Source organism: Pseudophryne corroboree, chromosome 6 (assembly GCF_028390025.1).
Source record: "Pseudophryne corroboree isolate aPseCor3 chromosome 6, aPseCor3.hap2, whole genome shotgun sequence".
NCBI lineage: Eukaryota > Metazoa > Chordata > Amphibia > Anura > Myobatrachidae > Pseudophryne > Pseudophryne corroboree.
In genome coordinates, this window is record NC_086449.1 from 316,609,651 (window position 1) to 316,681,739 (window position 72,089).

At 44.0% G+C, this 72,089-nt stretch overlaps 1 long non-coding RNA gene across 1 annotated transcript; it reads right to left on the reverse strand.

Annotated features, from left to right (window-relative positions):
* Positions 1-23,604: 23,604 nt before the first annotated feature.
* On the reverse strand, positions 23,605-49,587 carry LOC134935223 (uncharacterized). Its single transcript, XR_010179996.1, has 4 exons — positions 49,397-49,587; positions 42,357-42,399; positions 42,221-42,278; positions 23,605-24,638 (listed from the first exon to the last, which is right to left on the reverse strand). It is a non-coding gene; the product is annotated as an uncharacterized LOC134935223 (long non-coding RNA).
* Between the last annotated feature and the right edge of the window lie 22,502 nt (positions 49,588-72,089).

The window sequence follows — 72,089 nt, forward strand, 5'->3', positions numbered from 1 at the left end:
CTCATACATCCACACACCGCCGTACACCACCACACGCATACAGCCGCACACCATCGCACTCATACAGCCGCACACCGACGCAATTATACAGCCATACATTGCTGCTCACATACATCCGCACACTGCCGCTCTCATACATCCGCACACTGCCACTCTCTACATCCGCACACTGCCGCTCTCATACATCCGCACACTGCCGCTCTCATACATCCGCACACTGCCGCTCTCATACATCCGCACACTGCCGCTCTCATACATCCGCACACTGCCGCTCTCATACATCCGCACACTGCCGCTCTCATACATCCGCACACTATCGCTCTCGTACATCCAACCACTTCTACTCACATCTATACATACATAGCCTCCATACATCTACACATCCAATCCCCGCGCAAGGGAACACTGAAATCACTATCACTTTTCCCCGGGGTGTGACCACAGCCAGCCACTACTCCGGCCACCTTCTTGTGACACCAAAATGCATCTTACCTATCATCAGGGTGGTGCTGCTGCTGGGGGCGGGTTGCTGCCTCAGTCTCCTGGTTGGTGCTGCGATTGGAGGGGGTACTGCTTCCCTGTGCTGCCACTGTCTCCCGGATCATCGTGCCGCTGGCTGAATTGCAGCTTGACGCTACTGCTGCCGGGAGTAACAGCTTCCTGACTGTTGTTGCTGGTGGCTGCCTACTGCTCATTGCCGCCGGAACACTGACCGGCTCGGCAGTGATGCTGGCGGAGGAGTATGCCGCAGTGCAAAAAAATAAATAATAAATAGAGAGCATACCAGGGTGAGAGTCTGTATGGATCACAGTGATTACACGGGGCACAGCATAAGGACACCTTGCTGTGAGGGGCTCTGCCCACACAGATTGCTGCACCCTCTCTGATGTCAGCCGCTGCCCTCTCGTTCTCTGGGCGGCCAGTTCCAGTGTGAGGTAGGAGAGGAAGAGAACACACAGGAGAGCAGCCCTGATATATAACAGAGGTGGAAGTTCTATAGGCAGCAGAGACGGAGACCAGCCAGCCAGTCTCCCAGTGCCCTGATCACTACACGCCGCCAGCACAGCATTACAGGAGGGTCCTATAGTGCTGCCCTGAGCTAACAGGTGTGTGTACCAAGTGTACCCCATACAGTGTGCTGCGCCATGGTGTCTCTGAGAGGGGTGAGGTCACCGTGCCGCTTTAGTATATGGCTTTTCCTTAGTACTGTACGTTACAGCCCTGCACTAGTAGTGGCAACTCTGCCCTATGTGAACCTGTGAGGTTATTTTTCTATTTACAGAATAACCGGGGAGAAGGCGGCCATATTGCGGCTCTCAAGTGAAGGCCCTCTAGTACACCCCCTGCTGGCGGCCACTGCGCAGGCGCAACAAATTGAAATGCCCTATCTCTATAATGGGGCATATTTCTCTTAATTAAAAAAAACCTGTAACTTTCTGAAAAACCACAACCCCAAAAGGCACTTCACTGGGACATGCTCTATCTAATAAAACAAACCCCAAGTCTTATTTTTATACATATATATATATATATATGCAGGCGAATTGGCGGCACTCAGAGACTCAAACAAAGCTGCAGATAGCGTGCTTTATTATCAACGTTTCGGGCCTTGACCCGTCGTCAGGAAATAGCAAACATAGTATAGGACAAAAAAGAGACATTTATACATACACAAATAACACTAAATTACCTGATCCGTCACAGGTGAGTGTGCGCTCCGGGCGCCGGTCTCCACGAGTCCCGCCGGAAGATTACCAGCGTGTTACAGTGTAGACGTCATCCAGGAGCGCCCACTCCCCCGGGCCAATCAGTATGCATCGCGTCCCGTTGCCCCAGCAACGCGGCAACACCACAAGAACACTGTTCTAAAGATTAAAAACAGATTAAAAACAGAACCTTAATAGCTGTCAGCAGATATCATTAAATCTATATACTTGATTGACATATCTTGATTAATTGCATGATAAAACACAGCGATACAAAGACCAAGTGCAAACTAAATAAAGCATTGTAACCCCAAGGAGTCATTTAAGCCCCTAGGAGTCAAGGTTCCCAGAACATGGATCCATTTACTTTCCAATTGCAATAATTGTTTTTTTCTATTGCCACCTCTGATGTTGAACGGAACATGATCAATTAGTTTGGTTCTGATGCTGGCAATACTATGTCTGGCTTCCACACAATGCCGTGCCACTGGCTGTTCACTGCTGCCTGTTTCCAGAGCAGCCCTGATAGCCGACCTGTGACCCGCCATCCTTTCCTTAAATTGTCTTTCTGTCTTGCCCACGTAGCTGAGTCCACATGGGCAAGACAGAACATATACGACAAATCTAGTGGTATATGTTAAAGCATATCTGATCTTATATTTTTTCCCTGAGTATGGATGTGTTATGGTGTCACCAGGTATGAGGGACCTGCATGTGGTGCAGCCCAAGCACCTATAACATCCAGTTTTTTGACTAAGAAAGTGAGTGGCTACTGTTTGCTTCTTCAACTTCGTGACGTCCCTCTTTACAAGTAGATCCCCCAGATTGCGACCACGGGTATAACATGGTAGCAGTCTAGTATCCCTTAAAGCTGGCAGATTATTGTCAGTATTAACAATAGGCCAAAATGTTTTTGCCAAGCGGCTAGTGATTTTACTCTTAGTATTAAATCTATTGACCCAAGGCAATACTGACACATTGCCGGCCAAATTAATTTTAGAATGTAAGGTATCATGTCTGGAGATATTGAGAACCTAATACTTAATTTTCTCTAATATTTTCCGGGGATAACCTCTTTCCTGAAATTTCTGGACCATATCATCCAGAGCCACCACTGTTTGTCTCGAATCACTAGTGATTCTACGAACTCTCAACATCTGGGAGTAGGGAAGGCCCTCACGTAGGGGTAGGGGATGGTGACTATCATGTTTAAGGATGGTGTTTCTATCCGTTTCTTTTATGTAAATGGAGGTACTTATCCCTGTGGGTGTCAAGGTAATATTGACATCCAGAAAATGTATAGATACTGAGGAAATGGTATAAGTTAATTGTACCTCATGTCCAGTGGAGTTATGCTGATCTAGCAAATTGGACAAGGAACTCTCACTTCCTGTCCAAAAAATTAATAGATCATCTATGTATCTCAGGTATAGTTTTAGATGTTCTTGATGATGGAATAAATGCCTTTCAACCATTATCATATAGGCATTAGCATACGATGGGGCCACATTGGACCCCATCGCACAACCTGATACCTGGAGATAAAACTTAGAATCATAAATGAAGTAATTTTTGGTCAAAACCAAATGTAACAATTGCATAAAAAATTCCACCGGTGGGCCTGTATAGTGTGTGTTCCCCGTCAATAGTTCTTCAACAGCCTGTAGCCCCTGATGATGCGGTATACAGGTATACAGGCTGTTGACATCTGCACTGCATAACAGGATATCTACTGGCAGCATTCCTATATCTTCTAACTTAGTTAACAACTCAGTGGTGTCTTTCAGGTAAGATGCTGCCTGTTGTACGCAGGGATTAAGCAAACTGTCTAAATACACAGCTATAGGTTGAAAGAGAGAACCCCTGGCAGATATAATAGGTCTACCAGGGGGCTTCTCCAACCTTTTGTGTATCTTGGGAGTCGTATAAAAAGCTGGCGTGACAGGATATTCCACTGTCAAGGCCTGCCGTAATTCTTTATTAATGTAACCCTTAGTAACCGCTGAATTAAGGATGTTGTCTAATTCAAGTTTATACTCAAAAGTGGGGTCACTAACTAAGAGGGCATAGGTACTGCCATCCGCTAACTGACGGAGACATTCATTGTCCCACTTTCTTAGTCAAAAAACAGGATGTTATAGGTGCTTGGGCTGCACCACATGCAGGTCCCTCATACCTGGTGACACCATAACACATCCATACTCAGGGAAAAAATATAAGATCAGATATGCTTTAACATATACCACTAGATTTGTCGTATATGTTCTGTCTTGCCCATGTGGACTCAGCTACGTGGGCAAGACAGAAAGACAATTTAAGGAAAGGATGGCGGGTCACAGGTCGGCTATCAGGGCAGCTCTGGAAACAGGCAGCAGTGAACAGCCAGTGGCACGGCATTGTGTGGAAGCCAGACATAGTATTGCCAGCATCAGAACCAAACTAATTGATCATGTTCCGTTCAACATCAGAGGTGGCAATAGAAAAAAACAATTATTGCAATTGGAAAGTAAATGGATCCATGTTCTGGGAACCTTGACTCCTAGGGGCTTAAATGACTCCTTGGGGTTACAATGCTTTATTTAGTTTGCACTTGGTCTTTGTATCGCTGTGTTTTATCATGCAATTAATCAAGATATGTCAATCAAGTATATGGATTTAATGATATCTGCTGACAGCTATTAAGGTTCTGTTTTTAATCTGTTTTTAATCTTTAGAACAGTGTTCTTGTGGTGTTGCCGCGTTGCTGGGGCAACGGGACGCGATGCATACTGATTGGCCCGGGGGAGTGGGCGCTCCTGGATGACGTCTACACTGTAACACGCTGGTAATCTTCCGGCGGGACTCGTGGAGACCGGCGCCCGGAGTGCACACTCACCTGTGACGGATCAGGTAATTTAGTGTTATTTGTGTATGTATAAATGTCTTTTTTTGTCCTATACTATGTTTGCTATTTCCTGACGACGGGTCAAGGCCCGAAACGTTGATAATAAAGCACGCTATCTGCAGCTTTGTTTGAGTCTCTGAGTGCCGCCAATTCGCCTGCATATTCTGGGTTGCCATACCCTTGGAAGGCACCGGAGCATTATACATTTTATCACTTCACTAGTGCCGGATACCTGCTACCATATATATATATATATATATATACACACACACTCATGTATATACATGTATACACAAATACACGTATGTACATGTTTATGTATGTATAATACACTGATAGAGTACATTATATTTATGAATTAATTGCTTCCAGATTCTGCAGCAGCATCATCAGCACCACCAGTGTTACTCACAGTCACTTCACACTGACTGCTGCACAACACATCACTTAATTTCCGGGCCGCCCGCCACCTGGTGAAGAGACATGGGAGATGAAGGACCAGCAGTGCCACGTTGAGCGGAAGTATTGTGAATTAGTTGCCCACACACTCCTTGTGACACCTGCTCCCCGTCTGCCCTCCCACCCGCCGCCTGCCGTCCGGAACCCGCACTGACAAGTAAGTCTCAGCAGAATGTGTCTGCCAGCAGCTCCCAGTCCCTCCTAGAGGAACACTGCCAGTGGTGTGGCGGCCGCGGCACACTAGGACTGAGAGACCGCAGCAGGAGGAAAGCACAGGTGGGCGGGAGGAGAGCATGGGCGGACATCACCACGTCACATTGCAAGGTGACGCCAGTCCCCCCAGTGAGGCCGCCGACGAATGCACTCAGCATAGTATTAGCAGCAGGCAGGGGGGGGGCGGGTGCAGCGGTGGTGGGAGGTACGGAAATGAGCTGCAGGCTAGGCTCCTCCGATCACACACTCAGCGATCACTGTGCTACAGCAAGCGTGGCGTGCAGCGGTGCTGGACATTAGGGAGTGCCTGTGCGCACCAGGCACCCCCTGTACGCACGCCTATGCGCTACCACCCCCCATATGCCACACTACATCACTATGCTACAGCCCTCCCATATGCTGCACTTCATAATTACACTATACCCCCCATACAACATACTACATCACCACACTACACTACTCACAATAAAATTAAAACATCCCAGTTCCTCATTCTTAATGAGCTCACGTGAGTTCTCTCCCCAACGGAGCTCCAGACCAAGCAACAATGAAGACACCAGCAGCGTGTAGGGGGCAGGCCTGGTCCACTTGTCAGGAGAGAGCAGTCAGAAGGGGGCGGGGCCTAGTCCTACAGACGGGAGAGAGCACAGACAGGAGAGAGCAAGGTACAAGGGTAGAAGGGGACGGCTGATGTGAAGAAGGGGGCGGAGCCTATTCTTACAGGCTTTCAAAATTCGACTTTAAAATTCGACATTTGACAAATTCGACTTTTCTGCAATGGTACAAATGCGGCAATTCGCCAAAAGTATATTCAATTGAAGTTTGTAAATTCGACAACAGTGCTTTTAAACAGTAAATTCGTCATTTTCAATCCGCCACACTTTGCTGGCGGAATCTAATAAAAAAAATTTAAAAACATGTTTTTTTTTTTGCAGTTTTTTTTTTTTGGTAATAGCATATCTATTTATATTAGAAGGGATTAGGTACTTGGTTTGTCTTTTTTGGAGGCACAAGTATTATTTATATATTTTTTAAAATATTATTTATTTTTTAAATGGAATGTGAAAAACCCCGAAAAAAAATTGCGTGGGTCCCCCCCTCCAAAGCATAACCAGCCTCGGGCTCTTCGAGCCGGTCCTGGTTCTAAAAATCCGGGGGAAAAACGGACAGGGTGCTGGTGCAAAAAATACGGGGGACAAAAAGAGTAGGGGTCCCCCTTTTTTTTCACACCAGCATCGGGCTCCACTAGCTGGACAGATAATGCCACAGCCGGGGGTCACTTTTATACAGTGCCCTGCGGCCGTGGCATTAAATATCCAACTAGTCACCCCTGGCCGGGGTACCCTGGGGGAGTGGGGACCCCTTCAATCAAGGGGTCCCCCCCCCAGCCACCCAAGGGCCAGGGGTGAAGCCCGAGGCTGTCCCCCCCATCCAAGGGCTGCGGATGGGAGGCTGATAGCCTTGAGAAAATTTAAAGAATATTGTTTTTTCTAGTAGTACTACAAGTCCCAGCAAGCCTCCCCCGCAAGCTGGTACTTGGAGAACCACAAGTACCAGCATGCAGGAGAAAAACGGGCCCGCTGGTACCTGTAGTTCTACTTGGGAAAAAATACCCAAATAAAAACAGGACACAGACACCGTGAAAGTATAACTTTATTTCACACCTGCCGACACACACATACTTACCTATGTTAACATGAAGCAGTCGGTCCTCTTCTCCAAGTAGAATCCACGGGTACCTGAAAATAAAAGATAATTATACTCACCTGATCCAGGTTCCAGATTAAATCCACGTACTTGGCAAAACAACAAACCGAACACCCGGACCAGACGGACTGAAAGGGGTCCCATGTTTACACATGGGACCCCTTTCCACGAATGCAGACATCCGAATCTCGCGAGAATCCGACAGCGGGATGATGACGTTCGTGCGCGCTCGGGCTAGCCGAGCAAGGCGGGAAGGTTCGAACCTGCCTCGGACCCGTGTAAAATGGGTGAAGTTCGGGGGGTTCGGATTCCGACGAACCGAACCCACTCATCACTAGTATGTATGTGTCAGGTGCCGTGCGCGTACATACGTGTCAGTGCCGTGCGTGTACGTACGTGTGTGTCAAGTGTCGTGCGTGTATGTGTGTCAGGTGGCGCGTACCTACATGTGTGTATGTCAGGTGCTGTGCATGTGTGTACGTACAGGCGTGTGTCAGGTGCCGCGCGTGTACGTACGTGTGTGTGTGTGTGCCAGGAGCCGCGCGTGTACATGCGTGTGGGTGTCAGGAGCCGTGCGTATACGTACATACGTGTAGGTGTCAGGTGCCGTGCGTATACGTACATACGTGTGTGTGTCAGGAGCCGCGCGTGTTCGTACATGTGTGTGTGTGTGTCAGGAGCCACGTGTGTGTGTGTGTGTGTGTGTCAGGAGCCATGCGTGTGCATACATGTGTGTGTCAGGTGCCGTACGTACTACGTGTGTGTGTCAGGAGCCGCGCGTGTTCGTACATGTGTGTGTGTGTCAGGAGCCACGTGTGTGTGTGTGTGTGTGTCAGGAGCCATGCGTGTGCATACATGTGTGTGTGTCAGGTGCCGTACGTACTACGTACGTACGTACGTACGTACGTACGTACGTACGTGTGTGTCAGGTGCCGCACGTGTATGTGTGTGTGTGTTAAATTCCGCATGTGTACGTACGTATGTGTGTGCCTGGAGCCGCGCGTGTACATATGTGTGTGTGTGTCAGGTGCTGTACGTGTATGTGTGTGTCTCAGGTGCTGCACGTGTATATGTGTGTATCTCAGGTGCTGCATTTGTATGCGTCAGCTGCCACGCACGTGGGTGTCAGGTGTTGAGCGTGTATGTGTTTGTGTCGCATCTGTATGTGTGTGACTGTCAGGTGCTGCACGTGTATGTGTGTGTCAGGTGCTGCATGTATATATGTGTGTGTTAGGTGCTGTTCATGTATGTGGGAGTGGCAGGTGCTACATGTGTATATATGTGTGAGTGGCAGGTGCTGCGTGTGTATACGAGTGTGTGTGAGGTGCTGCGAGTGTATGTGTGTGTTAGGTGCTCTGAGTGTATATGATTGTGTGTCAGGTGCTGTGCGTGTGTGCGTTAAATGCCACATGTATGTATGTGTGTCAGGTGCTGCGTGTGTGTGTGGGTGTGTCAGGTGCTGCATGTCTGTGTGTGTGGGTGTGTCAGGTGCTGCATGTGTGTGTGTGTCTGTCAGGTGCTGCATGTGTGTGTCAGGTGCTGCATGTCTGCGTGTGTGTGTCAGGCGCTGCATGTCTGTGTGTCAGGTGCTGCGTGTGTGTGTGTTTATGTGTGTGTCAGGTGCTGTGTGTGTGTGTGTGTGTGTGTGTGTGTGTGTCAGGTGCTGCGTATGTGTGTGTGTGTGTCAGGTGCTGCGTGTCTGTGTCAGGTGCTGCGTGTCTGCGTGTGTGTGTCAGGTGCTGCGTGTCTGCGTGTGTGTGTCAGGTGCTGCGTGTCTGCGTGTGTGTGTCAGGTGCTGCGTGTGTGTGTCAGGTGCTGCGTGTCTGCGTGTGTGTGTCAGGTGCTGCGTGTGTGTGTGTGTGTGTGTCAGGTGCTGTGTGTGTGTGTGTGTGTCAGGTGCTGCGTGCCGTGTGCGTGTGTCAGGTGCGTGAGTGTGCGTGTGTCTGGTGCGTGAGTGTGTGTGTGTCAGGTGCGTGAGTGTGTGTGTGTGTCAGGTGCGTGAGTGTGTGTGTGTCAGGTGCGTGAGTGTGTGTGTGTCAGGCGCTGCGTGTCTGTGTGTGTCAGGCGCTGCGTGTCTGTGTGTGTCAGGCGCTGCGTGTCTGTGTGTGTCAGGCGCTGCGTGTCTGTGTGTGTCAGGCGCTGCGTGTGAGTGTGTGCGTGTGTGTCAGGTCCGTGTGAGTGTCAGGTGCTGCGTCTGTGTGTGTGTGTCAGGTGCTGGGTGTGTGCGTGTGTGTCAGGCGCTGCGTGTGTCAGGCGCTGCAGGGAGGGCGGGGGGGACGGACAGCAGGGAGGGCGGGGGGGACGGACACACAGCAGGGAGGGCGGGGGGAGAACGGACACACAGCAGAGAGGAGGAGGGGGGGTGGCCGGACACAGCGGGAGGAGGGGTGGTGGGGGTGGTGGGGGGACACAGCAGGAGGGGGGGGGGTGGCCGGACACAGCGGGAGGAGGGGAGGGTGGCCGGACACACAGCAGGGAGGGCGGGGGGACACACTGCAGGGAGGAGGGGGGGGGGACACACAGCAGGGAGGGCAAGGGGGGGGGGGGGCGACGGACACACAGCAGGGAGGGCGAGGGGGGGGGAAAGACACAGCAGGGAGGGCGAGAGGGGGGGGTGACTGGTGACCATAGAGACCTTGATAAATACCGCATACTGCAGGGAGGGAGGGCCGGACACAGCGGGAGGAGGAGGAGGGAGGAGTGGCCGGACACAGCTACCCGAGACTCCTCCTACTGCCAGCCGCACCACAGACGCGGGGAGGAGACGCAGGCAGCCACCAGGGAAGGTCCGGCGGGCGGCCGGGCACACAGCGGGAGGGAGGGAGGGGAGGGGAGGGGAGGGGAGGGGAGTGTGGCCGGACACGCGGGGGAGAAGTGGAAGCTGGGTACACAGTGGTGGGCTGCCTGACAGAACTCACCCAGTGCTACGCAGCTCCGGCGATCTCCTCCCGCTTCATGGACCTCAATGAACTCACACGCCGGGAACCGCTGGCTGTCCTCCTGCAGCTCCACGTGACTCCTTCCCGCTCTGTCTCCTCGTGCCCAACTGCCAGAGCTACTCTCTGTACACCCCCTGCTGGCGGTCACTGCGCAGGCGCAACAAATTGAAATGCCCTATCTCTATAATGGGGCATATTTCTCTTAATTAAAAAAACCCTATAACTTTCTGAAAAACCACAACCCCAAAAGGCACTACACTGGGGCATACTCTATCTAGTAAAACAAACACCAAGTCTTAATTCGTCCTCTATCCTGAGTTATGCCTTCCCAAAAAAATCTTCACTCAGTCTATGGGAAAACGTTGTCAAAAAGCCACAGAGGGAGTGGCAGAAAAAAACTGACAGTTGGAACTTTAGCTTACTCCCAATTCCTCATTTTTTATTATTTTGCCCTGAAATTTGGCATGCAGCAGCGGGTGACGATTCTACGCGTCCATGCCAAATTTCAGCTCAGTACGTCCAATCAGTTTTGAGGTGTAGCCCCTCAAACACCATGCCCCCATCTCAGAAGTTCCCTATGTGAGAATTCCGTTTGTTCGATTCAGCCTTAATATAAGGGCACGACCGTGCCCTTATAATATATACTGTATATGAATGTTGTTCTCATTGGAACCGAATTTATTATAATGCTCATTCAGGGGACTACGAGCTAATATCCAACTGATCAGATTTATCTAGTCAACACCCACTAAGTGCTAGGATTCTGCCTTGTTGGCAGTCTAGCAATTGTACTCTCCACTCCACAGAAACTGCCCTAAAATCCAATGGCCACTACTTTCTACTGCTTTTGTTAGTATGAACCACCGTCTCTTACTAAAGAACCTTCACTCCTTTGGCCTGCGTGATACTGCCCTCTTATGGCTGTCCTCCTATCTATCTGACCATTCTTTCTCCATCTCCTCACATCATTCCACTCCCCCCCCACTTCCTCAGTACTGTAGGTATTCCCCCCAAGATTCCATTCTTGGACCTATCCAATTACCATTCCATTCATCCAAGCTAGATTAGCTTATCAGCACTTTTGACCTCCAATATCAGCTCTGTGCTGTCCTGTCCCTCCTTCTTGCTCATATCTCCAGCTAGCTCTCTATTTTCTCCTGGATGACCGACTGAGATCACAATCTTCCCACCCTCCCAAATAATCTCACCTCCCCATTTTTCTTTTCTATTGGCAGCACCACCATCTCCTCTAGCCTGCAAGTGCGCTGTTAGTAATTTATTTTCTTGGTATGTTCATACAGTTTCTATTTCTGTACTTTGTAATACGCTGTGGACCTCTTGTGGTGCCATATAAATAAAAGATAATAATAATAATAATAATAATAATAATAAAGGTGTGCATCTGACAATTGTGTTTAACAACATAGTTATGGATGTGAACATAATCTGATAAATGTTACAGTATATAAACTATGCATAAACTATGCGTAAAAGGTGATCCACTTCCATTATTAATTTGATGACTTTAATTAAAGTCTGTGAATGGTTATACAGTATTTATCAATGTATTCTAAAAACACTAACAGGCTCTGAGACTCATACATTTATAAGAAAGCTATTTTTTTATAATTGAACAAACAGTTTGTATGCCAGCATAACACCCTGTATTATCACATCGGACATAATCACATAAATTGCTCTGGAATAAGCAATCACATTTTTTTTCATGACTCATTGCTACCTATGTCACATTTGATTAAACTACTAAAGCAAAGAGACAATACTGATTGCAACATTGTATATTAGATAGATTCTGAGTTACACTGAGAACGTGCTTCTAGCCTTACAAAATATTTTGCTGGCTGTATGCATGAAAACAAGATGAAGAGGGGTATACAATTAGCCATGATAACGCGATCCGCAATCGCCGCTACTGTTATCACACTTATCTCCCGAAAAATTGGGTCATTGCAGCCTGCGCGCTCATATTTATTGCACCTATCCTTTTTAAAAAATGTAAATAACGGGATTTGCGCAATAATTCTAGCCAGCAAAAGCTGAGATAAGTATAGGAGAAGTGGGCAAATCTGCCTGTACCCCCCAAAAAGGCAAACTAACATAAGAAAACATCTTAGAAGTTTATTAGTGGCCATAAAACAATTTGGTGTCAAATGGCTGTTATATGCATTTTATTCTTTAAATATGAAAAAATTCTAGAAAACAATTTTTTTACCGCAAAATAAGTGATCTCGTTAAATTTGTGGTACATAAAAATGGGTATAAGTATATATTTGGGTAATTTTAGGGGACTTTTAATAAAAATGGAAATAGACGGATTACTCCCACCTGCAAGCCTAAAAACACCTGTCCCACTCATAAAGCACTATACCTGTCCAATACCTTGTACCTCAATTTCTATCACTTTGCATTTTTTGACCCCAAAAATGATATGTCTTTATTGGCTAATTAAAAATAATTAAAAACTTCTAAGTGCCTAATTAGTCATTCAGGCGGTGTCCCAGGGGTTCAAAACCAAATCCCAACATTTTAACTTAAAACACTGCACTACTTATCACCAGCTCAGAGATGCTGAAGAGAAATCCACAATAACCCCTATGTAAACTTATTGCCGATAACTTATTTCCGCTAATAGGATACCGGATTATCGCATTTGCGATCATTTATCGTGAAACCGCAATACTGTACTTTGCATAACTTGATACCCCCCAATAAATCCTGATGTGTCCTCATACACTGACAGATGTATCCAAGCTGATCGTTGCCACGATGCATACATACACATGTGACCACACATCGCATAAGCGCTTACGCATGCCCGGCAGGGCCGGTGCAAGGTTTCTCGGCACCCTAGGCAAAACTTCTGCCTACTGCCCCTTCCCCCTACCTGATCTTCAGGAGAAAGGCATACTGCTGCTCTCCCCCACCCCGTCTGTTGTATGGCTGCTCTCTTCTCCCCATCTCGCTAGACTGTGTGGTCTCCTGCTGCCCCCCCAACCCCATTCTTTTAAATGTCTTCTGTTCTATCCCCTCCGCCATCTGTGTGCATGCCAGCTGCTCATCTCTGCCCCCCCCCCCCCGACTGCTGCTCTCCCCCTCTTTTCTTATTAAATGCAGACAGTGCACTGTGCAGCCACCTTACCTGCAGGATGCGATGAGGAGTTGGGACTGAGTAGTCTGTGAAAGAGCCTGGAATGAAGAGCAGCATCGCATGTCACCCCCAGCCAAGACTCCAGGAGCTGTCAAAGTTACTGCCTGTGCCAGGTGGAGCTGGATGCTGCAATACAGGAGCTTGGCAGTCGCGGCTACTGTAGATACGAGTGCCATGGAGATTGAGGCGGCTATGAGATGTAGGACCACACTAACTTTTTCATGCAGCTGTAGCAGACCGCCCCTTCAGGTCCCGGCACCCCTAGGCAGCTGCCTAGTGGAAGCTCCGGGCCTGATGCCCGGGTGCATATAGCCGCACCCATGATTGCATAATGTATTTCCTATGGATTGAGGGATACGCAAGTGTCCGTTAATGTGCACACACATTGCGGAAAACTAGTTGCACCCATGAATAGTCGCAGGTCCAATGATCGTGGCTTTATCTGTATACTTTTTTTTACCATATGGCAGAATTTAGACCTACAACCGTGGGCGAATCCCGTACTTTTGTACTTTTTACAGAATTTTGCATTCCATTATAGCCTCATAGAAAATTGCTTATAGTGTTCTAGCTAATTTATGATTAGTATTTTGCTGCAAATTGGTATGAAGTCATATATTGAGCATGCTGAGGCATGACACAAGGCATGGCGCTGGTCACTTGTATCAGACTGCGGTCTTTCGCATTTTTAGTTTACCCGTATTAGTAACTAAGTTACACACTAAAGCTACATAAAGTATTCAGGATACAGCTTCAGCAACCTGATTTAGTACCTTACACTAATACAGCTATTCGCACTGCTTCATACAGTATGTATAGCCGCACCACAGCCACATACTTTTTTCTGTCCACAACCATCATCACTAGTACTGTATGAGCACCTATGCCGGGTGTGAGGGATCCACCTCAAACTTCCATCCCTTCCCAGTGGCAAACGCAGGATTTCTAGATGGGGGTTTCCTAATGCCAGTCCACAATCTCACACTCTTCGGAACGTTGGAGCAAGTGCAGGAGTCTGAGGAGCGGTAGAAGAACCTAATAACGACACTGGACATTAATGTAAACATTGGTCTTTTTTACACTGGAAGCTGTATGGATTACAGTATTAATAGTTAACACTATAGATAGGCTATATCAAACAAAGTGGGTATTAAAAGGTTATACATACCATTGTAAATACATACACAAACGTAATAGAACCAGTACTGCACTTTCTAAGCACACATTCTCTCACCTCATGGTATGGCTCCTGTCTCTTCATCCTGGTATCTACTCTCTTGCCCAGTGCACTGATTGAGGACTCAGATCCACACAGCAAACTTGGTAGAAGAATCTGCTACCACTGGGCATGTGCAGCAGCTCTGCTGTGTCCCTTAAACTTCATGATGTGGCGGCAGCTCTGCTAATCATATTATATACCATTGCTATTGTCATAATGTGAGCCAGTTGTAAAGAGGAGGGGGGTTTCCGAGCAACCGGAAACTCCCCCTGCGTTTGCCTATGCTTCCACATATGCATGCCTCAGAATAGCAAGACACTCTAGCTAAGTGCCCACAACATTCCCGTGACACCCCCACAAAACAATTCTCTTGTTTGTGTCCTCAAATTTGCCATCCAGATGACACCAAGAGATATCTATTTCACAGAACCAGTGAAACCGGCAATTGTTATTACATCTAACATGCTGTGTATGCATGGTTTTGGTGCATGCAAGTTTGCATATAATTGCTAGATGCATCAACCATTTGTCTTGCATGTGACCCAGTATCAGACCACGGGAGGGGTTCAGGATACCAGCAGTTGGGATCCCGGCGGTCAGCACGCCGATGTCGGGATCCCAGCTGCCAGAACACAAGCAGGGGGGTGAGCGCAATGAAGCCTTTTGTGGGCTCGGTAGCTCAATGCGCTCGCCACAAGTTTTACTTCTACTCTATGGGTGCCATGGACACCCACGAGTGGGAATCAGTGATGTGTGGTGGGGTGAGGTAGGTGAGGCAGAGCCCTTCCTGTCATACTTACGTTTGTGCCAGAGTTTTGACGGTGTAAAGTATATGATAAATGCAAAGAATATGTTTGAAATATCTTCTTTGCATTATTATAATAATTTTTATAGCCAAAACTCTGGAGTAAAAAGTCTATGGCAGGTGAGGCAGTGCCTCACCTACTTATCTTTTTCGCTCATTTCTGATCAAAGCGCACCAAATTTTCAGGAGTTTATACTGCTGTACCTGTGTATAATGCCCAGATGTACCCTTTTGACTAATATATTGTGTGTAAATCTGGCTCTGGGGCCAGCTAGTGCCTCCTGAGCCATTTAGCTCACCGCATGTCCCTGGTGGGAATAGCCCTTGGCTCCCTGCCGGCATTCTGGTGGCCGGGATCCCAGCATTGGTATGCTGACCGCTGGGATCGTGACTACATTCCTCAGCCCACTGTACTTTGATGAAACAGGTATGCAATCTGTGGTCAGGATGTTAAACAACATGCAAACAAACAATCATATTTTGATGGCAAACACCAATAAATGTTTGCCTATATTTTGGGGGATCGGCCAGCTTGTCCAGCATCAGTCACCCTGCTCACAGGAAAACAGCATTAACTCAGATAATTTTTGGCTAAACATAAATTATACTCAGAATAACATATACATGTCTTCTGTTTTATTTGCCAAATTCCATAGATATATTACAGTATTTCCAGTCAAAGTACTATGGACATTCTCTTAAAGGATGTTTCATTTTACTTCAGTTTAGAAGCAGTACTAATTCATGTATGACTGGTGGATTGAAGCCAAGATCCTCAAAGTACCAGATATAATTCCAACAGAACTTGGCAAACTGTCAACAGTTGTTCACATTCTGATTTCCCACTTTACCAGCTTTTACCGTTGCGTATTACAGGTACCACATGAAGTGCTCCCTTACATTTGTCATGCTTAGGTAGTTCCATTATTACATTCTGCAATGAGACTAATGCTATTAAATATGGGAGATATAACACAGCACTGGCACACCTTCTACCACCAACCTCCAGAAGCCTAAATACAACTAGACATCATAATTGCACCTACCAGATGGAAAAGCTGGAGACAATCCCAGAATGAAAACAATTATCTACCTGAGTGAAACAGGACAGAAAGTATTATAAGTAAACATAGACATTTATTTGGAAAAAAATATAAATAAAAGTTGACCTTTACTTGAGAGACAACCTTAGTAATGAAAATAATCTGTGCCATTAAACCTTGTGCAGAGAAATAAATGATGGTAGGATGTAATAATAACCTGTTCTCTGTATCATAAATGAGAGGAGGATGAGTTATCATTACATTAAAATTCTTCTTATGCCCTCTGTTCTTGTTCCTACCTATCATAATAATCATCCCTCTGACAAGGATGGTAATGAAAAGAAAGAACACGGAAGCAATAATCTCTTCTAATGATCAAAATAAAAAAAATAAAAATCTTCTTGGAATTAATTTGTAAGATGATACTGACCTTGTATGTGTTTTATCAAAAGTAAATTGTCATTAATTAGACAAAAGGTGGCTAAGTCAGAATTTAGAATTCCTTTTTTTTTTTTAAGAAGTTAAGCAGATGGCTGAATCCATCTGGGAAAGGCTTTGTCAGACTTCATTTATTTGTTTTACATCCAGTTTCATTTCCATAAGAGTTTGCAACAGTATTTGCATCATATAACATTAGAATGGGTTTCTGAAAATCTGGTTGGTATTCATGACTTGGAGATATCCTGAATGTAATAAATATACAGCCAAGGTTAGCATACTGTATAAGAGATATATAACGTTGCAAACATATCATTGAGAAAAGTAACACATTATGTAAAAAAACACAGCTTTATAAATAAAATGCCTCTTCGGTCTTGATGAAGTGTTCAGGGAATTATGTTAGTGGGAGAAGCAGTGTGCTAATTTTTTTGGATTAATGTGTAACAGCAGCCCTGTCACTGCCAACATCTGAGAACATTGGCTTCACTTTACATTACCCTACACTCTTACACTTGTCATTTTAACCGTTTCACATAACTGTGCAATATTCCTCATTTTCTTTCTATCTTGAAAATTGTAAAATAGCATTTTCTCTAAAGTACATGGCTCATATTTTACCCGTGAAAAAAATAAAACTCAGAATTCCACATAAAATATAGTCATGTGGTGTTAATTGGGCTTGATCAATATCTGGATCATTTTATTGCATTTTCAACATTTGTAGTAATTCTTGGAGCAGGTGACTAAAATTGAGACTGTTATGTATATTAAGGTTATATATTTTTTCAACATGTACATACTGTGTACTGTTAAGTTATGGCGTTTTCATGGACTGGATTATACCAAAAATAATACATTTATTTATTTATTGACATTTATGTAGTGCACACACATATATTAAGTAGCACTTTATAGAGTATGTTTCAATCAATCATCAGTCCCTTACTCAGTGCATTTTATAATCTATATTCCATACCAAAGGTGAATCAGTATGTTTTACCAGCTGACGGGATGCCGGCTGTCAGTATACAGACTATGGCATCCTATCTGATGGAATCCCAGCAGCGAGGCAGCAAGTGAGAATATCCTGCGGATGTCAGGATTCCAGCCGTCAGTATTTCTGGCTGTCGAGATTACAGCGTCGGTCTCCTGTACACTGGGATCCCAACACCAGGTATTTTAACTGCACCCCATGCACACATATACTCTAGGGTTCATTTATTGTCAGAATCCAAGAAACTCACCAGTGTGTTCTATGGAATGTTGTGGGGAAACCAATGCACCCAGTGTAAACCCACGCAAGCACGTGGGAGAATATACAGGAATTTAACTCATGATGCTAACCACTTTGCTAACTGTGCTAAATTACATTTCTTTACTACCAATGGTGACGCTAGGCTTTCTGTCATCTGGGGCAAAGACTCAGCTTAGTGCCGCCGCCCCCCGTCATTGTTAAGACTGAAATGTTTGTAAGGTGAGGGCAAATGCCATTACATTAAGAAGCCAGCACGTGCTGTATTTATTCTGTGGTTCTCAGATGTCTTTACTTTTAAGCAGGGCATGCAGGCTCCACTTTTTCAAGGTTCAAAAGTAATTATCACAGCATATACAACACTACATTTACCCACCACCTTCCATTGCAATGAACGTCGTGCTATACAGAGAGCATTGTAGTGATTGCCATATAATGCAGAGTACATTACTGTGACTGCCATATAATAGAGAAAACATCATGGTAACTGTCATTTAATGAAGATAACATCACAGTGGCTACCATACATTGCATAAAAAAAATCACAGTAATTACTGTATGTATAATGCAGAAAACATCACTGTGACACCATATAACACAGAGAGCATCAGTGACTGTCAAACAATACAGAGGGCATCAGTGAACACCATATACAGTAATACAGGAAACAGTAGTGACAACTTTATAATACAGAGACTATCAATGGCAGTCATTTAATGCAGAGGGCATCTGAGATCATAATAAAATACAGAGATTATTTTGATCAATTTACAGTGTCATTTCCATGTTAATAAGGAACTCTTCCAGTAATAGTACTAACAACTTAATCACCATAGTATCAAGCCAATTCAAAATAATTAATATAATTACCCTCTTCATAATCATTATAATCATCAATCTCCATTATTAATTACCCCAGCATAATCAAATCATGCAATTCGTGTACATTAAGCTCTTAATTACTTTCCTCAGTCTAATTTAAAAAGAAAAGAAAACCTTCATCTTAATTTATCCCAATAAAACATTAAATCTTATCCCCCTTATTTGAAATATTGCCTACCATAAAGTATACTTACTGTAATATCCATGCCTCTCTATAACCTAACTTACCTGTTGATGATCTCACCTGTTCCTATTCTTGCAGCCACAGGACCATTAAGGAGCAGTTAGCCAGGCATGTACCACAGAGGCTGTGAAGGGGGACAACTGAGGGGAGGCAGGAGACATACAGCCTATTACTGTAGAGCAGGGCACTTGGGATGTGATAACCTTATGCCCGCCCCCTGCTCCCTGGTTAACAAAGCTTTCACTCATCCTACAAAACTGGATTGCAGCTCTAGTTCCACTGTTGGCAGTCCCTCCTCCATCACCTGAGGCATGTGAACCACTAGCCCCTCCATCAGTACCTATGAATTACCTCTATCAGTATCCCAGAATTACCTTCAATTAGGGTGCTATTTCTGGTTAACATTCTCTTTAAATAGTTGTGGACTATTAAATATAATTTCCAGTCTGTATTTAATGACAATTCAAATGTATTCATTCATACTTGGTGCAGTTTACATGGCTCATGGTGCACTTTGGCCATAATCATGATAATAATAATAATAATGTACATTATTTTTTTTATTAGAAAGAGTTTGCTCATTTTTAGAAACCTCTCTTTTTCAACAGTGTCTGATACAATACTGGCACTCCTTCTGGCTTATTACCTGTGCCTACTGTAGTGGGATTGCTTTCAGAACCAGATAAACAATAGCTTGCTTACAGTATACTCTAATGCAGCCTTGTCCCTTACTACAGTATGTATTGCTCACAGGGGTATATTGTCACACACCTAAGTAAATAGATTGGAAAAAAATAAGTGTTTTTTATTCATTTTATTAACAAATGGCTATATCGTTTTTTTAAAAACATTCTACATTTACACATTACAATGTCACATAGCCCACATACAATACAGAAAACCATACTTCACAAGCCATCATAAGTATCTACACATAGGCATAAGTTGTCAGATGAGAGGACAGTAGGGCAGTAATATAGTTCAAATATCACACTCATTTCGGAAGCCACACCCAATCCAGAAACCATCCGAGCTTGCTGAGAACCATTATCTACTGTATGTACCCTTTGCTTCCCAGTGTGAAAATATTCAAAACAAATTTTCTCAAACAGAGTTTTTTAGGGACACGGGGTTATTCAGAGTTTTTAGCAAACCAAAAAAGTAAGCAACTGGAAAAAACCATGTGCACTGCAGGTGGGGTAGATATAACATGTGCAGAGAGAGTTAGATTTGGGAGGGGGGTGTTCAAACTGAAATCTAAATTGCAGTGTGAAAATAAAGCAGCCAGTATTTACCATACACAGAAACAATATAGGCCACGCGCTATCGGCGCCCATGATTCTGCAACCCACAATGCACCCTGGAAGATTACGTTATGATTCTTTTTAAAATGTATTCCCGTGAATTGATGGGTAGGGGCCACAGTGAATTGCTTTGCCCAAGGCCTACAATGTTGTTAAGAAGGCAGCTCTGACTGTACTAAACTAGTGGATAAAAATGCAGAGAGGTGTATCTGGGTGCCCTCTTTCAATGGCTGACGTAAAAATACCAAAGCAATGGTAAGTATACAACAGGTATTATAACCAGGTGGATGGTGTAATCAACCTTCTAATAATGGTGTCATCATAGCAAATGTTTAAAATCAAATAAAAGATTTAATACAATAACAAGTGCTTAAAATGTAACAGAACAAATTACAGACAAAAGCGTACCGAAAAGGTAGCTAAGGAGCCGCAGGTGGTACAATGTGGCAGGGTGGTCCGGACTTCACCCTGCTCTGGCTCCTAAGCTTACCAAGGAAGGAAAGTCAACAATAGTCCTGGTCCAAATGTGCCAATGTCCAATAGCCAACTGGAACAGCTAGTAATAAAATCAGAGTACTTTGAACTAATTTGTCCATTTGTAGCCTCTGCAGTGTCAGATGCCTCAGTGCACCTAGCAGGGATATGGGTGGTCCAATGTTAGGGTCATTTCTGCCTTTTTAATGCAGTGACTTCATCCAAGTTATGATCTCTTTTCAAGATGTCGATCGTAATGCAATAGTCATGCTTAAAGAAAAACAAATACACAATTTCCCTCCTTTACTGCAAGTATTCTCCAAGGTTGACCCCTGAAGGGTGGAACACACAGCCACCTCTCTCTGCAAGGTTAGTTAAGACTGACCTGGGTGAAGCCACTGAAAATATCAATAATAAGTGAATCTAGAGTTAATATAATCACACTCCTGGGACCCATTTGCTCATGCATTACATAATAAATAATTGAGAGTATGATAGTTAAAGAGTGGTGGGCTCCACTAGAGAGAACATCAATACATGATGCATTACAACAGCCACTTCATTGGATGGAATAGAACTGGGTAAATAAATAATTGAATAGGAGAGAATAAATTATATGACTCCGCCTACCGAAACAACACTGATTTTATTTTACAGTATCTAGAGAAACTCGAGCTATTTTGAACAGAGCTTACATGGTGTTATATAACTCTTCTCTCTTTTCATTTATTTTAAACATTTAAAATAATAAACAGATATATAAGAAAAAAGAAACATCAGTATAGCTGGGCATACACTATACAATTATTAGGCAAATCATCTGCCAGATCTGGCTGGTTGGAATGAAAATCTGGTAATGGTTGAGAGCAAATGACAATTGACCATTTACTACCAAACACTGGAAAATGGATAATAGCTATCATTCAGACAAAGTAGTTAAATATGTGATTTAACCAATTTGTATTAACAACAGTTTTTGTCCAAACTTCAGTTCCTCACTACTAGTGTATACTTCAGCAGAGTAGGCTCATATCCTTTCACAGTCCTTCACATTCCAGCCTCTGAAAGCATAGGAGCCTTCTCTCATGATGCGCACACTTCTAGTGAGAAACTAAGTTTATACTGGTCCTCTAAAGGAAATTAATCCACTGTGGAGCTTTTCAGTGAACAGTTCATTTTCTGTATCTAATAGCATGTTGTAATTATTTATAAGGCCATGGATAAGAATAGTTAATAGTTATTTATTTACAATATATATGTATATAATATAAATGTATACAAAGTTAGATGTAAGTGATAAGGGTGTGTGAGTCAATACTGTTTGCGGGAGCGCTATCCTTATAGAGGGTCCAGTCAGCACGAGAGTGCCCTTGTAGCTAGATACCTCACGTGCGGGAGCATGCTGATGGGGAAGAGAGGAAGAGGGGGTCCGCGAGCCGGGGACAACGGCGCTAGGGCGAGCGAGACCGGCGGTTGGTGGCGCAGGAGTTGGGGGAGCGGACGGAACGGGGAGAGAGCGGAGAGGAGATACGGAGCGGCGCTGACAGGCGGGACCAGAGCGGAGACTGACCGCTGATAGAAGAAAAGGAGACAGCGCCGGCGGCTGGACGGAGCAGCGCTGACAGAAGGGGCAGGGGTATAACAGCATAGCGAGAGATGACTGTGTCCAGAGTCCCTTTGTGTTAGGAGCGCCAGCTGTGAAGAGTCAGTGAAAGGTACTGCAGCAGGAGACACAGGTGCGGGGCGGTGGCGCTGTGTGGCTGAGGGCTAATGAAGTATAATTTCCCTATACTGATGACACTAATAGCCACTCTGCTCATTAAATCTTAAGCTGCCTACAGCCCTGTAACAAAGACAGTATCCAGGTTGAATACGCGTGATTTACACTGATTATGCAGAAAGGGTATAGAGGACGGACTGGGAGCAACTGAGTCCTCAGCAGGGACAAGAGGAGTTTAGTCACAGTGGATAGGTACCATTTAGGGGGCCGTCCCTACAAGCACTCAAGTCCGCTCCATATCTCTAATACATACAAATTGCTGGGGGAGTTCATGCAGACAGCTGGATTGTGGTATAGATACCCCGTACTCCCTAAAGACTCTCAAAGCTCAGGTGTTACGTGCATACAGCTGCATATAGTCCCTGACACGTAAGCGCTGCCAGGTTGTAGAAACCTAAATTGTTTGTATTATATTTCAAGTGCTGGAAGACCTGCCTAGAGCATAGGCAGAAACTGAACCTGTTAACTAGTAATTCTTTACTAGACACCCCGCTTACTATATAAACTGATATGTACTGTAATACATGAATAGATATGTGCCATTGCGATAATGTACAAAATTGCAGTCTCGTTACCAATATAAATATTGCGTGTTTATCCATGTTATACATTGGCTAGACAGGTTATGCTCCAATAAGCTCAGGAGTTAATGGGCTTTGTTTGTGACCAAGTTAGGGATATTGTTTATGAAATAGAGCTTATTGGATAAACACGCAATATTTATATTGGGTATTAACTATTAACCAGACTGCAATTTTGTACATTATCATCTAGAATTATGGGTTTGTGGTATTAGCAAGCCTGGGTTCTGGATTTACAGCACTGTGCATTAGTATTTAATATTTTCAATATTTTTCTATTCTGTCAATTTTTTAAGCACCAGTAATGTGGAGTATCCCTCCACTGTACATATTGTAACACATTTATTGCTCAGGTTAACATTGGTCTAGCCTGTCGTATTTGTTGAATTCTCTTAGGTTAACTAAATTAACCATCTTGTTGCTGTTTGGGTTGTTAGGTAAAAGAATGAATTGAAAATGGATTTATAAAAATCAATTATTATTTATTAAAAAGGCCACGCCCGTATACAGGGGAGAGGTAACATCCTCTCCGCCTGGGTCAAATCCTTTTAACAACCAGATACACGTAACAACAATGAGTTTTATATAATACACAGTTACGCCCCTTTCTTATATCCCTCCCATATGATTTCATACATCTGGAATACAGTGTTAGGCAATAGTGTTATGCAATATTAGGACCATTGTCAAGAATACTCAAAGATACTCGTGGTCTTCAACTGTGTCCATATTAGGAATTACATCTGGACTCTATGAGCTTTTAGGATGTGCGTAGGTGGAATCAATACTTAGCCAACAAAGTTGTTTTTCTCGTCTCTCAGTGTGTGTATAAAGTTCAAATGAAATACAAATGAATCTGCTAGAAACATCTAGCTAGAACCAAAATGGATTCTGTTATGCTATACTAGTGAATATGAGAACCCTGATCTACTGTGATTATTGGGTGTATACATAATATACGTACTATCCCGTAGTACATATATATAACTGTTAGGCCTTCAGCAGGTTGCCTCTGTCACAGTATTCGACAGCTCCACCCTTTGATCAGGGACATTATCCATGTGCCCTGTCATCTCAGGAGAATTTCTGGGAACGTATAGTTCGCTAATAATCATTTCATGTAGTATTGCTATTCTGCGTTTGACAGTAGCCTTCTAAATACAACATAGGCCGCACCTGTAGGCGGTGAACATCAGATGAATGGCTATAATCACATCGGGGTCGCCAAAGAATAAACCTCATCACAGAATACATCATCACATACAATCACATACAATATACTTAAAAAACATTTTCCTAATCCTGAAAATTGAATACTAGGATTTAAACATTTATCTTTTCCAGTCCATATCATAATGCCTTGGTTAAAGTTCTTTTTTTATATCATGGACCTCCTTTATATATTTGGCAATACACGTATAGGGATCCGTAATGTCTTTGGTCAAATAAGAACAGCAGTGAGCTCAAAGTGCTGTTTCCGGAAATCAACAATATCCTCCAATTTGTGGTATTAAAGAACGTAGAACAATATGGTATCGTAATAGTTCATGTCCAATGTCCTGGAATCATCACAAATGTCCACCGTTCTGGAATATCCTATCATAAAGTTCAATCATGTTATCAATAATTTAAATGAAATAAACGTCAACTCCCAGTTGAATAATCATACGACTTCATTAGCCATAGGAGAACTTTATTAGCCACCTTTACCACTTCGAGGTTTTATTGATACTCTGGTGGCAGGAACATGTTTCCTGATTACTGAGTCAATTACTCTTTTTAGGAATAGTTCATCCTGCAAGAAAACTTTTCTCAAGTTAATATATGTTTTTGTATAAAATTGCTAAATCAATCTTCTTAAATAACAAACATCTTTAGAATTAATAGGTAACCAATTATATATCATATCCTAAGGACATGGTGACAACTACCATTCCCCGTTATGTATGATATCTTCTTTTAACCTTTGAATCTACTCCTGGTAAAATACCTTTATTAAATCATAAACTTTAATGAACATCCTATGTAACCATTACTATTTATATACCTAACTCATTATATCCAGCACATCTAGAAACCTTAGGTTAGTACATTGTAACAATCCTTTCACATTCCCTTAAATCAACCTTTTCTATCTATATAAGATCATTTTTTTTTTATTATTGACCTATTTTATTTCCATTAACTGAAATACACCCGATATGTGTAGCTAATATTATCACCAGTGGTTCTTTCTTGAGATACTGTTGTGTCTATACACCTGTACCGTGTTTCACTATTATCACGACTCTATAAAGTTTTGGTAATCACATCAAATATAACTTGCATAGAGAACTTTGGCCTGCTATTATACAATGCTAGTGTCTATGTATACATATCTTTTCCAAGGTTCTTGCAGCTTTTGATATTCTTGTAACTGTTTAAATATTTGTGTGACACATCAGAATCGTCAAATCATTTTGTAGTTTTGAATCAGTCTCTAGATAATATATCTTTGCTGGATTCCAAAAAGGATAACAAAAAATTATATAGAAGAGAGACTAAGCAGAGGCTTAGGTGTAATTCTACCACTATTGAACCAACGATTGGACCATGCCATGATTCAAATTCTGCCTTTCCTGTCTCTTTTGTAGATTAATAATGCTTAATTCTTTAAACCTTCCCTGTCACATTATGACTTTTTTTTTTTACTACGTCATAGCTTACACTGCTGCTGGAAGAGGGGGGGCACGTTTCTGCGCTGTGACAGCCCCCTAGCTCTCCATGCTACACAGCGTTGGAAACTGAAGGCTTTTTTCTTTTTTTTTTTTATAAAAATCAATCACACGGCATCCAGCCATTAATTTGCTGGCAGACCTTCTCACAATATATTGCATTAAAGAATATTTACGTATTAAACAATACCATATGGAAACTTCACTTCATAGTTAGATAGGAACATTAGATAAACACATATTTTTAACTACAGATCTGCCAAAAGCCATTTGAACACGGACATCAACTCTTGTTTCCTCAGTTCACAAATATATATATATAAACCTTATTTCAAAACTTGTAACCATGCCAATCACAGACAGAAGGTTTCTATTAGACCCAGATCTGAGAATATACTTAACTGCCCATTATGTCCCACACACAAGACACCATAAAACCCACAAAAATTTAATACAGTTTCGCTAGCGCAACGGGAGTATTCTTTTTGTACCATGGTTTTTTAATTCAATCCTGATGTACAGTATTTCATTTTCTTATCATGCTGTACTGAATCTGTGCCTAGTTTCATAAGTTGGGCTTCATACTTTAAATAATAATAAAAAAAAAAATACAGTGTGCAAACTTCAATATCTTGCTGATTTCAACAGTTTTGCCGATTTCAAAATACGCTTAGTATTGGTTGATCAGGCCAATATTATACAGCATGATTGAAATGCAAAACATAGACTGTACCCTTTGTCACAGTACTATACAAGATTGGTGCTTCTAGGGAATATTTCTTCCATACATGATATGCACACTTAGGGTTAATCCTCCCTGCCCTTCCCATACGCTGGAAAAATTTGCAATCCCTGCAATTTTTCACACACGCGACACGTCTGTCAACTGGGAAGCTGCAGTAGACCCTCTTATCACAAAACTACTATCACAAAGCAACATGCCATGTTAAAGTTGCTAGTCTCTTCGTGCACTTTATGTTAGCAAACAGGCTTAGGTTATGGTTAAAACAACCAGCAGCTCTTAGCAGCTCAGTATTGCAATATATAATTACACTCAATTACATATAATCCCTACAACCTCGGGTTGTTCACTCTATTTATTTCATGTACCCTTCTTACACACGTGTAGCTGACTAACAAGGGGAGGTGGTCTATGTGCTTTTTACTTTATTTGGCTCTAATCTTATCTTTTACTTACAGCGTTAACGAGGGCACATGATACTGTAAATGCAGATTGGAACACAGTCAGACCACGTGAAGATGGTCCAAAGCACTTATTCACGCAATCATTCATAGAGTGAAAAACACAGGTCACTGTTTCTTTGCTCAAATACAACCTTTGAATTAATTTTGGTATTCTTATTAACATGCAACAGCATCTGTTAATCATCATTCCCGAGTTACTTGGTCCTTCAACCGATTTGGACACACCTTTGGTATTAATTTTACAAACAAGCAACAACAAACAGGTCCCTGAGTTATTTTCCTAGTTTTAGTCAATCTCTCCACTCCTAATTCTCATATTATAAAAAAATACAATCACACAGACAGCTGGCAGGTATAGAAACAGCATGTACTGGAATATAGCACATACCATGGTATTCTATACTTACCAGTGCTGCAATGACTTGGGACGTTCCTTCCATCCTCAGCTGCTGGCTGGCTGGCACACCCCTTTGAGAATTTGATGAAGAGAACGACATCTATAGTTCCCCGGATGAGCCCCCATCTGTTGAATTCTCTTAGGTTAACTAAATTAACCATCTTGTTGCTGTTTGGGTTGTTAGGTAAAAGAATTAATTGAAAATGGATTTATAAAAATCAATTATTATTTATTAAAAAGGCCACGCCCGTATACAGGGGAGAGGTAACATCCTCTCCGCCTGGGTCAAATCCTTTTAACAACCAGATACATGTAACAACAATGAGTTTTATATAATACACAGTTACGCCCCTTTCTTATATCCCTCCCATATGATTTCATACATCTGGAATACAGTGTTAGGCAATAGTGTTATGCAATATTAGGACCATTGTCAAGAATACTCAAAGATACTCGTGATCTTCAACTGTGTCCATATTAGGAATTACATCTGGACTCTATGAGCTTTTAGGATGTGCGTAGGTGGAATCAATACTTAGCCAACAAAGTTGTTTTTCTCGTCTCTCAGTGTGTGTATAAAGTTCAAATGAAATACAAATGAATCTGCTAGAAACATCTAGCTAGAACCAAAATGGATTCTGTTATGCTATACTAGTGAATATGAGAACCCTGATCTACTGTGATTATTGGGTGTATACATAATATACGTACTATCCCGTAGTACATATATATAACTGTTAGGCCTTCAGCAGGTTGCCTCTGTCACAGTATTCGACATATTGTACACATGCACTGTATTTTATGCACTGACGTGTTGTTATTGTTGACAGGCGTATCCTGGCAACAATCCCCCCGCCTCCTGTGTGACGGCCCGGTGAGCAGGTATCCGGTCATGTGACCGCATCCGAGACCGGAAGCCCAGATCCCGGAAGCTGAAAGGAGGCGCGGCGAGGACGGCTGGTGAAGCGCTGGGTAAGGTATTTAAACTGTCACTGTTTATTTGATCACTGTGTGTGTCCTGATGACGGGGCTACGAGCCCCGAAACGTTGATAAAGCACCGCTTGTTTCACCTGTTACTCGTCTCCTGAGTGCCGCCGTACTTTTCCTTCTACATACACACGGACCGTAGTGTCTGGTGGGAGGGCACCGGAGCACCTTCACAGTAAGCTGTTCACTTGTGAGTGCCGGACGAATCACGTATATATATATATATATATATTAGTGATGTGCACCGGACATTTTTCGGGTTTTGTGTTTTGGTTTTGGATTCGGTTCCGTGGCCGTGTTTTGGATTCGGACGAGTTTTGGCAAAACCTCACCGAAATTTTTTTGTCGGATTCAGGTGTGTTTTGGATTCGGGTGTTTTTTTACAAAAAACCCTAAAAAACAGCTTAAATCATAGAATTTGGGGGTCATTTTGATCCCATAGTATTATTAACTTCAATAACCATAATTTCCACTCATTTCCAGTCTATTCTGAACACCTCACACTATTATTTTTAGTCCTAAAATTTGCACCGAGGTCGCTGGATGGCTAAGCTAAGCGACACAAGTGGCCGACACAAACACCTGGCCCATCTAGGAGTGGCACTGCAGTGTCAGGCAGGATGGCACTTCAAAAAAATTGTCCCCAAACAGCACATGATGCAAAGAAAAAAAGAGGTGCACCAAGGTCGCTGTGTGACTAAGCTAAGCGACACAAGTGGCCGACACAAACACCTGGCCCATCTAGGAGTGGCACTGCAGTGTCAGGCCGGATGGCACTTCAAAAAAATTGTCCCCAAACAGCACATGATGCAAAGAAAAATGAAAGAAAAAAGAGGTGCAAGATGGAATTGTCCTTGGGCCCTCCCACCCACCCTTATGTTGTATAAACAGGACATGCACACTTTAACGAAACCATCATTTCAGCGATAGGGTCTGCCACACGACTGTGACTGAAATGACTGGTTGGTTTGGGACCCCACCAAAAAAAGAAAGCAATCAATCTCTCCTTGCACAAACTGGCTCTACAGAGGCAAGATGTCCACCTCATCATCATCCTCCGATTCCTCACCCCTTTCACTGTGTACATCCCCCTCCTCACAGATTATTAATTCGTCCCCACTGGAATCCACCATCTCAGGTCCCTGTGTACTTTGTGGAGGCAATTGCTGCTGGTCAATGTCTCCACGGAGGAATTGATTATAATTCATTTTGATGAACATCATCTTCTCCACATTTTCTGGAAGTAACCTCGTACACCGATTGCTGACAAGGTGAGCGGCTGCACTAAACACTCTTTCGTAGTACACACTGGAGGGAGGGCAACTTAGGTAGAATAAAGCCAGTTTGTGCAAGGGCCTCCAAATTGCCTCTTTTTCCTGCCAGTATACGTACGGACTGTCTGACGTGCCTACTTGGATGAGGTCACTCATATAATCCTCCACCATTCTTTCAATGGTGAGAGAATCATATGAAGTGACAGTAGACGACATGTCAGTAATCGTTGGCAGGTCCTTCAGTCCGGACCAGATGTCAGCACTCGCTCCAGACTGCCCTGCATCACCGCCAGCGGGTGGGCTCGGAATTCTTAGCCTTTTCCTGTTACCCCAAGTTGCGGGAGAATGTGAAGGAGGAGATGTTGACGGGTCACGTTCAGCTTGACTTGACAATTTTCTCACCAGCAGGTCTTTGAACCTCTGCAGACTTGTGTCTGCCGGAAAGAGAGATACAACGTAGGTTTTAAATCTAGAATCGAGCACGGTGGCCAAAATGTAGTGCTCTGATTTCAACAGATTGACCACCCGTGAATCCTGGTTAAGCAAATTAAGGGCTCCATCCACAAGTCCCACATGCCTAGCGGAATCGCTCTGTTTTAGCTCCTCTTCAATGTCTCCAGCTTCTTCTGCAAAAGCCTGATGAGGGGAATGACCTGACTCAGGCTGGCAGTGTCTGAACTGACTTCACGTGTGGCAAGTTCAAAGGGTTGCAGAACCTTGCACAACGTTGAAATCAATCTCCACTGCGCTTGAGTCAGGTGCATTCCCCCTCCTTTGCCTATATCGTGGCCAGATGTATAGGCTTGAATGGCCTTTTGCTGCTCCTCCATCCTCTGAAGCATATAGAGGGTTGAATTCCACCTCGTTACCACCTCTTGCTTCAGATGATGGCAGGGCAGGTGTTATGATTCCAGCACTCTGGTCAGAGGAGATCTTATGGCAAGGACCGGAGCACTGGAACGGAATGCTGGGGAAGGGAGCAGGACAGGAAAATAGCCCCTGGCGCCCTAACTCTGTTGTCTCACCCGTGTTGTCAGTAATCCCCTGCGAGACTATGGTTTCTTGAGCCCTTGGCAGCCGCGTTTGAAGGGCGGATTATGTCTGCCCAACTTCGATGCCCCCCGGTCTTAATGAGAGACAAAGGGAAACCCGAGACAGGGTGTAACAAGAGGCCCTCTAACTAAACAACCAGGCCAGGGGCTAAGCAAACTCAAAACTATAATATGTGCGGAGAAACCGCCAGGGAATAGGACAACCAAAATATCCACTTGTCCAATTCTCCTACTGAACCCTCCGCAAATGCTCCAAACACAAAATATAAAAGGTAAAGCGGCTGAGCCGCAACACACGGCAGAGCCGCAACTCACGAACACCACTGGATATAAAACGGTGATCAGTCAGGACTCCAGGGAACCAAACGACCTCTTGGGATGAGATGACAACTCCCGAATACCGGACTTCTGAGGACTGGAATGACCGGATACAGCAGGACTGGAAACAGACTCTCAGCAAACAAAGGCAGCATGCAGGAAGCTATTACCGGCGTCTGTGAGAAGCCCTGGGAGTGTATTTAACAAGGAGTCCTCCAATCAGCTGCTAAAGGCTGATTAGAATAAATGCTGTGCAGCTGCCTTGCTGCACGGCCAGAGAGCAGGTGAATATCTTAATTTCCTAAAGCCTAGCAACGGGGAACGCGGTCCGCCAGTGGCGTCCCCGTTGCTAGGGTCCGTGCGGCTCAGCGCGCCCGGCGTCTAGCGTTGCTAGGGAGCCGGCGGCTGTACGTGCACGGCATCTCTAGTTGCTAGGCGCCGGGCCGCGCAGACCATCAAGCGGACCCCGGCGCCTAACAGTACCCCCCCCTTGAGGAGGGGTCAAGGAACCCCTAAAGCCAGGTTTCTGAGGAAATTCCCGAAAAAATGCCCTCTTGAGCCTCGGGGCATGAAGATCCTTATCCAGGACCCAAGACCTTTCCTCCGGACCATAGCCTTTCCAGTGAACCAGAAAATACAGCCGATCCCGGGACAATTTGGAATCGAGAACCTTCTCTACCAAGAACTCCTGTTGTCCCTGTACATTCACTGGAGATCTACCCTGAGAGATCTCCCGAGGAAATCTACTGGAAGAAACGTATTGTTTCAACAGGGAACAATGAAACGTATTTCCAATCCTGAGAGATCTTGGTAAACGTAACCGAAAGGCAACTGGGTTGACTCTTTTAATAATAAGAAATGGCCCAAAAATTTGGGTCCCAGTCTAGACGAGGATTGTCGAAGCCTGATGTTGCGAGTCGACAACCACACCCTATCTCCCACCTTAAAAGTGCAAGGACGTCGGAGCCTGTCAGAAAATTTCTTCTCTCGAAAGGCCGCTTTTCTGAGAGCAAGGTGCACCTTTTTCCAAATGGCTCTGAGATGGGAGGTTAAGGTAAGCGAGGAGACTGAGGAATGATGAAAAAAAGAATTAGCTCTGGGGTGAAAACCAAAAACTGAAAAGAATGGAGACTCTTTAGTGGAGGAATGACAAGAATTATTGTAAGCAAATTCAGCCAACGGAAGAAACTCGGACCGATCATTCTGGAGTTTGGCTGAATACAAGCGCAAATATTGTTTTAATGATTGGTTAACTCGTTCGGTTTGCCCGTTGGATTGTGGGTGGTAACCGGATGTTAACGACAATTTCATCTTCAATGAGGCACAAAAACATTTCCAGAATTGTGCGATGAATTGTGGACCCCGATCAGAAACAATATCAGTAGGCAACCCATGAAGCCTGAATACATGGCGGAGAAACAAAACTGCCAACCCTTGGGCAGAAGGCAATCGGGGAAGAGCAATAAAATGAGCCATTTTACTAAAACGGTCCACTACCACCCATATGACTCGGAATCCGGCTGAAAGGGGAAGGTCAACCACAAAATCCATGGAAATATGAGACCACGGCCTGAGAGGAACATTTAAGGGCATAAGTTGCCCGATGGGCAAGGAACGGGGAACCTTATGCTGTGCACAAACCTGACATGAATAAACAAATTCCTTGACGTCTTTAGAAAGACCAGGCCACCATACTGAGCGAGAGACTAACTCCAATGTCTTAGAGACTCCTGGATGCCCTGAAACTTTGTTATCATGGAATTCCGTTAAAACAGTAGCTCTCAAAAACTCAGGGACGTAAAGACGACCAGCAGGAGTAATTCTAGGAGCTTGGTGTTGAAGCTGTTTTAACTGGGTAAATAAATCTTGTGTGAGGCCCGCCCAGATGACCGAAGATGGAAGTATGGGGGTAACAGGATTGTTATTGTGAACCGGAAGAAAGCTACGTGACAGGGCATCAGCCTTAATATTCTTGGAACCAGGCCTGAAAGTGATTATAAATTTGAAACGCGTAAAAAATAATGCCCAACGTGCCTGCCGGGCATTAAGCCGCTTAGCCGATTCAATGTATTGCAGGTTCTTATGGTCAGTTAATACCGAAATAGTATGTTTTGCTCCCTCCAGCCAATGCCTCCACTCCTCGAAAGCCCACTTTACCGCCAGTAACTCCCGATTACCAACGTCATAGTTGGATTCAGCGGAGGAGAATTTCCTGGACATAAAGGCACAAGGATGTAACTCCAGAGACTCCGGATCCTTTTGAGAAAGGATAGCCCCCACTCCAACCTCCGATGCATCAACCTCCACCACAAAGGGCAATTCCGGATTAGGATGTCTGAGGACTGGAGCCGAGACAAAGGCTTGTTTCAAGGCCCGGAAGGACAACTCAGCTTCACGCGACCAGTTGGTAGGATCCGCTCCTTTCTTTGTCAGAGCTACAATGGGAGCAACCAGGTCAGAAAAAGAATGAATGAACCTCCTATAATAATTCGCAAACCCTAAAAAGCGCTGAATTGCTTTTAAATTGGTGGGTTGCGCCCAACTAAGGATGGCCTGGAGTTTCTTTGGTTCCATGGAAAATCCCTGAGGGGAAATTACCCTAAAAAAGATACTTCCGTGACATGAAACTCACACTTCTCCAGCTTGGCATATAAATGATTCTCACGTAACTTTTGAAGAACCAGACGCACCTGGGTAACATGTTGTTCCATTGATTCAGAAAAAATCAGGATGTCGTCTAAGTAAACGACCACGAATTTCCCTAGGAAGTCACGGAGCACATCGTTAATGAGGTCTTGAAAAACTGCCGGAGCATTGGACAGGCCGAACGGCATCACCAGGTATTCGTAGTGACCCGACTGAGTACTGAAGGCCGTTTTCCACTCATCTCCAGATTTAATTCGGATGAGGTTGTACGCTCCTCTAAGGTCAATTTTAGAAAAAATCACAGCAGAACGTAACTGATCAAAGAGTACAGAAATCAACGGCAAAGGATAGGTGTTTTTAACTGAGATCTTATTCAGGGCTCTAAAATCAATGCAAGGTCTAAGCGAGCCATCCTTTTTCTCCACAAAGAAGAAGCCTGCACTTAAAGGAGATTTTGATGGTCTAATAAATCCTTTCTCAAGGCTCTCTTTTACATAATCATTCATAGCCGCAGTTTCTGGCCCGGATAATGCATATAATCTTCCCTTTGGCAATGCGGCACCAGGAATTAACTCAATAGCACAATCATAAGGCCGATGGGGAGGCAGAATGTCCGCATTGCCTTTGGAGAAAACATCAGCAAACTCCTGGTATTCCACCGGAATGAGTTCTGGAATGATAGCTGCTACTCTGACTGGAAACGTGATACATTCCTTATCACAAAAAGTACCCCAATGTGAAATCTCCCCCGACCGCCAATCAATGGTGGGATTATGAAAGGCCAGCCAAGGGTGACCCAGAACAACTGGAACTGCTGGGCAATGTGTAAGAAAGAACTCGATTTTCTCGGAATGTAGAGCTCCTACTGTAAGTAGTACAGGGGGTGTACGGAGAGAAATAATCCCATTAGACAGCGGACTCCCATCTAAGCCATGCATGGTGACACACCTACCCAAAGGTAACTGAGGAATGCCTAAGGCCTTAGCCCAAGTTAAATCCATAAAGTTTCCTGCAGCTCCACTGTCAACAAAAGCCGACACCGAAGAACTGAGGCTGCCAAAGGAAACTTTAACTGGGACTAAAAGGGAGTTATTCGAGGAGATAAGCTGCAGACCTAGGTGAACCCCCTCACAATTCACCTGGTCAAAGCGTTTCCCGACTTGTTCGGACAATTACGAGCAAAATGTCCCTTACCCCCACAGTACAGACAAAGACCAGAATTTTGCCTTCTGGCTCTTTCTTCAGGAGACAGCCGGGAGAGACCCATCTGCATGGGCTCCTCTGCGTCTTCAGGAATGGAATATACACACGGACTTGACCTTACAGGTGCTCCTTTTTCAGCCCTCCGCTCTCTGAGACGACGATCAATCTTAATAGAAAGCTCCATGAGTTTATCGAGAGTCTCAGGAGCGGGGTACTGAAGGAGACTGTCTTTTATAGACTCTGATAAGCCGAGGCGAAACTGACTGCGCAGGGCTGGGTCATTCCAGCCACAGTCGTTCGACCAACGGCGAAACTCCGTACAATAAACCTCCGCAGGATTTCTACCCTGTCTGAGAGCGCGCAACTGACTTTCAGCGGACGCCTCTCTATCAGGGTCATCATACAAGAGCCCTAAAGACTCAAAAAAAGCGTCAACTGACAACAATGCCGGATCCTCTGCTCTTAAACCAAATGCCCAGGTCTGAGGATCCCCCTGGAGCAAAGAAATAATAAACCCGACCCGCTGAGATTCAGTACCCGAGGAAGTCGGTCTTAAACGAAAATAAAGTTTACAGGATTCTTTAAAATTAAAAAACTCTTTTCTATCACCAGAAAAACGGTCAGGCAAATGCATCTTTGGTTCAGGGACTACCCTTGGGGAAGCTCGCAAAAGATCTTCCTGCGACTTCACCCGAAGAGAAAGATCCTGAACCATCTGAGTAAGTTCTTGAATCTGGCTGACTAAGAGCTGACCAGGATTTGGCCCTAAACCTGTTGGATTCATGAGGCCGATAAACTCTCACAAAACTGAATGAGAAAAAATTAAACCCGTTTAATTTTAAGTTTTGGTATGGCCGGTAATAATGTTATTATTCCAGCACTCTGGTCAGAGGAGATCTTATGGCAAGGACCGGAGCACTGGAACGGAATGCTGGGGAAGGGAGCAGGACAGGAAAATAGCCCCTGGCGCCCTAACTCTGTTGTCTCACCCGTGTTGTCAGTAATCCCCTGCGAGACTATGGTTTCTTGAGCCCTTGGCACCAGCGTTTGAAGGGCGGATTATGTCTGCCAAACTTCGATGCCCCCCAGTCTTAATGAGAGACAAAGGGAAACCCGAGACAGGGTGATAACAAGAGGCCCTCTAACTAAACAACCAGGCCAGGGGCTAAGCAAACTCAAAACTATAATATGTGCGGAGAAACCGCCAGGGAAAAGGACAACCAAAATATCCACTTGTCCAATTCTTCTACCAGGCACCTCCGAGTACCAGAGAGGACTTGTGGAAGCGGAACCCTCCGCAAATGCTCCAAACACAAAATATAAAAGGTAAAGCGGCTGAGCCGCAACACACGGCAGAGCCGCAACTCACGAACACCACTGGATATAAAACGGTGATCAGTCAGGACTCCAGGGAACCAAACGACCTCTTGGGATGAGATGACAACTCCCGAATACCGGACTTCTGAGGACTGGAATGACCGGATACAGCAGGACTGGAAACAGACTCTCAGCAAACAAAGGCAGCATGCAGGAAGCTATTACCGGCGTCTGTGAGAAGCCCTGGGAGTGTATTTAACAAGGAGTCCTCCAATCAGCTGCTAAAGGCTGATTAGAATAAATGCCGTGCAGCTGCCTTGCTGCACGGCCAGAGAGCAGGTGAATATCTTAATTTCCTAAAGCCTAGCAATGGGGAACGCGGTCCGCCAGTGGCGTCCCCGTTGCTAGGGTCCATGCGGCTCAGCGCGCCCGGCGTCTAGCGTTGCTAGGGAGCCGGCGGCTGTACGTGCTCGGCATCTCTAGTTGCTAGGCGCCGGGCCGCGCAGACCATCAAGCGGACCCCGGCGCCAAACAGTAGGTTCAGGACTGTTTGGTGGTGCTCCAGTCTTCTGTACGCGGTGGCTGAATGCCGAAAGTGGCCCGCAATTCTTCGGGCCACCGACAGCATCTCTTGCACGCCCCTGTCGTTTTTTAAATAATTCTGCACCACCAAATTCAATGTATGTGCAAAACATGGGACGTGATGGAATTTGCCCAGATGTAATGCACGCACAATATTGCTGGCGTTGTCCGATGTCACAAATCCCCAAGAGAGTCCAATTGGGGTAAGCCATTCTGCGATGATCTTCCTCAGTTTCCATAAGAGGTTGTCAGCTGTGTGCCTCTTATGGAAAGCGGTGATACAAAGCGTAGCCTGCCTAGGAACGACTTGGCGTTTGCGAGATGCTGCTACTGGTGCAGCCGCTGCTGTTCTTGCTGCGGGAGGCAATACATCTACCCAGTGGGCTGTCACAGTCATATAGTCCTGAGTCTGCCCTGCTCCACTTGTCCACATGTCCGTGGTTTAGTGGACATTGGGTACAACTGCAATTTTTTGGACACTGGTGACTCTTTTTCTGAGGTCTGTGTACATTTTCGGTATCGCCTGCCTAGAGAAATGGAACCTAGATGGTATTTGGTACCGGGGACACAGTACCTCAATCAAGTCTCTAGTTGCCTCTGAATTAACGGTGGATACCGGAACCACGTTTCTCACCGCCCAGTCTGCCAAGGCCTGAGTTATCTGCTTTGCAGCAGGATGACTGCTGTGATATTTCATCTTCCTCGCAAAGGACTGTTGGACAGTCAATTGCTTACTGGAATTAGTACAAGTGGTCTTCCGACTTCCCCTCTGGGATGACGATCGACTCCCAGCAGCTACAACAGCAGCGCCAGCAGCAGTAGGCGTTACACTCAAGGATGCATCGGAGGAATCCCAGGCAGGAGAGGACTCGTCAGACTTGCCAGTGACATGGCCTGCAGGACTATTGGCTTTCCTGGGTAAGGAGGAAAGTGACACTGAGGGAGTTGGTGGTGTGGTTTGCAGGAGCTTGGTTACAAGAGGAAGGGATTTAGTGGTCAGTGGACTGCTTCCGCTGTCACCCAAAGTTTTTGAACTTGTCACTGACTTATGATGAATGCGCTGCAGGTGACGTATAAGGGAGGATGTTCCGAGGTGGTTAACGTCCTTACCCCTACTTATTACAGCTTGACAAAGGCAACACACGGCTTGACACCTGTTGTCCGCATTTGTGTTGAAATAATTCCACACCGAAGAGCTGATTTTTTTTGTATTTTCACCAGGCATGTCAATGGCCATATTCGTCCCACGGACAACAGGTGTCTCCCCGTGTGCCTGACTTAAACAAACCACCTCACCATCAGAATCCTCCTTGTCAATTTCCTCCCCAGCGCCAGCAACACCCATATCCTCATCCTGGTGTACTTCAACAGTGACATCTTCAATTTGACTATCAGGAAGTGGACTGCGGGTGGTCCTTCCAGCACTTGTAGGGGACGTGCAAATGGTGGAAGGCGCAAGCTCTTCCCGTCCAGTGTTGGGAAGGTCAGGCATCGCAACCGACACAATTGGACTCTCCTTGGGGATTTGTGATTTAGAAGAACGCACAGTTCTTTGCTGTGCTTTTGCCAGCTTAAATCTTTTCATTTTTCTAGCGAGAGGATGAGTGCTTCCATCCTCATGTGAATCTGAACCACTAGCCATGAACATAGGCCAGGGCCTCAGCCGTTCCTTGCCACTCCGTGTCGTAAATGGCATATTGGCAAGTTTCCGCTTCTCATTAGATGCTTTCAATTTTGATTTTTGGGTCATTTTACTGAACTTTTGTTTTTTGGATTTTACATGCTCTCTACTATGACATTGGACATCGGCCTTGGCAGACGACGTTGATGGCATTTCATCGTCTCGGCCATGACTAGTGGCAGCAGCTTCAGCACGAGGTGGAAGTGGATCTTGATCTTTCCCTATTTTAACCTCCACATTTTTGTTCTCCATTTTTTAATGTGTGGAATTATATGCCAGTATCAATAGCAATGGCCTACTACTATATATACTGCGCACAACTGAAATGCACCACAGGATGGATAGTATACTTGACGACACAGAGGTAGGTAGAGCAGTGGCCTTCCGTACCGTACTGCTATATATACTGGTGGTCACTGTGTCAGCAAACTGCAAAACTAAAATGCACCACAGGTATAGAATGTAGATGGATAGTATACTTAATGACGACACAGAGGTAGGTACAGCAGTGGCTTTCCGTACCGTACTGCTATATATAGTATACTGGTGGTCACTGTGTCAGCAAACTGCAAAACTAAAATGCACCACAGGTATAGAATCTAGATGGATAGTATACTTAATGACGACACAGAGGTAGGTACAGCACTGGCCTTCCGTACCGTACTGCTATATATAGTATACTGGTGGTCACTGTGTCAGCAAACTGCAAAACTAAAATGCACCACAGGTATAGAATGTAGATGGATAGTATACTTAATGACGACACAGAGGTAGGTACAGCAGTGGCCTTCCGTACCGTTCTGCTATATATACTGGTGGTCACTGTGTCAGCAAACTGCACAACTGAAATGCACCACAGGTATAGAATCTAGATGGATAGTATACTTAATGACGACACAGAGGTAGGTACAGCAGTGGCCTACTGTACCGTAATGCTATATATTATATACTGGTGGTCACTGGTCAGCAAAACTCTGCACTGTACTCCTCCTATATAATATTATACTGGTGGTCCCCAGTCCCCACAATAAAGCAGCACACTGAGCACAGATATGGAGTGTTTTTCAGCAGACAACGTATACTGGTGGTCACTGTCAGCAAAACTCTGCACTGTACTCCTGCTATATAATACAGCTGCACCCCAGTCCCCACAATTAAGCAGTGTGAGCACAGATATATGCAGCACACTGAGCACAGATATGGAGCGTTTTTTTCAGGCAGAGAACGGATAACTGGTGGTCACTGATCAGCAAAACTCTGCACTGTACTCCTCCTATATTATACAGCTGCTCCCCAGCCCTCCCCACAATTAAGCAATAATGCACAATCAAGTTCAACAATAACGGAGAGGACGCCAGCCACGTCCTCTCCCTAACATTTCCAATGCACGAGTGAAAATGGCAGCGACGCACGGCTGCTTATATAGAATCCGAATCTCGCGAGAATCCGACAGCGGGATGATGACGTTCGGGCGCGCTCGGGTTAACCGAGCCATACGGGAGAATCCGAGTATGGCTCGGACCCGTGTAAAAAGGGTGAAGTTCGGGGCGGTTCGGTTTCAGAGAAACCGAACCCGCTCATCACTAATATATATAGTATATTCTAGAAGAGTTAGTCCATGTTAAGTAGTCTAACATCTTTAACTTCTAGTAGTGTGTATACATTTAGTGGTACGGCTCTGATATAAGCTATGTAATATAAGATATAGCTGTTGCTATGTTGTAGTTCTAAATTAAATACATACTATAAGATGGATGAGATAACATAATTTATTAATGTTAGAAAATATATATAAAAAATAAAATTAGTAAGAGAATTGTGACAAATTAATATAGTTCTGCCATCTGGGACATGCTCTATATATAAGATCCTGGACTAAGGAAATAGGACTTATTCTCCAATAATCAAACACTTGAAATAACAAACAGCTGGTATTACCCAAACAATGGTGGTTGAATGTTCAACTACAGTCTTTATGCATGAAGCAATTGTTTTAGCTGTGTTGGATAGCCCTCTGGGTTTCCATAAATATGTTGCTGAGGAGTAGATTAAAAGGCCAGGAGAAATTGGAGTATTAGAATTCTAATTGTCCTTGTGGCATTTTGGTGGTCTTAATGCATTTTCCTTATCTTAGTCACCCAGCTTCATCAGAAATTATTCTCAGTATGACCGGAGCCCCTTTTAAACTTCCTTAATGAACTGGTTAGTAAAAACTGTTCCCCTAATAATAAACTCATCCTGATATAAACAGACCCTTTATTTTGGAAGTGTATGTGTGATACCCAGTATTGCAGACGCTAGATCTCAGACTTTATTAATAACTGGGTCTCACTGATTAACGTGGCAAACTGTAAGAAAAACAGAAGTAATGGAGGTGTTAGGAACCCTGAAGGAAGAAGATTGTCAGACAGGGTGTCCCCGCGCTGCCGGCGGGACACATACGGGGATCAACTGAGAGGGGATAAAAAGAAGAGAGACGGGCTCGAGGAGGACAGTTGGTGTGACGACGCCGAGGTGAGCCGCCCTGAGCAGAGTGCGTGTCAGACACTGACTGAAGCTGAGGAGATCGGGAGGTTGGTGTAGAGAGCGGGGCAGCGGACAGCCAGTAACCGGCCCCAGACGGACAGACGAGTGAAGCAGGCTTACCATCACGGAGAGAAGGAGAGGAGGCGGCTTCCCCACAAGGTACGGGGCGGAGGCAGCGGTCACTGACCAATGCGCAAATTCCAGGGCCGGCCTCACGACGGAGCGTCATCCTCCCTCCCTGCCATCACGGAGATTAGGCGGCTTCCCTGAACTGTACTGGGCGTATACAGCAGAAACCCCAGTGAGACGGCATCAGGTTGGAGCTTAACCTTCCATCCCTGTCAGACGGAGCGGGAGCGGCGCACGGCCTCTCGGAACGGTACTGCCATCAGAAAAGTACCGCCAGCCTAAAGGTACCGCCATATAAGAATTATACCGTTAATGACGGAAGGGAAGAGGAGGGACAGAGTAAGGGCGATATAAATGCAGAGACACTGAAATTTAGCCCACCAAGCTAGCTAAAATCCAAGATAGCTCTCTATACCTGCTGGACTCTGTGACAGCTTAGTACTAACGGAAAGACAGTGTAAATACCGGGGCCTACAGCTCATATTAGTCTAGTAGCCAGAGAGACAAGGGCTGACCGTAGCCCAGTATAGTGATACTGGGAACCTGTCCATACAGCATCACACAGTCCCGGAAAGAAATAGTCACATTAACTAACCAAAGTCGTCAGCAGTATTGATACCACGAGTCAGCTATCGCTAACGGAGCAGACGGATGAAAGGAAGGAGGGATAATAATACAGTAACTGGCGGTAGTACATAACTATTGATCTATCCTTCAGTGGGCAGACGCTAGTACAGGATAGAGAGTTGAGGATTCTCCGATTTCAAGTTGACCTGCAGGTAGCCCTAACGAATAAAGGATATAGAAAACAACTACTAGACAGAGAGAACTATAACGTTAAATTTCATTAACCTACATCCACATTTCCCTGTATAAAGGAATTGGAAGATTAACTGTCGGTGTCCCAGCGAGCAAAGGAGATTATAGCGTAGGGAAAGTTACCTCACCCAGGGAATATAATATCACCCTCTACAAGTGCACCAACGTATGAATAATCAGCTGAACTGCGGGTATTGTTAGGGGAGTTAAACTGCGGGATCGGGCTATACGGGAAATAGTCAAGCAATGTAATATGTCATTGAGGTATTGTACCAGTTTGATATGATGTTTTGTTCTGTCCTTCATATACGGTAAATTGTACTAACCATTATTTAGGTAGTGGAAGGAGAAGGAGGTTCCGGAGTCACCCTGGTTCCCGGGTTCCTGTTAAATAAAACTTTATTTCATATGATGTGGTCTTATGTACATTAATTAGAGTCATTGGTATTGTATGATACTCACCTCAGCCAGGACAATTATTCCACACGTCCGGATCTGGGAAGACCTGTAGAGAGAAGGAGAGAGAGAGAGAGAGAGCGTATCAATTACCAGGTAACCTTACCAAGTCTAGAGACCTTATCCAATAGCCATTGATATCTAACAGTATTTCGACCGCTGAGTAGCACAAAGCATTTAGTGGCGTCACGAACAGGATACAGTCACCCCACGCGAGGAAGAGTGCAAGTTAAGAAAATGTCCAAGGAACAGGAGCAGTCCACGCCCTCAGCTAGCGGAGAATCCAGTCAGTCCACCTCGGGAATCCCTAGTATGGCGCAAATAAATCCAATCCCGTTACCCTACTACTTCGGGGCCCCGTGGCTTCCCACCTACTACGGAGATAGAATTAATTCCGTAGGGAATACATTGACTGATTTCAAGAATAAGATGAAGTCAATGTTTCGCCTCTATCCCTTAAACGAACAACAAAAGGTTGAGATTCTCATCGGACAATTGAAAGGATCAGCACAGCGTGAAGTTATTTCCTGGCCCGCTGGGGAGAGAAAGACCATTGAACAGATACTACAAAGACTCGCTACTACATTCGAGTTACATACCATGTCAGAACTAAAGATGAGATTCTATGCTAGGAAACAACGTCTGGGTGAAACACTTAGAGATTTTGCGTTAAGCTTGCAGGAAGCTTTAAAAGCAATCCGTACCGTGGATGAGAGTGAAATGGAAAATAGTGATGAAACCCTAATATCCCAATTGATTGAAGGAGCAAATAGAGAAGGAGTAAGAGCTCAACTCAGACTACTTAGAATGCAGAAACCTGATCAGTCTTTCTTAGATTTTAAGGAGGCTGCGATTAAAGTAGTGGGGACCGAGGTAATCCAAGAGGTCAGTTTCCCGGAGATGCCCGGGTATCTGGAAGGACAGATGCCCAATGAAGACGGCTCCCTTCAGTCAGTACGGAACAAGAGAGTAACTGACATTGGAAGTCAGAATTTTCAGACACCTACCATGGACCCAATCAATCTATATTCCTATCACATGTACACCCAGACACATTCACAGTAGGGTTAATATTTGTTGGGAGCCAATTAACCTACCAGTATATATTTTTGAATTGTGGGAGGAAACCGGAGTACCCGGAGGAAACCCACGCAAGTACGGGCTAAATAAACTTGAAAGTTTGGGATTGGATATTAGGATTATTGAATGGATAAGATCTTGGTTGAAGGATAGAAAACAGAGAGTTGTGGTAAATGGAGTGCATTCACAGGAGGGAAATGTTACCAGTGGAGTACCCCAGGGATCTGTACTTGGAACAGTGCTTTTTAATATCTTTATTGGTAACATTGCAAATGGCAAAAAAGGGAAAGCATGCCTTTTTGCAGATGACACAAAGGTATGTAACAGGGTAGACACACCAGGTGGGGTAAAACAAATGATTGAGGATCTAGGTAGACTAGAGGAATGGTCAAGAGTCTGGCAATTACAGTTTAATGCCAAAAAATGCAAAATCATGCACTTGGGTCTCAAAAATCCTAAAGCTAAATATAGTATTAATGGCACTATACTGGAAACTATTGAGGAGGAAAGGGATCTAGGAGTCACTATTTCAGATGACTTAAAGGCAGGTAAGCAATGTAACAAGGCAATGAGGAAGGCTAGTCAGATGCTTGGCTGCATTGGGAGAGGAATCAGCAGCAGAAAGAAAGAAGTAATAATGCCACTGTATAGGTCATTGGTACGGCCTCATCTAGAATACTGTATTCAGTTCTGGAGGCCATATCTTCAAAAGGATATTAATACATTAGAAACTGTACAAAGGAGGGCAACTAAAATGGTGCATGGCCTACATCACAAAACATACCCAGAAAGACTAAGAAATCTCAATATGTGTAGTTTGGAGCAGAGAAGGGAAAGGGGGGGACATGATAGAAACTTTCAAATATATCAAGGGTTTTAACAAAGTCCAGGAGGGAAACATTCTCCAAATGAAGAGAAGCAATAGGACACGAGGACATGCACTGAGGCTGGAGGGGGGGAGGTTCAGGGGAAATTTGCGGAAAAATTATTTCACAGAAAGGGTAGTGGACAAGTGGAATAGCCTCCCATCAGAGGTGGTAGAGGCTAAGACGGTAGAGCAATTTAAACATGCATGGGATAGACATAAGGATATCCTTACAAAGAAATAAGGATCAAATAAGGTTAGAGATAAAAATAATGTAAAAAAAAAAATAAGGGGCAAACTAGATGGGCCAAGTGGTTCTTATCTGCCGACAAATTCTATGTTTCTATGTTTCTATATACAAACTCCGCACAGTTAGGGCCATGGTGGGAATCGAACCCATGACCTCAGTGCTGTGAGGCAGTAATGTTAAACATTACACCATCCATACTGCCCATAACAATCTACATTGATTACAAGAATTTCTTGTTTCTAAAGAATGCTCAGTGTCTTAATCACAGGCAGGCTTGCTGGGGCATGTTCTTCACCAAATTTTAAACTGGTATTTTATCCAGGTTCACAAAATGGCAAGTTCATCCTCTGTGTTCTGAAGCTGAAGATTCAGAAAAGCATCCGATTCTAATGCGCCCTACACACTGGGTGATAACACTGCAAGATATGAACTATCTCGTTCAGTAATGAATGAGATAACGTTAATATCTGTCAGTGTGGAGGCACCAGCGATGAACAATGCGCTCGTTCATCGCTGATGCCCCTTTGGCTGTGCATGCAGGCCAATATGGACGAGATCGTCCATATTTGCCTGCACGTCTACGGAGCCGGGAGACGGGGGAGTGAAGAAACTTCACTCCCCCCGTCACTGCTCCCCCACCGCCGGGTTGCCCGTCTGCCGTATCGACGGTCAGGCAACTCTGCGGCACATCGCCGAGGGCCCATAAGTCCTGCAGTCTTCACCACCACTTACATCGCTCCACCAGTTGGGAAGACCTTTGTGTCAACCAAGCTAAGAGGTAAACTTTTTTGCTGGGCTAATATGCCTTACGCTTTTCTCGACATGTACAAAAGGTGGATATAGTTCCGCACTGGGTTATTAAGCAGACAGTAGACTTCAAAGAGGATTTGTGTCCTGTACCAACTATATGTAGATTGTACTGTATTCCACAGTTAATTATCTGATATCGGTGGTGCTCCCTGAGTCAGTAATGAATATAGTGTACACAGAGAAGGAAAAAAGAAAGACTCTTTGTTGGGGCACACTTTTAATGAAAAATTGATAAACAACAAAATTTAACTTTTAATTATACTTATATAAAATTAATGTGGCAAAAGACAAACAAACGTTCATAAAAGGCAAAAATGAGTGTTGCACATAAGCTTCACGTTAGAGTGCGTACCTATAATAGTAGCCTGTGATTGCCCTGGTGAAAATATTCATATTGTAAATATAACCTGTCGATATAAATATATAATTGACAGTTTGATTAATATATTAAGGGTACCTCACTGTTTTACCTCAATTCAGATATCTCATATACCAAGTATTTAATTGGATGTATATAAATGTTTAAAACGGAAATGGAAAAGTTTTTGTTGCTTTGTTGGTTATTATTTACTGTCTGCGACAATGTTTGGCAGACATGTCACCATTAGCCATTTTGTTCTACAAGGTACTTAGGGGGTTAATCAGACCCGATCGCTGCTGTGTGTTTTCGCACAGCAGCAATCGGGTCTGACCCGCGCTTGCGCCAGCACCGCAATTCGCCGATGCGAGGCCCCACCAGCAGAGGGAGTGCCGGACTAGGACGGGATGGATGACGAAAGCGATCACACCGGCGATCACAAGAAGATTGATAGGAGGAGGCTGTTTGTGGGGGTTAACTGACCGTTTTCAGGGAGTGTCCATGAAAATGCACGCGTGTCCAGGTGTTTGAAGGGAGGGATCCTGACGTCATTGCAGTGGAAGAGTAAGTCCTGAGCTGTGCAGAGACTGCACAAGCGATCTCACCCCTGCACAGCGACTACCCGCTCCCCCTGTAGGCGGCAACTACCTGATCGCAGGGATGCAAAAAACGTACCCTAATGATCAGGTCTGAATTAGACCCTTAGTCAGATATAGAGAAGGACCCCTGCTGGTTCTAGGTAACATATAAATAAAAATATATATGTTGCTCTTATACACTCTGTGTTGGAACTGTTCACCCAAAGAAGAGTGAGGGAAAATGTCAAATGTGTGTCAATACATAATCAGGTTTTGTCATGAAAGAAGAGAAATTGGTAAGTGGAGGAGTTATGTTTGTGTGTTAATAACACACCATGTGTGTGAGACAGAAAGATCAAGTTCATACACAATTGAAGGGATCAGTTATCCAAATGCAGCAGATGCCTAGAGTCCTTACAGTGGATATTTAATAGGTTAGAATAGATGTGGATTTATTACTTCTGCTTTTCAGCTAACTAGTTTACTGTACCTGGTATTCTTTGGGGTTCTCCCCACAAAATACAGACCAGGCCTACCATTGATTAGCTTCCAAGGTTAGAAGAGATTGGGCGTATCCTATGGAGTATGACAGTAATCTGCTGAATGAGAGAGTATTGGTTCCACAGAAGAAGAAATTGTGCTTCTGCTGTCCAGGGAGCTGTTGGATATATATGTCTCTGTATCAGAGATTATATTTATCCTCTCTGGAAGAGAGAGTACATTTGAGACATTAAAGAGCAAGGTAAGATAAAAGTTGGAAACAGAATAAGTAATAATCAAAAACCATTAGTATAGTTTAAATCATGCACTGGTGCTGTTTTCTGAAAATCCGAATTAACTTGAGCAGGTGGTGTGTTATCAACCTACTTATAAACCAATATAGAAAAAACGTATAATCAAATTTTCTATTTGGAGTGCTGAATGGTGGAGACAGATCAAGATGCAAAGCATTACCCATTTAGGCAATTAAATAATTACAGAGCCCAGGTCTCTCACATCAAAAAGACCAAAAACCCCTTTCTGACAAATGTCGCCAAATATAGGGCAAAAACCCTTCAAACTGTTTGGAGTGAAAATATATATACACATAGACCAACAGACAGTTTTGCAGGATTTAAAAAAATAGAATAGCAGAAAAAATATCAATCATCAAGGACCCTCAAAAATTCATTCTGACAGTTTTTTTTAACAGATATGAAGTAAATTGTTAGGAGAGACTAAGGGCCAAATGTAATAGAGTTAGAGTTTCAGAAAGTGAGAGATTTGGTAAGGGTTTTCAGTTTTTTTTTAAAGTGGCAATCATTTCCACTGCAAAACCAGGTTGATCTGTGTAAATGATTGCCACTTTAAAAAAAAAGGCAAAACCTTACCAAATCTGTCACTTTTTGTAACTCTCACTCTATTAAATTTGGTCCTAAGTCTCTAATCATAACAGGCCATAGCAGACCATCAGGTAGTTATTCAAATGCATTTAAAGATAATTTATTAGAACATACCCCCTGAGATGGGTATGGGCATTGCAGTGCCCTTTTTCCCTCACCAAACGGACTGTTTCACCTCTATTCAGGCTTGTTCACTGGTGTAGGTGTGCAGTAATCATTAAGTATTTATAGTGTTAAGGATTAAGTCATAAAGAGGGAGGAGTATAATGTGACCTACTTCTATAGGTTAATCCGGGGAGCCATGCTCTAATGGGTGGTCCTGGTATGTGCATTAACTGGAAGCCCCAGGTGTCTGAGATGTGAGTGCTCCGCCGATAGCGTGTACATCTGGTGATGCACACATCTAAAGCCGCATCACTTCCGGGCTTGCATCACTTGACATGTTGCACTTTTCTTGACATGTTGGTTCCCAGAGATCTTTAGAATTTCTTCAGAGGTTCCATTGGTGGCCTTCCATGAAGACTGATGTTATCTGTACCCAAGCATCCATGGATTTCATCATGGATCTTCTTCAAGTGGTCACAATACCATCTGGGTAGTCATTGATCAATTTTCTAAAATTATGCACTTCATCCCAATCAAGTTGTTACCATAAGCTCCAACCCTAGCTCAACTGTTTTTATCAGTGATCTTTAAGCTCCATGGCTTACAAACTGAGATATTTTCTGATTGAGTACAGTTTGTGGCTAAGTTTGGAGAGCCCACTGTTCAGCCTTACAAGTGGAACTGAAATTTTCTACTGCCTATCATCCTCAAACTAACAGTCAATTGAGAGGGTTAACCAAGACCTGGATACCTTCTTATGCCTCTATTTCTCCTCCTCTGAAGATAAGTGGTTAGAGCTACTACCCTTGGCAGAGTTTGCGCATAATAATTTATACCATAATTCCAATGGAGAGACTCTTTTATTCACATTATATGGTCTTCACCCTCGAGTTCCTTATGAGTCTCTAATTCCTTCCACATATTTTTGTTGAAGCCTCTGATTTTAAACCATTTCAGTCTGTCCTTCCTAAAGCTCTGAAGGGTAATACGTAATGAGGGACTGAGTCTGAAGTCAAGACAATTTTAGATTCCCATTGTCATTAGTTGGATTCAATACAGTATCTGATTGATTAGAAGAGTTATGGCCCAGAAGAGAGAGCCTGGATTGATGCTTCTTATGTACACCCCCCGATTTGATTCTGAAGTTTAATTTGGTGACTTAATTTAAAACCCAAAGAGTATCCAGAGTCCACTCCAAAGGGGGAGCTTGGTTTCCTGGCGCTTACCTGTCTGGTGCAGTGCTGTCTGCTCTGTGCTCCATCAGTTCTAGTACAATATTTGCTACGCCGATTCTAATCTAACATTTATACATGAGTTCCAGACCAATATCTGGACTCACAGTTTTAGGTTGACACCTGTATCCCAAGCTCCAGTCAGAAATCTAGAATTCCCAGATCTTAAGCTAGGTACACTTATGAGTATCTTAATGACAGATCTCAGCAATGCTGATCCACTACAGAGATCATAGCACAGGATATTTATTTACACTCTACAATATAATGACGGTACTGGCTCAGAATATAACACCATTAGCAACAGAATGAGCAATGAGGTCTACCTCACTATAACATAACAGTGAACAAACAACAGGGATATTGGCTATATTACAGTCACTGACCTTAACATAATAGTGTATCCAATATGCATTCTGTTACATCTAAACTGAGTTGACCTCCTGTGTCCTTCATATTGACAAAATATATCTTGCAGTAAGTCCAATTTGTTCTTCTATCACCTCATCCACACTTGTTTTTGTTTGTTACTCCTTTGGGAAATCTGCTATGCAGCTCTGTCAGTAGGCAGCAGAGATTTCCATTTGTTGCTAAACAAAATAAAATACCCATCTGTTATTTTCTATGACAGTATAATATTTCTATTTCAGCTGCTTTCTCAAACATGTACTTGACATTATGTCATTTAGGGATATATCCTGTGCATGTAATTTGATGGCTAGTAAGTGGGTGAATGGTAGAATTATATTTAGTAACACTGAGTGATCCTAATGTATCTATGGTGTAAAAGGGCAAATGATGACCTTTATCTTTGTGCTACAGTATATTTAGTATTACAGCAATTAGTAAATGTGCTATAACTTGGTTATCAGATTACAGCACACAGAATGCAGTAATATGTAAATACAAGTTCACAGTGCATAAAATTAAACAATCTATGCAACCATAGGAAGACACTTACGCTATTGAAAAACTGATGATGCACATGCAGATTATACAGATGGATGTCTCACTAAGGGGGTAATTCTGAGTTGATTGCAGCCTCAAGTTTGTTAGCAGTTGGGCAAAACCATGTGCACTGCAGGGGGGGACAGATATAACATGTGCAGAGAGAGTTAGATTTGGGTGGGGTGTGTTCAATCTGCAATCTAACTTGCAGTGTAAAAATAAAGCAGCCAGTATTTACCCTGCACAGAAACAAAATAACCCACCCAAATCTAACTCTCTCTGCCTCTCCTGCAGTGCACATGGTTTTGCCCAACTGCTAACGAATTTGCTGCTGTGATTAACTCTGAATTACCCCCTAAAAGTAGTAGCTGAGAACCAATAAGCCAACCAGTAGATTTTATTATTCTATTAATACTTAATAACTAAAATACAGACGTGTCCTGTTACATCCTTGCTGTGGGAGAAAGTGTGTTACGGCATAGCGCAGCCTCCTGTAAACCAGCAGATCTTCCATTGACTGCTATGGGTAGTGGGGAGCATGTGTATGCAAGCTCACGCTACCGCCACCTGCTTCCCTAGGAAAAGTTATGGGTAGCGCGAGTATAAGCTACCGCTACCACCGCTGAAATACCCCCACCAGCTCGCTATACATACAGAGCTGTACCCGAGATACTGTACAGCTAGCAGAAGCGCTCATTCTCACGCTTCCGGTACCATATGTGGGTCACAATGTGCGTAGACACATCTTTAAGTGAAATAATGACATGGACACAAAAGATTTTGGGAAAAAATGAGTCACAGCTTAGTATTGGTTCCTCCCTGAGCTGGAGACCATGTACTCCCTTGAGGTAGTGACCCACTTACACTCCATCTACTCTACTTTCAAAGTGGAAGTGCTAGTCAAGCCCTGTTGTGCCAAATTGAGCCACTGAGGAGCACTGCATTACAGCAAGCATTACCACAACAAAAATGAAAAAAGTTGATAAAAAAACAAACATGTCAGGTGGATGGGAGGGATCACAAACTGGAAATAGTAAAATGGCTTCTTCTCTATACTATTTAAAAGAAACTAAAGCCCACCCCATAATGCCACTAACTAGCTGGCTGCTCTAAATTGAAAGCCAACTACCTCAGCTCTAAAACTAAAGGACATAACCAATGCTAACTAGTATTAATTATATAAAAACCAGGTGATCATATCTCCTAATGCTTACTCAAGCATTTTTATTTTCAACATACAAGTACTGTAAAGATCAAGATGTTGCATGAAGCTAGAAAGGCTCTGCTGACGTTATGGGGTATATTCATCACAGTCTGAATCTCAGATGTGGATGGGATGTGTTAAAACTGCTCAAACTCTGTTGCGGGACTCAACCGGCAGGCCTATCTTGCTGCTAAGCAAATGTACGACTCACTATGTACGGAGCGGGCGAGATTCTCGTATGATCTACAAAGGAATAGATTTTTTCGAGGGGGAAATAAATCCGGGAGGTTATTGGCGAACCTGGTACGGTCATACTCCGCTCCTTCTCGTATCCCCCAACTAATCACAGACTCGTCTACAACCATCTTTGATACCCCCTCAATATCTGAGGCCTTCTTACAATATTATAACACTCTCTATGAAGCCCCCCCGGATCATCCGACTCTTGGAACGCAATTCCTTGAGAGGGCAAAACTACCTGTTTTAACGGAGGAGGAAAGACAATCCTTAACTGAACCGGTCACAGAACCGGAACTACTTTCCCTGATTAAAGCATTACCCAATGGTAAGTCCCCTGGCCCGGATGGATTTGGGGCGGAGTATTATCGAATTCTGCCCCCCCATCTGGCACCTCATTTATTATCCCTTTTCAATGCACTGTTGGAGGGAAAACCCCCTCCTATGGGATTTGGAGACGCCAGAATTGTGTTGTTTACAAAACCGGGAAAAGATCCCCGATATACTCAATCTTACAGACCGATCTCATTATTGAATCAGGACCTGAAGCTTTTCACAAAACTAATTGCAATGAGACTTCAACCAATCCTGAATAGGGTCCTACATCCTGCCCAAACAGGGTTTGTCAAAGGTAGAACCTCAGTTCATAATATCCGCACACTGATTGCAGCAATGTATAGTGCACAACAAACTGCCTGCCCCGACGCCCTTATTGTTAGTTGTGACGCCGATAAGGCGTTTGATCGTGTCTCTTGGTCTCATTTGCTTCGTATTTTTCATGCCCAGCAATTTGGTGAGGAATTCACCCATCTGTTCAAAATGTTATATACACTACCTCAGGCACATCTGACTGTAAATGGCTTAAACTCGTCTGCCTTTACGTTAGGTAGAGGGACCCGTCAGGGCAGCCCTCTTTCCCCCCTGCTATTCAATCTAGCCCTAGACCCATTGATACGTCATTTTATACAAGATCCTACTTGGCAAGGTATTAGGGTAGGTGACAACGAAGTTAAGGTATCTGCTTTTGCAGACGACTTGTTATTATATTTTGCTGATCCCAAACAGGCATTTCCATCGTTACTGACCACACTGCATGACTTTAATTTAATTTCTGGATTTCTTATCAATTTTGATAAGACAGAGGTGCTGGCGTTGGGAGGGGAGGCGGCACGGGATTGGGGCGATTCATTTCCCTTCAAATGGGCCCACAGTTACTTAAAATATTTGGGCCTTCGCGTCCCGCCACTTCTTACTGACCTATATACGGTGAACTTTTCTTACCACATTACCCAAATGACGAATGATTTTTTGAAATGGCAACATCTCCCTATTTCTTATCTGGGTCAATGTCATCTATATAAGATGATCTCCTTCCCTCGACTACTCTACCCAATCCAGATGCTTCCATTTATATTGTCCAAACGAGATGTCCATTCTATTAACACAGCCCTTACTAAATTTATTTGGGCAAACAAACGTCCCCGCATCTCACTTATTAAACTAAAACAACCCCTCTCACTTGGTGGTATTAATCTTCCCTGTCCTGAAGACTATTCCCTAGCCGCCAACTATAGATATGCTCTGGATTGGATAGGGGATTGTGACAAATTTCGTTAATGTAGCTTTGGAACAGGCTCTCTCACCTCAACACACTTTAGTACACTCGTTGCATTTTGCTGTTATTCCTCCTCAACATGACAGACTTCATAATCCATTAATATATACGCCATGTATAGCTTGGCGTAAACTCAGGAAACGCCAAGGCCTATCCCTAACGGATTCTTTATTTCAGCCGTTGTGGTGTAATCCGCGTTTCCAGGGTGGAGAAGATAATAGGATTGTTAACGGTTGGCATCTCCAGGGCCTCTCCCTTCTATATCAATTTCTGAATACAGAATGCTCCGCAATATTGACTATAGCACAACTAAAAGAAAAATTCCCCACTCTTCATTTTCCCCTGTTTGCCTTTTTCCAAATCCGTAGTTTCGCCACTAGCATAATATCACGACTACACCCTCCTGATCGCACCTTTCCCCTGGATGGTCTGGTACGACAGTCCCCAGGAGCACCGTATAATACTTCTTTAATCTATTCTCACACTAGGCGGAGGTTGGATCTGTCTAGGCTCACAACAGGGATGGCCAAATGGATAGACGACTTCCCAGACACCGATCTTCTGACGGTGATTCGGTGGTGTGGTCTACTAAATAAACAACTAGTCTCATCTTCCTATGCAGAGATGCACTTTAAGATATTACATAGAGCCTACTACACCCCTAGACTTAGGTTCCTCACTGGAGTATCTGACAACTCTTTATGTTTTAAATGTAACTCCCCCGATGCCGATATTATTCATTGTCTCTGGGCATGCCCGGTAGTACAGTCATTTTGGATGGCAGTTCAAACCTATATTAATATGGAACTTCGCATCTCCTTTAATATCACTATGGCCTGGGCTTTCTGGAACTCCGTGCAGACTCAGGATCCCCCACATTCCAAAGGGATGAAATTACTGTTGGCTCGTGTGGCCGCTGCAGCAAAGAAAACTATTCTATCCCAATGGATACATTCGGAGCCGATACCCCTTTCCCTCATGCTACCACGTTAAACGTATCTCTATCAAATGGACTGGGTTGATTGTTCCCTGGATGCGGAGTCCCGCGCCCCCAAATTTTTTGCCATTTGGTTACCCTACTTACATACGCTGCCAACTGCTACGAGGGAATATGTGCGCAGAGTAGTTAGGTTAACAACGTGGTATAATACGGAATCTCTCATTCAAGGCTCACTACCCTTCTAAATCTGTCAACTGTTATTGCACTCCCACGTTTGATATGTATATGGTTGATTGTCCTCTTAACCTTGCCTATACTGACTAAAGTTTTGGTTCAGCTTTTTGATTGATAACCTCTGTACACCGCAGTGATCGATGCATTCTCGCAAACATTGTGACATATGACCTGTATTTTATTACATGTAACCCTTCTCAATAAATATATATTTAAAAAAAAAAAAACTGCTCAAACTCACAGTGTGATAATTAAATGCATTGTAGGGATGTATCAATTATCCCATGCAGGGGCAGAGCTTTTGAGAAAGCTCTGTCTCTGTGAATCCACTCTGCACTCTTCTGGGGGTGTTTTTCCCCACAAATACCCCAAGTATGTGCTTGTGCATGTGCCATTGCCACCACTGCCAACACTGCTTCTACTGGGTAACCCACCACACCCCCTTTCTTGCACTTACCCGGTGTTTGGTGACCCGGTGAATTCCTATGGCTACGGTCATCTAATCACTGGCTTCCAGCTATGTCACCCTGTCACTTGATATCTGGTGTAAACTGAGATGCCAGTTTACAGCAGGCATCAGATGACAGGGTCACAGTGCAGGAAGCCAGCAATCACTTGATCTGAGGCAAGAAGGGGCTCACTGGGACATCAATCACTGCACCAGGGGTATATTAATTAGTTTATTTAGTTTGATCAGCCAGTTCCCAACTCTGCTCTGCCTGTCAGAGTGGAAAAGGAAAAAAGGGGGGGGGGCGGGGTCAACACGGCACCGGTCACAAAGAAGTCTGAATCTTATATGGTGGAACCAAAACTTTGGACAATTTTGCATTAAATCATCAAATCTGTGTCCAGTTTGGTGGTACGCCCAGAGCCAGGGAAAACGTATGTCAAAGAAAGGAGAAAAAGAAGGCTCTTGTGTGGGCGCACTCTTAATTAATTGAAATAAATGTCAATCATTTTTAAATGATCATAAACAATACTAGTAAAACATAACTTTATTTAAATGTTAATTAAAAACGATATGATTGCCCATTACAGAATGTATGATCCAAAATAAACATGTTAAGGATAAGGTATAAATTGAAAAAAATTGAAAAAATGTTCTGGTCCTGTCTCACAGAATGTGAAACGAAAGGCTGTAGACACTTCAAAGTCTTACAGCCATTTCAGCGTGACCAGTACAGACAATCTGTATTAATGAGACCCACAAAGAGCCTCTTTTTCTCCTTTCTTTGACAGAGTGGAAAAGGAGACAGGGAACCAGAGGGAGCCTGTGAATATTGCTATCTGAAGATAATGTTATTATCACAGGGCTCCCTCTGGCATTATTTTTATCTATTCTTTTTTTTTTTTTAATTCGTCCAGATTGCATCTCCCATTAAAAGTATGAAAAATGTGATATGATTACTACAAAAATGGGAATAAAAGGGCTTGGAGTAGTTTTTCAAGAATGCTACTCCAAAAGTCCTCTAATGCATTTAATTGAAACTAAAATAATGTGAAAAGGGTGTTAAAGCATCCCTTTTTCACATCATTTTAGTAAAAAGAATATTAATACAAATGCCCATAAAAGAGTAATGCTTCTCAAACTCCCTATTCTCCACTTTTGAGGATTATTTAATGTTTCTGCATTGTGCTCCAAGTCTGGTGCATTTCTGCAGTTTTCATGTATTGTCCTTATACATCTAGCTTCTCCCCTCAAACAAAGCTAAACTTTGCTCATATTTATATTAGACACCATCTATAAACCCTTGGATATTCTTGTAAGAACCTAGGTGACATCAGAATAAACAATTCTGCAAATGGCCAGCATGCCTCCTCCCCAAATTATCAGTGTTCTTGATCTACCAAAGTCTAAATGGGAAGAGAAAACTAATAAATATACACTCATAAGCAAACTTGCTGCAAGGACTAAACAAGCTCACATTCACCACCATTTGTCAATCACTAGCTTTTTTTAACACTGACTCGGTATTGTTCAGGTTTTTAGTGATTTTATTTTATTTTTTGTCAGTTTTTTTGCTGCTTTTTTAAAATTTGACTGTAATGGATCTAAAAACAAGAAAATCAGAACATTGTTATTTAATAAAATGGGGAATTAGGTTTTGGGACCCTTTTATGGAATAAAACCTTATTTAAAATTTTTATTTAATATATTACTATATTTGGTAAAGTAGGCAGGCATGTACAGTAAGAAACTGCTGCTCATTCTACTGAGATCACTGAGTGTCAAAAATGCCACTACAGTGGTTGCAATCTTGTTAATTACTTCGCACCTTCCCCTTCACAGAGGGAGCATCGGCCAATTGTTTACTAGCATTTTGCAGGTTTTATTATAGCAGAGGCATCACAGGGGATCTCTACCAAGGTGGAAAGAAAACAAGCTAATCTAGCCCTGGAACTGATCAACAATTTATTTTCTGAAGGCAGGGTAGGCTGCCAGATTTTTACATATTCTTTATTACTTTACATGGTTCATTGTACATGGGAACTATTTTATTACAAGCTGTAAGTAAGTTGGGTATATGCAGTAGTGCCGAGAGGTGGGGAGTAGATACTAATTACCTTGGCCCAGACTGCTGGAGGGGCCTGGAAGGGGCCCAAGTCCACTGCCCCCCCCCCCCTACCGAGTATACCTATACTTAAGGTCGGTGCCATCTTCCCAGTAATATATTTGGGAAGATGGTGTCTGCACATTGATAGCAAAGACTTTGGCACTATGTCAGAGTATTTTATCTCTAATACACATGCACCATCTTCCCAAATATCACTGGCAGTGAAATGCATTGATTACTGTGTACATGATGAGAGGGAATGTGGGACCAGTCTCAACGCTAGCACATGCTATACGACCATACCGCCCACCCTGATAGTGACAAGATGTATATGATAGAGAGGAGTGAGATCGTGTCATCTTGTCACTATCAGTGTGGGCAGTAGTGTGGTATAGCACATCCCACATTCCCTCTCATCATGTACACAGTAATCATTTCATCACAAGATATAAAAGTCACCAAATATAATTCTCTTCTTTTCTTCTCTTTTCTTCCTTTTCTGTATTTATGACACATGTACAAGTTTAGCATAAGGGTGGGCGGCGATGTGGTACTCTATTAGCAAGTGGACGTCTGTTGCTGTGACATTCTCTACACCGACCCCCACCTTCTGTTCATCTATATTTCTATTATTCATTATGTTTATACAGTGTAGCACACAAATTCAAGTATAGATGCATCTTTAATTAACTGTTAATACATACATTGTTGTCCCTAAAAATAATTTTGTATAATGATTTGTATACAGAGTCCGCACGTGCAAAATATATAAATGATTTTTAGTTAGTGAGATGTTTGAAAAAGAGTTTCAGCCAAAATTTGAGTCTTCTATAGCCAGAAGTCTTTTTGGAATTTTGGAAAATATATGAACTCAAATCAGGATTTAAGGTTTTCATATATGTAATCAAATGAAACCAAATGAGTCTTTCTCCAGAAAAACTGTTATCTAAGCTATATAATGTATAAGCAGAAATATTTCTTACACAACAATATATTGTGAAAGGCTTCTCTTTAAGTGATATCAATGAACGGGTTAATAAACCCTTAGTATAGTAAAACTTTAGTACAAACATAGAGATGTGAGCTTCATCTTGATAAAGTTCTTGGATGAGAACTAAACGCATTGATAAAGCCTTGCTGTCAATTATTGTGACTTTGTTATCAGTAAAAAAAACCTCTTTCACCCACCACTGGAGGCATACTGAGATGGGTTTTCAAAGTCGGGCACATTGCGCCACACAGCACTATAAGCACAGTGTGTGACTGAGCTAATTAAAGAACTGCTGCTGCTGTGTTCTTTATCTAGGCCTTAAATCGGCTGACACACACCCCTGGACACGAGCAAGTGGTCACTGCACATTACAGTATACTGCTCCAGGAGAGGACGTGCTGCTGCAGCTTCCTAAGTGAAAACGAACATACCAAATATGGGTACAGACCTCCCACTGGATAACAGGTGGCAGAGCTAGGAGAACAATCACTAGTATGGCAAACAGCCGCTGTGTATATTTAAAACAAGCTGACGTATTATCACCAGTGAATAGGCAACAGAGCCTGTCAGCACTATACATATTGCATCAATCATAGGGCAGGATTCAAATCTTTTATTGCCCCCGATCTCCAGTCTAAAGTGATATTCTATGGCCCCCTGTTATAGAGCTGATTGTGCCCATAAGAGATGGGTTTAGCCGCGTAAAGCAGCTAAACTCGACTAAAGTCATGGGCGTGATCGCGGAAAGTCCCGTTTGGGCATCCAAACGGGTCACTTTTCGTGCATTTCAGCTCACCTCCGCAGGGGGTGGCGAGATGAAATGCTGATATCGTGCCCATCGGCAGTAACATTTGAATACTGCTGGCGGGTGCGATGGGGGTGGGAGGGGAGCTGCAAGATTTGAATCCCGCCCTATAATTGATATATCTTGTGAATGTGTATATACTGTATATTTTTACTAGTGATGAGCGGATTCGGTTTTACTCGGTTTTACTCGGTTTTACTCGGTTCTCAAAACGGCATCTTATTGGCTCACGGATGTCACGTGTTTTGGATAGCCAATAAGATGCCGTTTTGAGAACCGAGTAAAACCGAGTAAAACCGAGTAAAACCGAACCTCGCTCATCACTAATTTTTACACAATTTACATCAAGAGATTTATCTCTTTTTATATGTATTGTCTGTAATAAATTATATGTTTTAAAAGTGGAGCCAGCTAAGTTTTATGGTGAACAGGTGAATATTATTAACATATGTAATTTTCTAGCACAGCTCAAAAATATTTTATTAGTGGTTCAACTTAAACCAAGTAGCATTTCTTGCTTCCTAATGGCTTGCTGCAGGTAACAATTATTATAAATATTATAAACATCTAGTTATACAGTATAACCCAGAGACCAGTGTGTTTTGGACCCTCATCGACTTTGACGTGATGTTTTCAACAGTGCACCTTTTTTTTTTCTACTAGTCTTTTTATCTGTACAAAGGTGCACTTACATTTTGTGAAATGTGCTCTTGAATAAACCTTTATGTGTGCAAATAGCACTATGGATTTTTGCTTGTCTATTTCTCTGTGTATTCTGTGTGCTTTTTAAAAGCCGCTCAGTCAATAAACAATCAGTTTGGCAATTTGTCCCATCTTTTCTGGTATAAGCCAATTTCACATAGACCACAGGAACTTTTAGATAATGTTTTTATACTTGAAAGAAATCCTTGCATACTAAACAAGTCCTTCTCTCTACAAAACATTTGCTGAAATGATCAAGATATGTTCAAAGATCAGATAAGGCTACCATCCAGACTTACATCTCTGATATGATGTCTCAGCTTATTATCTAGAAGGCACTCAAGTGGCCAAGGAGTATTCTCTCAGGAAACTGCAGGAAATTATTTCCCTGCAAACCCAGGCCCTTTGGACCTTCCAGACATGCCTCAATGACATGGATAATAGGAATATACACAACAATCTGCAAATTAGAGTATCACTTAATATATACATTCCAAATGGACTTGTAAATATTTTAACAAAAATCTTCATTGAGTTACTTGGACAAGACCTAGACAACAATATTTTGTTTGATAGGGTCGATAAAACTCTCTGTCCCTGAGATTTGCAAGCGGACAGACAGGGAGATGTACAGATGTGTCCTCAAACATCATTGCTGCAGTCACGTCAAACAGCCCCTCTCGATGCACCAGGTCCGGTAAGACTCTGCTAGCATAAGGTGTCTTTTTAAAAATTACGTGTTAGTTGCAATGTGATAGGATTTGATATGTAAAACTTGTATATCAGTTTGCAAATGAGTCTCTACAATGTAGCATCTGCAGCTTTTTTCCAATACAAGGTCTGTTGTGCTACATACACTGACTCAGTCATACACAGATATGCAAGTATTGCATATCAAATTAATCAGCACAGTCTCCTGGTGCATCCTGTGTGGCGAATTGAAGCTATGTGTATGGGTACACATCTGTAATCTGTTGTCTATGTTAGTACACCATCAAAGATGGCATTCAAACCATCAGAGGAATGGAATTTGTTAATTTCAATGGCCACAGGATTAGGATTTACCAGCATCTCTGTTGGAATACTCTTCACAAGAGATGATTATTGCACCCTCTGACACAGGCTCTTTGAAATAAGAATATCTGAAACTCCAATTCCAGCACAATGGCAAGCCAGCTGTTCTTTCATATCCTGATGTCTTGGATATATTCAGTGAAGTTCTCGAATTGGAGAATATAAACCACCCCACTAACTGTCTACACATTCATGTCTGAGACCTCCTGTGGTCATACTCTATCTGAAATGGCACACTGTCAGCTGGAAGAAGAATGTCCTGCAAAAGCCATCAGGCCCATCTTCTCCTGCGGTCACCTGAGAATATTCTACTTTATTTGCCTTCAATACTTTAGTAATATCTTTGGTATTGATTTTTATTAGCTGTTTCCTATACTTGTCTCTCAAGCTTTATCCATGTTTATTTGATTGGAACACAATGCCAATGCCAATGTATTTTCTGACCTTTTGGGCTAGCGTGGTAACTGTAAGGGCGGTAACTTGTAATTTTTAGGGGCATTGTTTTTGCTTATTGCCCTATTAGTTCTGTTTACCATTGCCCTGTATGTTTTCCCTATGTGTGGTCATTTGCATGGCCCCCTGGCCTTATATTCTAAGTGTGAGGATCTCCCTTGTGACCTCTCACTCCCCTCCTTCCCACCTTGTAATGCACATGCAGCTGGGCAGAGGGTTGTAGTATATCCAAAAAAAATGTTTCCATTGTATATACTATTTTTTTATTATATTACAAACCACTATTTAGGAGCAGCATTAACACTGCTCTATCAGTATAGATTACTTGTATATTACAAAGTGTTTTGCAAGTGTAACTTGGGTTTTTATCTTTGTACTTAAGTAGGCTGGCACTATTCATCATCACTTAAGTCTCCAAATGGTGGCGGTTTGAACAGAAGTTTTCTGTCCGCTTTTGTTCTATTGAACATGGGTCAACTGGCTATTCCCACGTGATGTGCGAAATCCCCAATGTTTTATTTCTGCAAATGTTACTTGTTCTGTTCATGTTGTTACTCATCCTATAACCTTATTCCTCATTTTCATTCATTTCACTCTTCCCCTTCTTCTCATTTCTGCTCCCTAATGTAAATGTCTACCCATAACATCCAACTGATGCTAATTTATATCAATGTCAATTAGCTTAATATCCCTGTAGAGTGATCAAAGCTAGTATGTCATTTTATACAGGACACCCATTATAAGTAAAATACTGCCTCTCATCTGTCCTTTAGGCTTTGCCTGCAAGTTTTATGTAATGACAACCATCTTAACAAATCCTAAGTAGTTGCTATCTTATTTGCTAACCATATCCCAATACCTGATATTTTGGTTGAATATATGAGTTTTAGGAAATTGTTTACTTCTATTAACTTGCATGTTCCTAACCAAGGTCAGCCTTCCTTGTTGTCAAGAATGCTGGAGCAAATTGAATCCCTGCAGGAACGCATATTGATTGTCGCAATAAGCTTATATAAACAATGCCCCCAGGCTCTCGTACAGAGATCACCAGCTGGCTGATGCCTAGAGAATCCAAGACACAGACTTTAGGGAATAATTAATTAGCTACTCAAGTGAATGATATTCAGTATGTGTTCACATCAAGAATATGAATTATGTGATTATTACAAGACTGGTGAGCGTTTTTGCTGGCCACCTTATTGCAGACTATGGGAAAAATGTAAGGGTGTGTGAGTTTCAGTGCAAGAATGTTCTGAATATGTAGTAGACTGCGAGTTTCAAGGTGCTGACGTAACTCACATGCAACACCATGCAAGATTTCTGGAAGAGGAGTCCGCAAAAATCTCACACATCGAAATTAGTTTTATTACACGCGAACTGTTTAGTTAGAACAAAGTGATCCATTGCTCTCCAAAAGTCAACTACTTACAGCTCAGTCAACTCCCTCCCTCACCACCCTTCCCCTGGTATATAAAGCATACGGAGCTGATGGGTGGGCACTCACCTTCAGAGCTCCGTTGGCTGCTTTTTATTTATGTGCACTGCAGGCACATCTCTGCTCTCCCAGCCTGCTTCATCTCTCCTCACTGACTGAAACAGGGAGGAGGCATGGTTGTGGTCCAGAGGGAAGGGCCGAGCCCTGGAGGGGGTGAGCAGAGTCAGAAGGTGGAGGAGTAGGTTATAGGCACCCAGCCCGAGTTTGAGGAGGATTAAGAGGAAGAGCCTGCTGTTTCTGCTCCTGGTATGATGAAAATTGGGCAGAATGTCCGGTTAACATACAAGGAGAACTTTGCACTGGTGCGCGCATTAATGCCCGTACATGGTAGACACCTAGTGACGCAGGCACATTGCATAACTCAGTCCCGCAAAAAGGCATTATGGCAGGGTGTCTGCGATGCTGTCAATGCCAAAAATTCCTGAAAGTGCTCAGTGGGAAATATTAAGAAGCGTTTCAATATTGTGAAGTGCATTCTCAAGGCTAAAGGTGGGTACACACGCGTTGGATATGGGATGCCAGTGGTCGGGATCCTGGTGGTCAGCTTACAGATGATGGGATCCTGGATGCTAGAATACTGGCAGGGGGTGAGTGCAACAAAGCCTCTTGCAGGCTTGCTGCGCTTCCCAAACTGCAGGTTCTATGAATGTCGTGGACAACCGTGGATGGGAATAGACCCTGTTAGCTGGGATTCTGGCTGGTGGCACTGTCAGTGGTTGGGATTCTGGTGGCAATGTAACTACATCCCGTACACACTTAGCGATATAGTGAACTATATTGCTCATTTTCCCCTTCCTGAGCTATATAGTTTACTATATCACCCAATGTTTATGCCAATGATGGCGAACGATGCTCGGCCCCATGGGTCGTTAATGACCTTCTGTCTCAGTCATGCATGCAGCTCAATTTGGACTCATCGTACAAAGCTTCATGCTCCAGCCACGGCATGACGTCACTGTGCAATTTCATTAGTGATATCGCACAGTGTGTATGTCCACCATCTGGCGGCCTTGCCTGGGAGGGAAAACACTAGGCAATGCCACTCACCAAGCACATTGCCCAGTGTGTACCCACCTGTGACCGTTCTGTTCTGTAAGACACAGAATGGAGATTTAGGTCACACGGTACCTGGCCAAATAGGGGATTCCCGCTTACCGTCAGTAACCGCCTGTGAGGAGACCAGGGAAAGGGATGTCTAGGACTTGCTTTCATGTTAAAAAGGAAAGAGTTAATCCTATGGCCCAAGTTCTGAGTTCTTAAATTGAAGCCCTCAGTCTGTAGAAGTCACACACAGGAAGTATCCCAGAAGCAGACAGCATGGGAGTGTTCCTTTTAGAAAAGCTCTCCTCCTTCCCCTCTGGAAAGACTCTCTGGAAAGACTGACAGCATGATCCACCAGTCAGAAAGGAGGAGAGAGAAGGAACCAGCAAGGGAGAATTGTGGGAGTGAGGAAGTTGCTGGGAGAAGGAGACTGTGTGTGTGGAGGTGATGGTGCACAGCTAGACTCACTGGAGCTTGGGGTGTTGTCCCCTCTCAGTGTCATTAGTGACCAGCCACTCTGTGTGCCCTGCTACAGCTGTCATTGCTGCCCAGGCCTGGAGGAGATATACAGCAGCTGGTAAGGACGTTGCTGAACTCTGAGTGGACATTATTAGTATAACCCTGCTTGCTCTTCACTGGATTTCTGGGTCTCCCTAAATAAAGATCACCTTGATTTTCATTATAACCGGCTCCACGGTGTGATCCCTGAACCCCAGGATACCCAGGTCACCCGGTATCCTCACATTTGGTGGCAGCTGTGGGATATCACACAGTTCCTGTAGTGTTTCCAGGGAGAGAGTTTCCATGGAGCTAATACACAAAGTATCAGCATGGAGAGTCAGCCAGCAGTTGTGGCCAGCAGTCAAGGGGAGAATGCAATGAGAGAGCAGGAGAAGTTTTACCGTACAGCTCAGAAACCTCACCTACAAGGATTTTGCTAGATGAAGGGAATTACTTATGATGGGACTGAGACCAGGGAAACTCTGGTACTTCGGTTGTTGGAGTGGGATCGGGGGCACCCAGAGGATCCTGACCACCTGAGTGATGATGAAGAGGGACCAACAGGCAGTGGTAGTAATTCATCCAATAAGTTACCAGAGTTGACCGATGCCACTCCTGCCATACTGCAGAGCTTGCTGGGGGCACTAGGCGAAGGTGTGACCCCACAGGAGAGAGCTGGAGTGATCCAAGCTATACTAGGAGTACAAATTCCTGCTGGCAGTGGAATTCCGGAGTCTCCCCGAAGTTTTGAACAAGAGAAGCGACGCTTGGGATTTAAGGATGTTCCCACATTTCGGGAAAATGAAACAGACATTGACACTCACCTCCAGATCTTTGAAAATCTCATGGGGGTGCATGGAATAGAGCCAGCTGACTGGCCAAAGTACTTGGGGCCAAGTCTCACTGGCAGGGCTCTGGAAGCCTATCGGGCCCTAACCCCCCAGGAATGTGGAGTCTATGCCTTTATAAAGAAAGCATTGCTTGCTAAGTTCCATATAACTGCAGAATCTTATCGTCTTAAATTCAGGACACTGAATAAAGGTGGAACTGATTCCTACCAAGAGTTTGCTAGTCAGCTACGGCAAGCCTGTGGGAAATGGCTTGAAGGAAGACAGGCCTCCACTGTGGAGCAGATTGTCAACTTAATTGTGGTAGAACAGCTAATGATTAAGATGGCACCAGAGGTATGGGAGTGGGTCGCAGACTTAAAGCCCAGTACACCTGAACAAGCTGCGGAATGGGCTGATGAATATATAGCCAATCGTCCGCAATGGAGAATCTTCAGTGCAGCAGGCGGAACAAGAACACCACGAGTGGAGAAGCTCTCTGACAAAGAACCACAAGTCAAAGATAGTAATAAAGGAGGCCCTATCAAAAACATCACTTATCAGCCACCCAGATTCAGAGTGGCTAACCCAGAACCTCGGAAGTGTTATCGCTGCAATCAACCAGGGCACTTGCTTAGGGACTGTCCACGCACAAGAGGGCCATTCCCTGGGGCTAGACCGGCTCCAGTCTCTGTGGTATGTTACCCCACGGAGGATTATAGCGAGGAGGTCGTCCAGTCAGATATGGATGGGATGATGGGTGGGGTGTATATTGTGGACTTGGTTCTTGGGGAGGAGAAGGCTACTCCCTGGAATATGCGAGGGCACCTACAGACTGTGATAGTGGAGAACCAGCAGGTACAGGGCCTACGAGACTCTGGGGCCTCACACACATTGATTGAGCCAGACCTGATTCCTGCCTCCCAGGTGATACCTGGACAGTATGTGCGAATTGCCACTGCCGGGGGACAGCAGGCCGATATCCCTGTTGCCAAGATACATCTGGACTGGGGAGCTGACCAAGGAATCGTGGAAGTCGGAGTACTCAAGGGGCTACCAGCCAAGGTACTCCTCGGGAATGATCTGGGACAAGGACTAGTGACACACTTCGTCCAGGTGGTAACCAGAAGCCAAACACGAAGAGAGGTGACCCAGGCTACAGATATGGACCAGAACCAGCCTACCCAGACAATGGTGAGTGACTCTAGTTCATTGTCCAGTACTTTAGAGGTAGACTTGGGGGAGGTGGACCGGAGTGAGTTCCGACAGGCACCACGGACTGACCCCTCCCTGAGCAAATTGAGGAGCGCAGCCGAACTGGGGTTGGAAACAGCTGATGGAAGTAAGATAGTGTGGGAAGAGGAATTACTGTACCGAGTGGTCATCCCTCGGCCCGGACAGGAAGCAGTCATGCCTACTAAACAGTTGGTGGTACCTACACAATACAGAGCACAATTACTAGCTCTTGCCCACGACATCCCTGCAGCTGGCCATTTTGGCACACAGAAAACATTGGCCCGACTGTTGCGGAATTTCTTCTGGCCACGGATTTCTAGAGACGTTAAGCAGTATCGGGACACCTGTAATACCTGTCAGAGACTGGGAAAGCCCCAACAGAAAGCTTTCCTGCACCCATTACCTATTATAGGGGAGCCCTTTGCCCGTGTTGCCATAGACCTAGTTGGACCATTAGCTATTCCCAGTCACACGGGCAAGAAGTACATCTTAACACTGGTGGACTTTACGACACGTTACCCTGAAGCCGTGACCCTGTCATCCATTGACACAGAACATGTTGCGCAAGCACTGACGGACATATTCAGACGGGTCGGATATCCACAGGAAGTTGTCACAGACCAAGGGCCTCAATTCCAAGGTGAACTAATGCAAACCCTGTGGGAAAAGTGAGGGGTTCGGCCTCTTCGGACCACCTCTTATCATCCTCAGACCAATGGACTATGTGAACGATTCAATGGAACGCTGAAAAGACTCCTACAAGCTTACGTACAGTCCGAGGGGAGGGACTGGGAGAGAGCCCTGCAACAGCTTCTATTTGCTTATCGGGAAGTTCCACAAGCATCTACCGGATATTGCCGGTTGAACTTCTGTACGGCCGTAAAGTGCAGGGGCCCCTAGACCTGGTCAAAGAGAGTTGGGAGGGAACTTTCCAAGAACACCAGCAGCCCATTTTACAATATGTAGAGAACATGCGGAATCGGGTGAGGCGATTGCTACAGTTAACCCAAGAGCATCTCCGGGAATCACAAGAGAAACAAAGTGAGTTGAATCCAGGGCAAAAGGTCATGGTGCTTATTCCAGTGCGTAGAAACAAACTGCAAGCCACCTGGGATGGACCGTATACAGTGGTAAGGCGCACCGGACCGGTCAATTATGTGATCGCCCTGGATAAGGGAGGGAAGTGCCTACGCACCTTCCATATAAATAGAATCAAAGCTTATAGAGATCGTCAAGTAGCGGCCATGATGGTATGTTGCCCTCCGATGGAGACACCAGAAACTGATCCATTGCCTGACCTTTTGGGAGCTGCTAAAGGGAATAAGGGAGTGGAATCAGTCCAGGTGGGACCACAATTGAATACGGCACAGCAGCAAGAGATGCAGAAGATCTTAGAGGCTGAACAAGCCCAGTTTTCATGTCAACCTGGTCGAACTCACCTGACCACTCACCATGTGGACACTGGGAACAGCAAGCCCATCCGACAAGTCGCTTACCGAATGACCCCAGAGGTTATGAGACAGGTAAAGACTGAGATCAAAGAGATGCTAGCTTTGGGGGTCATTGTGCCATCTAAAAGCCCATGGGCCGCTGGGGTCGTGTTGGTTCCCAAGAAAGATGGGACTACATGGTTTTGCGTGGACTATCGCAAATTGAATGAAGCAACCATAACTGATGCTTACCCTATGCCCCGTATCGACGAGCTACTGGACCAGATTGGAAGGGCCAGTTCATCTCAACGCTGGACTTAAACAAGGGTTACTGGCAAATCCCACTTACCAAAGAAGCCCAGGAGCGTTCTGCCTTCATCATGCCCATAGGACTCTTTGAGTGTACTACCATGCCTTTCGGAATGAAGAACGCCCCTGCCACATTCCAGCGAATGGTGAATGACCTACTGGAGGGATGTCAAGACTTTGCACAAGCCTACCTCGATGATATTGCCATCTTCAGCCATACCTGGGCAGACCATTTAACTCATGTGGCAGAAGTGCTCAAAAGGATCAGACAGGCCGGGCTCACCATACGCCCAGATAAATGTCAGATGGGGATGGCTGAGGTTCAGTACCTAGAACATCGCGTTGGAGGAGGATCTATTAGACCAGAACCGGCAAAGGTGGAGGCTATTGTCAACTGGCCCCGACCTGTCAACCAGAAGCAAGTGCGGGCCTTCCTTGGGGTTGCTGGCTAGTACAGAAAATTCATACCACATTACAGCACCGTGGCCAAGGCCCTAACGGACTTGACCAAAAAGAGATATGCTCGGAAGATTGAATGGATTGTTGAGTGTGAGCAAGCCTTCACCATCTTAAAAGACACGCTGACTCGAGCCCCAGTGTTGGCTGCCCCTGACTACGATAAAAAGTTTATTGTGCAGACAGACACTTCGGGGTGTGGACTTGGGGCAGTGTTGTGCCAGGTGGGAGAAGATGGTAGGGAACACCCAATTGTGTATCTATCTCGTAAGCTAGCTGACCGAGAGATAGCCTATGCCACTATTGAGAAGGAGTGTCTAGCCATAGTCTGGGCCTTAAAGAAACTACAACCTTATCTCTATGGTAAAGAATTCACTGTTATTACTGACCATAACCCAGTAAATTGGCTAAACAGAACCTCAGGGGAAAATGGGAGGTTGTTGAGGTGGAGTTTGGCGTTTCAACTTTTCTATTTCTCACAAAAAGGGACGAGACCATCACAATGCTGACGGGTTATCCAGACATGAGGAAACAAATGCCAGACTTCGCAGACCTTCGGGCCGAGACAACAGTCAGGACTCCAACATTGGGATCATGCCTGTCTCCTCGAATTAAGAAGGGGGAGGTATGTGAGGAGACCAGGGAAAGGGATGTCTTGGACTTGCTTTCATGTTAAAAAGGAAAGAGTTAATCCTATGGCCCAAGTTCTGAGTTCTTAAATTGAAGCCCTCAGTCTGCAGAAGTCACACACAGGAAGTATCCCAGAAGCAGACAGCAGGGGAGTGTTCCTTTTAGAAAAGCTCTTCTCCTTCCCCTCTGGAAAGACTGACAGCATGATCCACCAATCAGAAAGGAGGAGAGAGAAGGAACCAGCAAGGGAGAATTGTGGGAGTGAGGAAGTTGCTGGGAGAAGGAGACTGTGTGTGTGGAGGTGATGGTGCACAGCTAGACTCACTGGAGGTTGGGGTGTCGTCCCCTCTCAGTGTCATCAGTGACCAGCCACTCTGTGTGCCCTGCTACAGCTGTCATTGCTGCCCAGGCCTGGAGGAGATATACAGCAGCTGGTAAGGACTTTGCTGAACTCTGAGTGGACATTATTAGTATAACCCTGCTTGCTCTTCACTGGATTTCTGGGTCTCCCTGAATAAAGATCACCTTGATTTTCATTATAACCAGCTCCACAGTGTGATCCCTGAACCCCAGGATATCCAGGTCACCCGGTATCCTCACACCACCTGTTACTGACTCCACCCACTGTGCAGCGGGCATGTACTATGCTGCTACCACCAGACTCCACTTTACCATGATGTCTGGAACCATGGTTCTGCTCTGTATGCGTCGACACTCTGTCTTACTACCACCCCTATGTGGTGTTGACGAATCCCCAATCATTGCTTGCCTAAACACAGCATGGTAGCAGGTGGAAGGTGGAGCTGGGAGATGCTGGGTGTACCCTGGACTGCTGGAAAACTAAGCTAGGTTTTGCCTAGCCCTGCAGGTCACAAGATGAAGCGGTCATCTTGAGGCAGAAGATGTTTATTCACCAAAAATAGTTCTGAAAAGAATTCAGCAATACAGCAGATGTTTACAGCAGAGTGAAAATTGTATAATAAACCTCTGAAGCTCACAGACCTCCTCTGTTTATACAGTAAAACCACAATGTATCTCAGGTGTAGTTCCCTCCTGAATCCTTTCCATCCAATCAGGATATCTTACAAAATATAAATAAATAGTTTATATTTCAAAAGGATATAAGTTCCTTAAGCAATATCCTCCTTCTGTTCACACACAAAGTTTGGTGTCATTTAAACTCCATTCCTTACCACCTGGTAGTTTACCACTCGCCTTTGATACATTTATCACATAGCTTCAAAATACGCATTGTATTTGATTTTGCAAACAAATGTTCCTCATCCTTTTCCTGCATATACCATTCAGTATTCTTATATCAATCAAACCAGCTACATAAATAAATAGAGGTTCCAAACCCATACCAATCCATACCACTTTACATATGGAATAAGGACCTCCCCCGTGATTAACGCCTTTGTCTAAGGAACTCACACTTTCAGCCTTTACCTGTTGTGCCCTGTCCAACATCAAAAGGTTTTTGTCATTCACCAGATCTGCTAGGAGAGGGCAATTAACATCCCATTTCCTAGACACAGAAGATAGGTGATCCTTATTCAGTCACATATAGTAAGTGCATTTTTCCATTTAAAATACATGTGACCACATCTTAAATATAAATAAATTTAAACATGCAATCCTACAACTGTGCACAGAACACTACATATGACATGTTAAAAAACACATCATTAAACATGCATTTACAGAACATGATGCCAAGCACCAATTCGTCCATTAAAATGGCACTGGGCAGTTGAGGGTTAACCCCTTCAGTGCCGTGGCCGCCAGTACACATGTAGCTGGGGTCTCTCCAGCCACACCACCTTATGCCGGTAGAGGAGCTGAAGCAGTCTCGCAGGACAGGTAGTAGCCTAGCAGCCCAGATCCGCTATATGGATTATGAGGAGAAGCTGAAGCTGGTCATACCACCTCAACTTCTTACTGACACCCATATAGAGGACACGGACCATCCATCATCACAAGGCCAACCTGGTGAGTAACCAAACAAATTTTTACTTTAAAAGTGTACAAACCCAATTCAGTCTGAACTTAGTGTTAGACCCTTTTTTATTTAGAAAAACTGTTAATGATTAACACTTAAACATATAATCCCAAGACCCTGATGAGTGTGAGGAACCCAAGCAGATGAGATGCCATTTGCAAATGTGTACAATGTTCACCTTTTTTCTACTGTATTTCTTTCCTCAGCTGCACAACAGAAGAAGGCTTCTCTCAATGCTGTTAAAAGGCGACATCCTTAAACTGACGATGATGAGGCTGGGGAGTCCTAAACAAAACAAAGTCAAGTACAATCAGCCCATGGGTCAGCAGGCCTCTGAAATACATCTGTATTGGGGATGCGGTGCGGTTACCATCCCAACAGTCGGGTTCCTAGCGCATGAGATACCGGGACCCCCCCCCCCTTCCTTTTGAGCCAAATGTTTAATTTTTGAGAAGGAGATAGCAGTGTCTCCGTCTCAGCAAAAGCAGTGACCGTGACCACTGTATATACATACAGTATGTATGTATATATATATATATATATATATATATATATATTAGAGATGAGCGGGTTCGGTTTCTCTGAATCCGAACCCGCCCGAACTTCATGTTTTTTTACACGGGTCCGAGCGACTCGGATCTTCCCGCCTTGCTCGGTTAACCCGAGCGCGCCCGAACGTCATCATCACGCTGTCGGATTCTCGCGAGGCTCGGATTCTATCGCGAGACTCGGATTCTATATAAGGAGCCGCGCGTCGCGGCCATTTTCACACGTGCATTGAGATTGATAGGGAGAGGACGTGGCTGGCGTCCTCTCCGTTTAGAAATTAAAATAGATAGGAGAGTGAGAGTGAGACACTTCATTTACTTACTGGAGCTTAGGAGGAGTTATACTAGTGACTGATGACCAGTGACCTGACCACCAGTGCAGTTTTATAATTTATTATTATTTAATAATCCGTTCTGTTCTTGTTCTCTGCCTGAAAAAAACGATACACAGTGACTCAGTCACACTCACATACCATATCTGTGCTCAGCCCAGTGTGCTGCATCATCTATGTATAATATCTGACTGTGCTCACACAGCTTAATTGTGGGGGAGACTGCGGAGCAGTTATAGGTTATAGCAGGAGCCAGGAGTACATATTAAACAGTGCACACTTTTGCTGCCAGAGTGCCACTGCCAGTGTGACTGACCACTGTGACCAGTGACCTGACCACACTGACCACCAGTATAGTATATTGTGATTGTCTGCCTGAAAAAGTACACTCGTCGTGTGACTTGTGTGGTGTTTTTTTATTCTATAAAAATTAAAAAACTCATTCTGCTGACAGACAGTGTCCAGCAGGTCCGTCATTATATAATATATACCTGTCCGGCTGCAGTAGTGATAT